Below are 67,138 nucleotides of genomic sequence, written 5' to 3' on the forward strand. Positions count from 1 at the left end.
AGTCTGACTCAGGTCAGCAAGCACTAAGCTCCTGCCATGAGTCAGGTCCAAACCCTGTCATTTTGCAGTGTGGCCACAGGTCAAGCCTGGGTAATGTGGATGTATTAGCATGGCTGTGGCCCAGGTCCAGCAATTGTAATCCAAGATTTACAATGCAGTGTGGATGCTTAAGCATGGGAACACCAAGTCCACAAGCCCAAGTCCCACAAACCCAGGTCTACAATGCAATGTAGACATACCTTCAACATGCAGCCTCCACGTTTCCTGTTCTGGCCCCTATGCATGGAACAGTCTCCCAAATCCCAGTGCACCAAGACCTCACCCTCTCCTCATTCATATCCCCGAGTCGTCCTCCTGGAGACTCACAAATGCTAACCTACACCAATCAAAACACAACAGGGAGATCTGCACTATTCACTACACTAAAAATTGAATTGCATCAGTGGAATTGCACCAGTGTATCAGTAGCACAGTGCATTCATATTAATTATCAGCTACTAGGTGCAGGTCTGCTCCATATCCATCCTAGTTCTCAATCCACCACTGCAGTTGTACTGCATTCTGGATACCCTATCTCACAGCTTCTTGCATCACTGCAGTGACTTGTGGGAGATTTTGAAGGCCAAATGAGATACCCAGGGAGATTGAGGGAGGAATTCTTCGTGTAAACCATTGTAGTTTTGGGTATTGTCTCAAAGATTGAGGTAAACCAAACAATTAGAACATGCTCCTTGTTCAGCTAGATATGCTTCTGTTGGAGTTCTTGAAAACTAATCTCACACAACTCAGGAGAGGGTTGTGGTACCTGTGGAGAATCAAAATTGAGACCAGTAGTTAATCAAATTCATGATGCAAGATTCATACCCTTCAGACATGGATATGCCAGCTTCATGCCCCACTTCAAGATGAGGTTCACTGGGTAGAGTGCCATTTTTGGGCCTAGCTCATGTCTACAGATTGTTGGGACTGGGTTGTTTGAATCCTGGGCTGAGCAGCTGTGACTACAGAATTTCTGAATCGAGACGTTTTGTACCTCTGAAGGAAGTTCACCCAAACACTGTCATGCTAGACCACTGTCATGCTGGTTAGTCTATAGATAATAAGCACCACTAACTGCAGAAAAAAAAAGAAAAAAAAAGCAACTACTCTGTAGAAGCTGGCTTCCCCAGATAGCTGTCAGTCAACTGGATACCAGTGAGGATTGAGGTGTCACGGTGGGTGCTCTTGTGGTGGAAATTTCCTGAAGCTCTAAGCGCCATTGTACTGCAAAGCTTCCCAGAGATCCTGCTGGGACAGCCCCCTCCCTCCTGGCCCACAGTACTTAAAAGTACAGCATACTCAGGGCACAGCATACAGATCACAAACTATATTTACAGCCTTCATTGTCCTCCTGAGCAAACATAACCAGCATGTCATCCTGCAGTCTTAATTCTCAATAGGGCTTCTCACCTGAGTGCATTAATACATATTTCTCTATTATTGTAATCACATACATTCATCGTTTTATTTAATCTTCAAGGATTATTGGATGTGTGTGAGAGACACATACAAAGGGAAGGGGAGAAGGAAAGAGAAACAATGAGAATATTAGATTCCTCTCTCTCCATTGAACACTAAAAATATTGTATACAATTTAGATTCCCAATGCTCTCAGTTTACATGGTTTAGGACAATTTTTCCTCTAGGCAATACTTGAGATGTTTGTATTTAGTGTTTTGGTCTAGAATGTATGAGCTGACTATTAGCAACTAAGCAATTATTACTACAAATGCGTATGATGTTGGTACATAATTTCCACTTACAGGCTGTGATTCTGGTTCTCTGAAAACCCCACCTTGCAGGATTTCTTCTCCTGGGTTTTACCTCCTTTCAGGCAGATCCAAAAGGAGGTGGTCCTGGCAGTATAAATAGAACAGCTCTGTTCCACAAGAGAAGGCAGGTGTCATGCAGCACTACTCTCAGGCATACCCCCCCTTGAAGGTGCATTATGCACAGCACCCACTCAGGTTTTTTCAATAAATTACCCAGGCAAGATTAGTTAACCTATATCCTGGTTGTGGTTCTGGTTTAACAATTAACTCACTGCTTGGTTGCTCAAGTTCACACCCACTCTGGGTCCATATTACAATCCCAGTAGTGTTTCTTGCCCCTGTTCAGGAGGTCCCAGCCCTCCTCCTGCAACTGGATTGTACATCAAACAGTCACTCTCTTTTAAAACAGGAGACTCCCAGCTCTCAAGAGTTGCTAGTACTTTAAACCAGGGGTGGGCAAACTTTTTGGTCAGAGGACCACATCTAGGAATAGAAATTATGATAGGGCAGCACTTACAATAGACATAAGATACCAGAGTAGTGAGACACTCAGAAGAGAAATGACCTCCCAGATTTCACAGGCTGTATGCAGTGCTTAGGAGTCTAGAAAGGCAAGAAGGGTTTTGGGGAGGTAAAACGCAGCAGTTGAGGTCAGTCACATCAGGACATATGCTTTCTGCTTCATTTTCTGTTGCAGACATTGTGTGTGACCTTGGGCAGGTCACATAACCTCTTTGTGCCTCAGTTTCACCATCTATACAGTCATAGATTCTCTTAGATTTTAAGACTAGTAAGAACCATTGTGATGATCTAGTCTGACTTCCTATATAACAGAGGCCTTAAGATTTAATTAATTCCTGCTTCATGTCCAATAGCTGTAGTTGAACTGGAGTATATCTGTGAGAAAAAAACATCCAGTCTTTATTTAAAGATTTCCAGTGATTGAAAATCCACCCAACCCTAAGTAAATTGTTCCAATAGTTAATTATCCTCATTGTTAAAAATGTGCACCTTATTTCAAATCTAGCCACCTACCAACAACTGTATCTTGTTATACATTTGTCTGCTGGAGTGAAGAGCCCCCTCTTTTATCTAATTTTCTCTCCCATGTACATGGTTAGACTGTAATTAAGTCACTCCTTAACAGTCTCTGATAAGCTAAGTGAAATTGGGTGTAATTCTCAAGCCTCACACCATTCCTGAGAGGGAGGTAATTCTCTCATGCTTTGAGATCTTCAAACAGAAGTTAGTAGGGAAGTGCAAAATATTCTCACCCTTACATTCCTTCAAGGGGAAGAACACTTAGGGATACAACTTTTATTTTAAAAAGCACAAGATCCACACACATCTGCATGCACATGTAAATTTGCCCATGTAAATTTTACAGCTAGTACACTTATGAGTGCAAATATTGTATATGAAATGATGCATGCATATTCAAATGCAGTCTGAAGTCTCTTAACATTTTAGCCTCATCTTCAATATTTCTCCTCTTCCCACACCTTTGGACAGTATTTTTTCCATGGCATAGAACAAATTCATTGCCTCAGACATACACCATAAAGCTAAGCACTGAAGTCCACAGCAAATGGACGGTGCTATTTGTCTGCACTGTGAAAATGTACTTTGACTTCTGAATAGAATATGTACCAGAAAGTGCCTGATTTCCAGGGAACTCATGGTGCGGTACAAAGAACTTTCAATATTTCGTCAGATACTTAGTTTATTCTGATAGCTACTCAAATTATCTTTACACTAGAACCTAGGCTTTTATGGCTTGCATTATGTATGAGACTCTAGATAGGCTTTCAGCTTTAATTATTCCACACAAGAGACAAAACCAGTCATTAAGAATTCAGTGTATCATTTACATGATCATACAAATCCCTTTCTTCCGATGAGTTTTTGGATAACAATGACAACGCTCCGCTGTTTTGACTCCTCATCTTAAATTACATCTTCATGGATGCACTCCAAATTAGTTGCAACAATTATGAAAATGAGTTTTATCACATGAACTTCTGACTGGGATCCATTTCAGTGTCATCCTGCATCTCTCACTGCATCTAGAATATCATGGTTTCAAAGCTCAAGGTGCTTTAGTAAAGGTCATTCACTTGCCCTGCGTATGCCTCATGTATCAGCTTCTAACTTCACTGCAAGGGGCATCTTCCTTAGGCATATACGGTCTGCAGGACTAAAAAGCAGTAAAAGAATTGTTTGTCCATAAAGCAAACAAACACACAAGCAGTGGATGTGCTGAGCAAGGAGACAGTTTTGTATAGTCAATTGACTGACTTTCACATTGTTTTAATAAGTCTGTTTAAAATTTATGATTTGTATTAGAGTAAGGGGAGTCACCCAATAATCACACCTGCTGTGCTAGATGTTGCATAGGCAAGTGCCAAAGAAAACAGACCCTAGCCCAGCAAGCTTACAACCTAGATCAAAACAGGATGCAACAAATGGGCAAGATAGATAAATGAGGTGGGACGGGTCGGAAGATGAAGTAACAGAATGAGTAGTGTTGAACAAAGAGCACAACTCCGTGCTTTAGTAGTATTAGGGTAGTAGACCCCCTCCCACCCCCATACAGTACATCTTTACACTGTGCAAATACAGGGGAAGATGTGGAATCAAGGAGAAAGTAGGGAAACAGTGTCAAAGGCAGCAGAAAGTTCAAGGAGGATGATAGGGAAGAGGGTGCAAGACTTAGCCAGAAAAAGGGTCCTAGAAATCATGGTGAGCATGGTTTTGATGGTGAAAAAAGTAATACTGTAAGGAATTCAGGCAGGAATTAGCTGGAAGGAAATCAAGGTAGCTATTGTTTTTAACAAGTTCAAAGAATTTAGAGGGGAAGGAGGAGATGGGACAGTAGTTAGAGGCAGGTGGATGTTAGGACATGAACATGTCTGAACACTCATGGGACAAATCCAGAAGAAAAGGATGAGGCAAAATGAGGGAGTGAAAAGAGGAAAGAAGAGATGGCAGCTAGGCAGGGATGGTCTCAGGGGAACTGTCAAACATTCATATGTAGAGAAATAAATGTGTTTTTCCATCTAGCACACAGCTAGTTGGTCCTACTGCAGGCCACAGATCAAATGTAGCCCTTGGAATTCTATTATCTTTAATATGGAGGAGCATCCCATTGGGATCACTGCTTCTAGGACACAATGCTCCTTCTTGAGCCAACCCAAGGCCATAACCAGTTTTAATCAAGACAGAGCGAAGCATACTTGTCCAGCACTTGTTCATAGGGTGCACTTCCATATTACAGATAAGGGCAGTTGCAACTGTTCAGTTTAATACAAGTTAGACTCAGCCTTTAGCTCCTGTCAAGTTGCTAATATGATCTTAGCTGAGCAAAGTTTGGATGTCTCTGATCTGACGGAAACATTCTGACAGGATGACTCACGTAACAGCAATCTCAAATTATTTTGTTTGTTTTTACAAAATTAAAGATACAGAAACCTCAGATACATCCCTCAGTAACAAAGTACCATCAAGGAAAACTAGCTAAACATTCCTACATACATAAAAATAAATATACTCTAATAGCGTCGGTTAAATTGCTTTGCCAATAATCAGGAAACTCATGAAAAATACCATAATAAAAAAAATCCACATGAAGAATCTGTCCATCACTTTTGCTACCTTTTTCCACTCAATTCCTTTAGCGCGGTTTGCTTTATGGTCTCTAACGCAATTAGCAATATACTCAATATTCTTTATCAGTACTTTATAACAGGAGCAGCAATTAACAGCATCCTCAGCATTTTCACATTTAACTCCATTACTGTTATTTATATGTCCATTCAGCTTCTTCTTTAGGTCACTGTCATTGTTTCTATTCCTGGAAAGTTGACTGGTCACCACCTTGTGTCTGTCCTGCTTTTTCTGATACTTAAAATCCTTTCTTAATTTATGTTCTTCTGCTTTTACTCTTTGTGGACTTCTACAATTTTCACCCACATCATAAACAAAAAAGATCTTTGACATGTAGTCCAAAATAACAACCCTGGCCCATTGTGGAACAGGTTGGGCTTCTGCTCCACAGTGATGGATATTCATTATAATGATGGTCAGTGCAGTGGATGCTGTGATCATTGTCATAGTTGCTATGTAATATTTGCCTGTAATGTAAAAAATAGGGAAATGTATATTAAAAGTATTATTCAAGTTAAAATCACCCTCTGCAGAAAGGAAAAAAAATCGTTCAACATTAAGCAAAATGTAAAGCTATCAAAAGAGGTCAGAATTCTGGAATCATCCTAATGCTCTGTAGTTATGTCTGCATTGTGATTTGCCACTTAAAATAGAGTTTAAGTCCATTCAAACAAATAAAATCTCCCACTGATCATGACCCATATTATACCATTTCAAAAGAATAACCACCTAATTATCAAGGTAAATATTCACACTCAAATGCCCCAATTTCAAAAAGCACCCATGTTAAAGTCTTTTTAAAAAATGTTCACAGTGAATTTCACATATTTTTAGGATCCCTACAAAATTTGCATCAACATTTACACACTTCACATTTGTTACACCACCTCCTGGTGCATAAATTAATTATATTGAATTGTCATAACTGTTGATTTTCATGACAGAAGCAGTGAAGATCACATTTTTCATCTCTGGGTTTCCAGATGCAAGAAGGGCTGGGAATGTCTGCAGCTTGGTGGAACTAGTGGGGGAAAAGGGGAGCCTGGAAGCTTAGTTGTGCAGGAGAAGAAGGCATATACACGCTTCTTTACTTTTTCCCAACAGATCAGCTAGGGCTCACCAAAGGAGGGGATTAGGAGGAGTCCTAGTTCTGCACTGCTCCTTGGAATCGGGGCAGCCTGTGGGATTTAAACCAAGATCAGAGTCTGGAATGGAACTGAGACAGTAGATTTCCTTCTATGGCCCTGGGAGGAGAGAGAGTGCAACCCCACCCAACATGCCCTGACCTCTCCAATCCCCTAGCCATAGCAAAGGGGCTGTTCCACAGCTCAGCTGTGCAGAAACAGTCATAGGGAGCACTAATGCTTGTCTGACTTCTCTACCTGATGGAGATGCTATGGTTTGCAGCTAGGAGTGAAAGTAACTTACAGGACTTACCGGTACAGCCGAAGTCCTGAGGGAGCGTGGCCTCTCCCGGAAGAGGCGTGGCCTCTCAAGATTTAAAGGCCCTGGGGAACCAGCTGTGCCTGGGAGACCCAGAGCCTTTAAATCAACCAGGGGCTCCCAGCTGCAGAGGTGGCTGGGAGCCCCCTGGGGCTCGGGGGAAAATTAAAGGGCCCGGGGCCCTGGCCGCCAGGGGGAACCCCGAGCTTTGCGGGGCTGGGGCAGGGATTTAAAGGGCCCAGAGCTCCTGCCACTGAGGGAAGCCCGGGAGCCCTTTAAATCCTGGCCCCAGCCTGGCCACCAGAGCCGTGGCCGGGATTCAAAGGGCTCTGGGCTGCCCACAGCTGCGGGGAGCTTTGAGCCCTTTAAATCCCAGCCCCAGCCCAGCCGCTGGAGCCGCGGCCGGGATTTAAAGGGCTCTGGGCTGCCTGCAGCTGCGGGGAGCTCTGAGCCCTTTAAATCCCAGCTGTGGAACTCGATGCGGGCCAGCATGGACCGGACTGGCTTACTTTCACCTCTGACTGTGTATATGTGTATGAATGTGTCACAAACAATGCAGCTGCAGCCTGCCACTGACCAGCAGCGACCCCAGCAACCGGCCCTTGTGGGCTGCTGCCTGCAGAGAGCCAGCAGGTGCCGCTGGGCTGGGTCTGCCAAGGAGTAAGTAACCAAGGCAAAAACCACAGCCAGACAGCCAGGGAGGGAGCCGGGGTGCGGGGAGGAGGAAGTCAGGGGTGAATGAAGGACAACTGGAATAGCCTTCATGAAATATACAAGATATTTAGAGAAAATTTTGTCAATTTCAGCTTCTGCACTCTACAGGCAGGACAAAACAAAAAGAGATCTGAGATTGCACCCGATGTCCTAAGGACATTTCAGGTGTTTAAAATCAATATATAAAGAGGGTGGATTGGAATGAAAACTACTATTTCTTTCAAAGGAGGCACAATAATTTCCCTGAATATTCCGTTTTCCCCTCCAATCCCTTTGTGGTTTTGTCTATGGGGGCTATTTGCTTTCCCTGTGAATCTTTAGCTGATTTAGCAAAATTGCTTTGCCCAAAATAAACCCTAATCATCATGACACATCTTTACACCATGTTCTCCATGTTTTTTGTGGGTTTTTTTTTTTAAACAGTAACATTTCAAAGAGGATCTGCAAGCAGTTTGAACATCACAACCATGATCCTCTGCTGGGGAGGGAATAGGATAGATTTGAACTTGGAAATGGTTCCTGATTTTGATTGTGTTTAGGAGATCCCCTCATCCCAGGGGCAGAAAAGAACTGCCCCTGCTATGGTCACACACCCACCCACCCACCCCCCAACAACTGGGAGTGAAATTAACAAGGATGCCAGAAATGGCTCCTACCTCTGGGCACTGAACTGCACAGGGAACAGCTGAGTTTAAACTGTTCTTTTGCAGGCAGCAGCAGCAGGCATCTCAGCCAGTGTCCCTACTGCAAGCTAGAGCCTAGAAGAGAAGCCCTGCTGAGGGTGTGGGGGGAGGAATGCAGAGCCTTGTCTGCAGCCTGGCTGGAGGAGGGGGAGGGAGGAGCCGAGAAACCAACGTGACAGTGAGTTTTCCCCTTCCACCTGCTTTTATTAGCTCTGGATTTAAACTGTGCAGCCAAATGCTCGTATTTGTTTTGTATATTAGTATTGGAGAGATCCCCTCATCCCGGGGGCAGAAAAGGACTGCCCCTGCCATGGGCAAACACACCCTCCCCTCAGCCACTGTGAGTGAAATTAACAAGGATGCCAGAAACCTAGCCCTGAGGGCTGAACCATCAGGGAACAGCTGAGTTTAAACTATTCTTATGCAGGGAGCAGGCTTCTCTCTCCCTCCCTCAGTCAGTCTCCTTTTCTTACCGGTCCTCCGTACCATCCCGTACCAGCTTACTTTCACCTCTGTTTGCAGCACCAAGTCTTGTGGTACCAGGACTCATCTCTGATGAGCCACAGCAGGTCGAACAGGTGCAGAAGGCAGGGAAGACTTAGTGCTCACCCCTTCTCCATCACAGCTCAGCTCATCTTCCCTGCAGCTCTCCCTCTTCCCATCCAACAAGTCACATGATCCTCACCTCCACAAACTCCCTTTTGCGTCCAACACAACCCACAATGCTCTCATCATTTTCTCAAGACAGCATACTTCAACCAAATGAATCACTACACCAGTACCTGGAGCACTGAGTACTGACCCAGTATAGCTTGTGAATCTGCGAAGATGACATCTTGAAGTGTCTGACCTCACCCTCAAATTTTCCTTCATTAACACTGCAGCCCAGTTTTCAGCACATCCATGTTATTAGTTTATCCCCAGGCAGCACAAAATAACCTTGTCATAGTACTTCACTATATCTGTACAAGTTCCATACACATTTGAAGTATTACAAAGTTTCTAAAACCTTGTGTATCACAATATTTATCTTTCCAGATTCCATTAGTGGTATGTAGTCTCCCTGACATTATACAACCACTATTTATAAGCCATGATAAAAATCTGAAATACCCACCTATCAAAGGCACGTTTTCAGAAGGAGGCATGCTCTCTGCAACCATTAGCTGAAATACAGTTAGAGCAAGCAGAACTGTAACACCAAGCGACACTTTTTCCCCAGAGTCTGCAGGAAGATAGAATCCCAGTGGGGCCAGGAAAGAGATCAAAACACAAGGGAGCAGCAGGTTAAATATATAGAAGGAAGACCTCCTTTTCAAGATCAGTGTGAATGTAATATCTGGATACGGCTCAGAGCAGCAGCCGTACGTGATTACATTCTTAACAGCTGGCATCCCATGAATCTCCCACTCCACATCTTCTATAAAGTCAGATAGATCTCCACTGTCCAAAGCATTGATTATGTCTACCTGATTACCATTGTAGGTCCAGGAACCAAAGGTAAGGTTACACTGCTGGTCATCAAAGGGAAAATAAGAAACATCCACCACACATGAGCTCTTTGTTATAGCTGGTGCATCCCAAGTAATTTTTCCATCATATCTCAATACTACATTTGTGTTCACTGGTTCTGAAAAATCATCATCAGCCCTAAAAAGACAAAATGATAAACAAATTAGAACACAAAATATATCAGAAAATCAGGTTATTAAACACACCTCTGAATTTACATCATTTACTTAATATTGTACTGGCTGTTATGTATGGCCACTATTATGGCTATTATTGGACAGACTCAGCTGTGTGTCAAAGACCCAATACTGCTAACATATAACTGAAATTCTCCTTAGCTCAAGCAGTAAGGGCCTCTGCTTTTTGCAGCAGGGGATTTGAGTGCTATTCCTGATGCAACTGTAAAGTTCAGTGTGCAGAATTAATGACAAACTTGAAATCCTAGATGACCATGGATTTGCTACAGTATTTAGGCTGTCACAAACAAACATGAAGAAGAAAGATGGCCTTGTTGTTAAGGCAGAGTCAGATGAGAGTTCATACGTCTCTCAGACCTGAGAAGTATCCCATGTGAGGAGCCCCGAGCCCTTTACGTCATGTACAACACAAAGATGCATCTTTTGGTCTCATGGAGTGTAAACATTTGGGGCTACATTTTACACTTATTAAAATGTTCCCTGCCATGCCAAAAGCCTAAATACAGTACCACTGTGCTAGTAAAATTGATTGTTCTAGTTTCACTCTCCATCCTAACAAATAAACTAGCTCAGATAAGGGTAATTCAGTGTTTGAAAACTAGCTTAATTCACAACACAGGTAAGGACATTTTTTCCAAAGTTTTTTTTTCTCTTGTGGTGTCCCTTTCTAGTAGATGATATTGTGAACCCAAGCTCTTTAATAACTTCTCTTTAATGTAAACGCTTGATCAAACTGTTTTAAACAGATTTTGAAAAATAGTTTCTCCTTATAAAACATTTCAACTTCTTTGTTGTTTCTTTAGAAAAGGGCACTTTTTCCACATAATGAGTCAATCATCTGGAAGCTCCCCAGTACTTAATTTGTAATCAAAGAGGTGCTAGGGCTCAAGCAATTTTTTTTTACTTTCATAACTGAGGCGGCAAATCCAGAGGTGGTGAGGCTTGTAGTAATAGGACTCAAGGCCTCTGTTCACAGCATCATATTAAAACAGAAATTGCCAAACCAGATCAGACCAATGGTCTGTCTAGTCCAATATCTTATGGCCAGATCCAGACACTCCAAAGGAAGGTGCACTAAACTGGAAGTGGATGGTTATGGGGGCTCATATTAAATTATTAAAATTATTAAATCTAACTATGTGGTTGTGCTAAGAAACTGCCCCTCCAATTGTACTTACTTGTTATACAGGACAATGTCTGGCCTCCATACCAGGTTGCTAGGAATCCTGATAGAATCCAACCCATCATATTCATCTTTGTCCCACTTGAGATATGCATCATACCAACTTTGTCGAATCCATAAATACGCAGTCAAAATTTGGTTTCTTTCATCCTGTAAGGAGTTCCTATATACATAAACATCTCTAATCTATGACTCAACAAAAACACACTTTGTTTCAGGGGGAGTTCATTTTATAAACAATGTGTTTCTTCTAAGACTGACTGTACTGTAAGAAATCTATAATGTCAGTTCAGAGGTACCAACTATGACAATTCCCATTGATTTCTCTGGAAGCCGTGCAGGCTCAGACCTTAGTTTCGTACGTACACGTTAATGTCTACGTTATTTTAAATTACCTACCATTCAAAACCCATGTGAGGAATTTTCTTCACTCTTTGCAGACACATTCTCCTTTGACTTCAAAGTGAATCTGACCATTTTCAAACCAAACCAGTTTTCCAAGCAAAAATTATAGGGGGGTGGGGGTGGGGGGCTAAACTAGGACTTTTTATTGGAAGCTGGATACAGCACTGACTGTGAAGAACTACTGCTTCTGCAAAACAACAGGTAAACTAGAAAGAAAAATAAGATATCCAATTATTATTATTATTATTATTTGCTTCAGTGCAATGGGACAAAAGAAAACGCTTTCATGCTGAAAGAAATCAGTATATAATTGTTATTATAAAAGAATTCTAACATCTTAACCATCTTTAGGTAGTTAGGTCATAATGGTGTAAATGGATGAGTATATATTAGAACAGAAACCTTTGAGGAAACATTATTAAAGTTATCACTTTATGCAGGAAAATGAAAATTGTTCTCACATCTTCAAGTGAAACATGAAGTTTTAAATTTTGAATCCCCATGCAGTTCTAAGAGTTTACAAATTGTAGGTGTGGAAGTTTGCACATTTCTACAACATGGAACTGTCTTGTTACTCACCATATCTTTAATTTGAGACAGTGTGATCTGAAGAGTGACATTCAGTGCTTTATCTGTGTCTTCCACAGGTCTCAGAGCATTTGAGTAGTCTTCAAACAGTTCACTGAATAGCATTTGAGCATATTTTCCTTGTGCAGACTCCACACCTACATCAAATAGTATACAAAATATATCACATGAAATAGTGTGCATGCTGTCCCCAAGGCTCCAAATAGCATTTGTTACTATTAGAATACATACTGCCATCCAGCTAGTATTATACACATACTGTACTATATAATATTTAATATAAAAGCAGCAAAGAGTCCTGTGGCACCTTATAGACTAACAGACGTATTGGAGCATGAGCTTTTGTGGGTGAATACCCACTTCGTCAGATGCATGTAGTGGAAATTTATTCTATTTAATATAGAATATATGTAGCAAATCTGATGAGACCCATGCAGTATAGGTCATTAAGTTGTAGTAACTAAATGGATATTATAAAATTAATGTTTTACATCCATTTTATATAACACTGTGCATTATAATAGCCCTTTTTATCCATAGATTCCACAGTCCTTTTCATAGGACAAATATCATTATCCCTATTTTGTTGATGGTAGAAAATAAGGCCCAGAGAGAATAAGGCCCAGATTTTTAAAGGAATTCAGGTATAGGCATTGCAATGCTGAGCACAGCTAATTGATTTAGGACAGGGGTGGGCAAACTTTTTGACCCAAGAGCCACATTGGGGAATAGAAATTGTATGGCGGGCCATGAATGCTCACAAAATTGGGGTTGGGGTGTGGGCTCTGGAGTGATGCTGGGGATGTTTGGGGTGTAGGAAGGTGCTCTGGGCTGGGACCCAGGGGTTCAGAGGGCAGGAAGGGGATCAGGGCTGGGGCGCGGGATGGGGTGCAGTTTCCGGCAGAGGGTGCGGGCTCTGGGAACCAGAGGTTTGGGGCGCAGGAGGCTGCTCTGGACTGGGATCGAGGGGATGGAGAGCGGGAGGGGGGATCAGGGCTGGGGGAGGGGGTTGGGACATGGGGCGAGGCTCCGAGTGGCACTTACCTCAAGCGACTCCCGGAAGCAGTGGCATGTCCCTTCTCCAGCTCCTATGCGGAGGCACGGCCAGGTGGCTCTGCACACTGCCCCGTCCGCAGGCACCACCCCTGCAGCTCCCATTGGAGTGGGTAGGAGCCAGAGCGGGGCCATGCCGCAGCTTCCAGGAGCCACATGATGCGGCCCCCGACCCAGCGCCCCAGCTGAACCAGGGCTGAGCCGCCCGGCCCCCAATCCGGCGCCCTAGCCGGAGCAGGGCCGAGCTGCGGGGCCCAGCCCCCAATCCGGCATCCCAGCCGGAGCAGGGCTGAGCCGCATGGTGTGGCTCAGAGGCTGGCTTAAAACAGCTTGCAGGCCATAGTTTAGGAGTTTTACTGATTTAGGAGCCTAAATCTCATTTGCAAGAGGGATTTAGGCTTTTAGGTGCCTAAATCACAGCAACTGTCAATGGGGTTTAGACTCCCAAGTGCCTAAATCCTTTTTGAAAATGAGATTTAAGCTCCTAAATCAGTTAGGCATTGCAACACTGAGTGCAATAATGCTGAAATACTTTTTAAAATCTGGCCCAAAGTGATTTGCTTAAACAGTCACTCAGTTGCTGAGCTAAGAATAGAAACCAGGTCCTCTACCCTAACCAATGGCTTGTGCTGTCTCCATACATACAAATATTGCTCTCTACAAGAGAGGGTTGAATACTATTTATAAAATTTGCTCCTCTTATGGCATTCATGTTTGAATAAATAATTAGACGAATTTTGTTCATTATTTGGCCAATGGTAGAGTTAGTTGAATAATTAGTGAATACATTCATTGAATAATTTCTTCAATTAATTTTTGCCATCTTTTCCAAAGAATAGAGTATATATGAAAAAGATTTTTTCTGTTATCCATCCAGCTCGACAGATAATCCACTGAAATACTTTCTTTAAAATCATAGGTTTACAAATTGCTTTGTCCTTTGAAGTTTCTCTGTGTTGTACTGAATTATCTTTAGATGGAGTCATAGATTTCAAAAAGCAAAGGACAAAGATGTTAACATTTGTCTGACCTATGCAAATTCAAATTCACGCAAGCATGCAGCAAGTATTTCAAAGTACTTCACTCTTCAGCCATTTAGCTGTTCAATTATTAGTACTGCAATTCAGGACTAACTACAGTTCAAACAGCCAGCTTCACTGGAAAAAAAACAAACAATCAAAGCTAACGAAACTATTTAAACTGCATTTCGGTTCAACAGTATGTAATCAAAATAGTTATATTTCTCCAGTGCTTACTCAGCAATGAGATAAAATAGCTTGAAACCGTTAAGAGGATCCACTGCTGCCCAAACTGCATTTTTTGTGCACTCCGAACTGTGAAGTCAGTGAACGCACAAGGAATGATCGATCAAGTGTATAAAGCAAGCCTCAAGCTGCACACTGATACGGGAAAGTGCTCTCACCTTGAAGTATCACTGCTGTGAAAACCAACCAAAGGGAGAAGCAGCAGAAGGGCAGGCTATTTCTCTTCATTTTGAACCTTGAAGTAACGCTGTTCCTCCAGGAACACAAAAAAAATTTTCACCTTCCAAAGCTGAGACAAGTTAGTTGTGCAGCAGCACAAAAGCAGTGGAGATACGGACGTGCTGCTGGTAAGAGCTCTGTTCTCAGCGGCAGCAAGTCTCCTGGGCCCCGCTGCGCACCCCACTCTGCTCTGGTAACCTGAGAGCTGCCCACTCTGCTGCTCAGTGAGAAGCCAGACAGATGGGATATCAAGAGGACACACTTCATGTAAAGCTTATTCTTTCCACAGTGTTACTGGCTGTTTCTTCTTACTATTAAGGCATCAGTAGAAAGTCAATATATGAAGAATAGTCCATTCACACTCCCTCAATCTGGGCCAGATTCTGTCACCCTTATGTTAGTAATAGTTCAGTCTGTGTAGGTCCACTGAAATCAATGAAAATTCTTGCAGAGTAAGTCACTACTCAACATGAGGAACAGTGGCAGAATCTGGCCCCATAAGTATAGAATTCTTCTAGGACAGTTCAACCCCAATTTGACAGAGGCCTTAGTGACATGAAACTTTACAAAAGGGAGACATGGCATGGGTGGCACATGAGCCCCCCTTTGGGGAGGCTAGCCATGTGGCCCCACCCCTGCTGCTTGAGCCAGCACCACCCTCCTCTCACGGCCAGAGCCCCAGCCAAACAGCCCTAGGCTGCCGGCTGGTCTCAGTGCCCACCCACACACTTCGTTCACTGACCAGCCTCAGCGCCGGGTTGCCAGCCGGCCCCAGCACTGGCCCAACGCTGGACCACTCACTGGCCCCCACCACCTGGTAGACTCCAGCCGGAGCTGAGCTGCTGCCAGCTTGGAGGAGAGGGTGCAGCATGGGCAGGGCCAGGGCTTAGCTTAGGGGAGGTTTAGCCTCCCCGGCCTATTATACCTGCTGCCCATGGCCTTTGGTGTTTGTTTACACAGATGAATTTGTGAGATATATCTCACATTGGGGGAGGGATAGCTCAGTGGTTTGAGCATTGGCCTGCTAAACCCAGGGTTGTGAGTTCAATCCTTGAGGGGGCCACTTAGGGATCTGGTCCTGCTAGTGAAGGCAGGGGGCTGGACTCAATGACCTTTCAAGGTCCCTTCCCATTCTAGGAGATTGGTATATCTCCAATTATTTTTATTTTCACATGGGCATGGCAGCCTCAGTACTACAAAAGTACTACAAGAATTTGAGCAAGATTTTTCATTCTTACTCTTAATCCCAGCGACCTGCAATAGATGCCCAATGTTACTCATTTGTTTATATTCCCCATATTGTTAGCCAAAGAAATTCACTCCTTTCTTTGTGGTCAAACTGTAGTTTGCTGCCATCGTAGGTGCCTTTTGACTGATCGGGCCATTGTCCACTTCCACCTCCCTCTCTCTCCTTTCCATATAGATTAATCCAGTTTGAAGAAGAAAAGCACCAGGGTTCAGTGAGGGGCACTAGATCATCTTTGCCATCATTTTAGAATGGGCAGTGAAGACTATATCTAGCTGAAACTGCAAGAGGAAGTAGAATGAAATTACTAATAACAGAATTCAGCCAGGACACATCTGGCTTGTGTAATAAAATTAAATACTACTCTCACCAGTTTACACTCACTAGTTCTTTCTGGTGAAAGTGAACTGGTATTTCCAAACAAAAAATACTTTCCTTTTAGTAGCATTGTTGGTACCATGTGACTAGTGTATGTGCTTAGCTGTCTACATACACCAATGAGATTTGTGTCCAAGTTTAACAGCTAACCAAGTAATTTCAATAAGAGTACTTGTAATGAAATCTATCTCTGTCACATCATCTGCTGAATTCCCAAAAGGAAAAAAAAATTATAAGTAGTTTAGAAATGAGAGGTCAAGGTGGCCCTTAGATTGTATGTAACATGTTGCTTTCCCTTTAGGAAGCAGGGGCACACAGCATTAAAGGGGATAGCAGAAACAGTTATTGGATATGGTCAGGTCAATGTGATCTCAGGGGATAACATCAGTCTGTAGCCTGTCATTAGGCTGGGAGTAGATACTATTGGTGTGTCCCAGTCCTTGGAGAGATTAGGGGGTTGTTTGAAGGCCAGAAGAGGAGGTTCAGGAAAGATTTATTTCAGGATGGGGTCCCCATTGAGAATGAGTTGTAATAGTTTGATGATCATATGGGTTCCAGTGTGGTGGTGTAGGGGACAACTAGGGGTGTGTGGTGAGAAGGCGTTTGGATTTCTGTATTGAAGCAGGTTCTCTTGGGATATTTGGCCTGTTCCAGGATCCAATTTACTTCTCTAGTGGAGTGTCCTTGATTGGTGAAGGCAGCTTTGAGTGTGCTAAGGTGTGATATTCAAGATATTCTAGCATTAGAAAAGGTTCAGAAAAGGGCAACTAAAATGATTAGGGGTTTGGAGAGGGTCCCATACGAGGAAAGATTAAAGAGGCTATGACTCTTCAGCTTGGAAAAGAGGAGACTAAGGGGGGATATGATAGAGGTATATAAAATCATGAATGATGTTAAGAAAGTGGATAAGGAAAAGTTATTTACTTATTCCCATAATACAAGAACTAGGGGTCACCAAATGAAATTAATAGGCAGTAGGTTTAAAACAAACAAAAGGAAGTTCTTCTTCACGCAGTGCACAGTCAACTTGTAGAACTCCTTACTTGAGGTGGTTGTGAAGGCTAGGACTATAACAATGTTTAAAAGGGAACTGGATAAATTCATGATGGCTAAGTCCATAAATGGCTATTAGCCAGGATGGGTAAAGAATGGTCTGACCCGGTACGGCTGTTCTTATGTGTATACTGCATTTTTTCTTTGGAGCATATTATGTGGTATCTGAGTGCCTGGCTGTAGATTACAGATTTCTTGGCGTTTGGGTGGTTACTGGATCTATGAAGGTAGATGTGGTGATCCATGGGTTTCTTCTATATAGTTTTCTGTAGGGTTCCATTGCTGAAGCTGATTGTGGTGTCCAGGAAATTGGAGATGGTGTATATTCATACATATATATATAAATGGGTGATCAGGTGATAATAAAGAATTAACACTACTATTCCAACAAACAAATTTAACTCAGCCACACACATAGTACTTATATTTCTTCAATTCTTTTCATATGCACTTCAGTTTTATAATACTCACCAATATCACAGTAATAGTTACATTGACACTTCTATCTCCCTGTAACATAGAAAATTGCCAAGTGTGTCCTTGCTTCTCTCAAGACACTAACTGTGGAATAGAGAAACAGAAAAATTGAATGGATAATCCTATGCATTCTCACCTACCTAGAGAGAAAATAAAATCATTCTTGTATTCTCTTACAAAACCTACAAAGACTTTGCCACAAAGAGCATGGGACTTGCTGCTGAAGAAGTCTGGAAGAGTTATGTCCCCCCAACCACTTTTCAAATACTGTAGGATTTCAGAAAAATGAGGCTCATGTAATGGGCAAGCCCTGTAGTCTGATATAGAGGAACCTAAGGGGAAGCACTATTCCCCACTGCATCTAGTTTTATTCACTGAAGGATTTAAGCACTGCAAAGCAGCCAGATGGTTTAAAAACAAACCAACCAACCAAAAAACCTCACACAAACTTGTACCACTCTTGCAAACATTATAACAGCTTTCTTATTGCTATATAATGGCTTTATATTAGCTATCAAGCAATAAAACAGGGTTTTTGAGAGAGGGATTGTTTAATTATAGCTTCGTCTATGGAAGTACTATTACAGACAAAAAAAACTAAGTTTGAATAAAGATTAAATATGCAATAAAGCAGTTCTCCATTTTCACAACAACAAGTGGTGCTCTAAAGAAAGGAATTAATATAAAGACGTTTACAAAAAACAATCTAAAGAGCAATGAGCCTTTAGAAATGGAATCAAATGATTAAGCATTTCAAAAACGTTTCAGGCAAACTTAGTTATTTAATTTCAGTGCATCAACCACTAGATGTCTCTATTATCCATCCCATTTACTTCTCAAGGCATTCAAGAGAACTTTCTGTTTACCTTATCAAGATCACATGATATTATTTTTAATCTATTTTGATTAATCTCAGGAAGGGATTATTTGCCTCACATTGATCTAAGCCAAAGCAGAAACAAGAAGTTATTTAAAACAAGAAATGAGATAAAAGGAAGAAACAAATGACTGCACTTAGCTCTTTAGTTTATCCAATATATGACACTGTAGTTGCAAAATGGTTTCTTCAGTACACACAAATATAAATCAGCATTGACAATTGGACAACTTGAGACACCACTTAAAGAAGAGTAAGCTTTTGCTGCCATAGTCAATTGTTAAGGCTGCATGGCACAAGGTCCAATGGCTGCATCTGCCATCTCACAAAGAAAAATATTTGAATAAAATATACAGATGATTCTGTTTATGGACAGAACATTGTGCCTCTTTTGTATCCTCTGGGGATGATTCATGTAACATTAATTCATCAATGTACTAAGCCTGCTCATATTTTCCATGTCACTTACATGATATTTTATAACTTCTTTGAGGATCCAGACTAGCAGACGGTTCTGCATGCTGTTCATCAGCAAGACATGCAAAAATCTCTGGATTGGCACATAGCTGCCATCTAAGTGACATTTGGCTGATCATGCACTTTCAAAGAGATTTAAATAACAGAAAAAATATTTTTTTATATAAATGTGTAATGAAAGAGCTTCCAGTTTTAGGTGTTTGATCCTAGGCAAATTGTTGCTTTTTTATATTAAAAAAGCTGTTTTAAATTAGTGTTTTCTATTAAAAGTCAATACTACTTTTCCTCCCCAAAAAAGTCCTGTGCTCCTAGGACTAAGGTCTCAGCAAATACATTTTGTCAGCCTCCTCCACACAGAATTTTGTAAAAACCCATTCTTATGTTTTTGCTTCAATCAGGATTTTAAAGAGAGTTTAAAATCCTAACTGGAAACCCTCCAGGTATTGTACTGTCACAGGCCCTAATGCTGTCTGTACAATCAAATACCCTCCATCAGAGAACAGCTGAGAAGAACAGATTGGTTTCCAAGCACAGTTTGTGAGAACTGTCTGACAGACTGGTCCTGTTTAAGTTCATGCCAGTTTTTCCCCCTAAAAGCACTGACGTGCAGGTTTTTTTGCTACAGAATATTCTCCTGTGATTAATCAAGCAGCACACTAGTTCTTCACAATCACAATCTTTTTTCATCAGATTAATTGCAATCTTAATAGGACTGGGAAGTCAGCTATGAGTACCAGTAATATGGCCCTACTAGGCCCACTTCTCATATGTAGAACATAGCACTAAATGTAGATATGGTGATATGTATATATGTGTGTGTGAATGTGTCATTTGTTCTCACCCACCTCCTTCCTTCTACTTCCTTCTCTCTCAAAATCCCCCTCCCCTGAAACTAGCACACTCATTCACTCTTTTGCTTTCTCTCTCTCTCTCTCACACACACACACACACACACAAAATAGGGAACACTAAGAAAAATATCAGCCTATATCAGACAGTTTGGAATCTTGGCCACACTTTCCAGACAAGGAAAACATAAGTAGTGCAGCTAGAGTTTGTTTGAAATATTGGCCCCATCTGGTGAATTTTTTTTAGATAGAGATACAGACCTTTGCTGTCTCCCTTTCATTCAAAACCTGAAGGAGAGGGGCCTTTTGCCCTGAAAGATTTGGTATTATTTATGTGATCTAAAACAGCATCACATTCACTACTACTACTTCCCCTAGGATGAATACAAACTAACAAATGTTTTGTGTCTGCTCTTTAGAAACATTTTGTCCCTGGTAGTGCTAAAGTACAGCCTGTTTGCTGAGATCAGAACATTTTTCATATACAGCTCTTTATTATTAGTGTCATGCCCAGCTTTGCACTGGGTCTTTGAATTGCTGATCATAAAAGTTCTGCTCTTCACAAAGAAAAAAAAATCTCAAGGCCCTAGACACTATTACAGATCATAGATCTGGTTTTGATAGACATCCCAGTGTTTTAAAACAAACTGGGCTACAGAAATGTTTTCCCCATTACACAGGTGTAAAGAGGACAACTTCAATGCCTTTCTCTGCCCGACTACCATACTGACATGGAGGACAAAGGAGAGTACCTCTAAATAAAAATTAATCTAACTTGTGAGCAGGGGACAAGGGAGACAGCCCTCCTGCAGCTTGGAACTGGAGATTATAGTAGTTGCTCCAAATATAGTTCCCCCAAACTGAGGGCATAGCAGATATTAAAGTGATAGTACACTTGATATTATATTAAGTTAAGAGTAACAGGCAACATTTTAGTTTTATTACCTCTGTAGGACTCCGGAGGGAAAAACAGCATCCCTTTGTTAGTCTCTAAGGTGCCACAAGTACTCCTGTTCCTTTAAGAACAGTAACTCTGTCTTCACTGTTACTAAAGACATCGCACCAACATCTGTTGAGGGTCTTAATGCTCTTTGACAACGTCTACTTTATGAATAAACTTACTTCTATCCAGCATCAGGAAATAAAGTAAATTTTTTATGAGAATTGCTTAAGAATTGGAGCTCCTGTCTTAGTTCCTGAGACTGCAAGAGTTCCCTGCAAATTCAAAGTGAGCTACAACAGAGGCTGAAGCAGCGCAGTTAGCAATGCAGGCAAGGTACCAGAAGATGCAGATACATTGTGTCTTTTACTTTTCCAGTTATCAAACAAAGTTTAACTGTGGCTTTAACGGATACAGTCTTGTAACTCCAGATTACATAGGTAAACAGATGATTACTTGAACCTCATCCACGGACTTTATTTAACAATTGCTGCATAGAGTTTTGCAAGCAAAGCTTCCCTGGTAATATACATACATTTGAAAAATATTTACAGACACATTTCCAATGGAAAATTTGTGCTTACCCGAGCATTTCTTTTCTTTGACTAACGTCCAATGCTATTCCGGGTACGTCCACACTACCCGCCCTGTCAGCGGGTAGCGATCGATTTATCGGGGATCGTGTCTCATCTAAATGCGATATATCAATTCCCAAACACGCTACCCATCGACTCCGGAACTCCACCGGAGCGAGCGGCAGTAGTGGAGTCGACGAGGGAGCCGCGGACATCGATCCCGTACCGTGAGAACCCGAGGTAAATCGATCTAAGATACTTCAGCTTCAGCTACATGAATAGCGTAGCTGATCTCAGATCGACACCCGCCTCCCCAGTGTAGACCAGCCCTCAGAGTGGATTTTTCCTTCTCTCCAATAGTTGGAGATGGAGACCAAACCTACTCTGCTGCAACCAGGGCTTTGAACCACCCTGTTAGTAAACCACTTCTGGAATCAGAGTCTTCCACAGTTGACAAATAATAAACTTCATGTTAACAATTAAAGATCTGCCATTTAAAAAAAAAGAATGACAAAGTAATGACAATAAAAATTAAATTATCCCAGAGCAAAAACTTCTTTAGGTCTGACAGCCGTCACTATAAGATGTACCAAGCAGTATTTATTCCTGTCAGAGAGTTTATTAAAACATTTCTTTTCCGATGGACAGTTTTAGGTACCCAAATTTCTTAGGACTTATTAAGTACCTGATGATACTTCAGACTCTCCCTCAGCTTGAGTTTAAGTGTGGAAAGGAAAAAAAAATCAGCCCTGTAAGCTGCACTTTTGAGGAGGAGAGGCTGTGGATGGTAACAGCAGATTTTGATTTCAGTAACACCAGTGTAAATCCAGAACAACTCTGCTGATGTCAATGAAATTATTCTGGATTTACACCAGTGTCACTGAGCTCACTATCTCTAAGTGGCCTCCAAAGATCTCTCTAGGCTTTGATAGGGAGAGCCTCCTTTAAAAAGATTTTTGGTAGGAGAGGAATGGCAGAGGTGGAGACTCCTGCTGAGATTGTCAACAGGGGTCTGTATTTCATAGCCACATATATCAGGGGCTGTAGTCTCACATTTGAGGGGAGTGTGGAGGGATGATCTAGCATTCTTACTCCCGAGGTCCCTTTCCATCCCGGAGTAGTTCCTTAGAAACGAGGACTACAGAGAGGAGTCATAAATGGCATTTCTTGCTATCTTTAGATATTCTGCCATGTTGGGAGCCCTCAGCAGTAGACAGGCCTCACAAGCTGTCTCCACCTGCCTTTCAATTTACAACAAAATGTCCAAACCAAGAAAGAACAATCAATTTAGGTATAACTTGGTTCAAACTCACCCTTTAGGCTGTTCAGGTGCTCGCCTGAAAACCTGGGCCCAAGTCAGCAAACTGACAGCTACAGATGCTGTCAAAGAGAGAAAACATAAGTCAGTAGCCAGAGGAGATCTCTGCAGAGGCCTAGGAATGCTAAAAATGTAATAAAAGTGTCAATTATCCCTTATTTTCATATTCCAAACTGTTAGCATTTGTACAGTCTGGCCCTGACACAAAGCAGTTGCCAATGGCTGCCTGGTGACTCACTATGCAGTAGGGCTCTGGCCCAAACTTTTTGAAGGGCAAATCTAGTAACACTCTATAACTGCAGAGAGCCTTAACTTTAGATGACATCACATTAATAGAGATTCTGAAAAAGAAGAATTGTCCAAGAGAGCTAGAAACTAGCCAGCAAGATATACTGAAGTTTCATTTCTTGCATGGTTCCCCCAAGCCAAGCAACAGACATGGAACTTCTAGCTATCAGGAGGCAAAGGGAAGTATGCATTGCATTTAACTTGGTAGTCATAAAACAGTAACTTTTGTCTTAAGCATCACTTAGATATAGTTCCTTCTGACCAGAGAAAAGCAAGGGTTAAAATAAATTAGAAAGGTATTTAATATTTGTGTTAAATTCAATGCATTTCAAAGGACTGCTTAATGCCAACATGAGGGTCAATCTGTAACACACTAAATGTATACTTAGTACCATCAAACAAAGATGGCCCTGCTATAATATAGGTGAAACAATATTGTACAACCCTGATGGCCATCGCATGTTTTCAGCTACAGATGAATGGCACATGCCCTCTGATGTAAATGATTTGGCCATAGTGCCCATGGTTTGTGCTCTGGCAATAAAATGCTATAGTTTTACATGCTTTTTTTTGCTGCTTATCTGCCATTTTAGGTCCAGCTGTGTTTCTTGGGGTGGTTCTGCCAGCTGCTTAACAAGAGGCGTTGACAATTTCTTCTATGTACTGGTAGAGCAGCCCATTTTTTGGTGCATGGAGTGGTGTTCCCAAAACAGGCCACACTTTCCAGACAAGGAAAACATAAGTAGTGCAGGCAGAAGGGGGACACGAGTACATTTTATAACTTAAACCTGCTTTCTAGCAGCAAAAGATCCCTCCTTGCCTTAGCCCTCTGCTTGTGGCAAGGCCAAGATATCCACTGGGAACTCCATTACCATCTTCATTAACCGCTCCTGGCTGGCAGAGTCCAACTGAATTTCCAGCTCCTCATGGCTCCTCTCTTTAACACAAAAGATCTCTCCTCCAGGAGCTCCTGTGCTATCAACTACCAGTTTGGGTTGGGTGATGGAGTCTGGCTGAGGATCCTGTCTAATTCCTGGTGGAACATGCACATAATGCAGATAACATGGGATTTACTCTGTGGCCTTTGGTTTTTTAATCAATTTGTCTCTGGTCCTTTCCCAGATTTTTGTTTCAAGGTGCTCAATGCCAAGTGTGAGCAGCTGATCAGCCAACACTGATGCACCTTAGCATTCCTCTAGGTTTCCAGACATGACCAGACATGCTCCTCACCCCACAAGGAGATGACAGTACAGACATCCTCAAGGGAACAGGCAGCAGTGCATCACAGCATTTCAATAAACCCTGGTTAAAAGAGAAAATTCTGTATCTGGAAGCTGCTATGAAAATAGCTTGCAAATGACCCTCATGCAGCCAATACTGCCACTTGTATTGGTAGGTGGTTTCTGGATAGGTTGACCCCTGGATGTCAGAGTTGCCTGTAAACTACGAAGACCCCAAAACAATGTATTTCAGTCATGTTAGCTTAATATGATTGGAAAGTCCTTGTAATGCTTGTTTGAAGATTCCATATATACAGCCTTAACAGGGATAACTCGTCTACTGCTGAGGGAATTCTGCACAAAATTTTTTAAAATAATGCACCTAAAAATATGTGCACAACATTTTAAAATTCTGCAAAATTTGTCAATAAATAAATGTGGAGCATAGGCCACCGGCAGCATAGAGGTGGGGGGGGATCACCCTGAAGCCCCCACCTCCTCCAGTACTGAGACTCGGCAGTTAGGCTGCACCTGACCCTGACACAGTGCAAGGGCTGGGCATGCCCCAGAAACACTCCAAAGCCCTGTCCCTCTGTGCCAGGCACACCAGATGTGGGTGGACAAGCACAGCCCAGCAGGATCCAAGTGTGGAGGAGCTTAGTGTGGGAGGATCCAGGTGTGGGGCGAGAGGTTTCTGTGTGGGGCAATCTGAGTGCAGGCAGCTCAGTGGGAGACCTGGATGCATGAGGGCTCATGGGGGGGGAGGGTTTCCAGGTTCAGGGGCAATGGGACTCTGCAGAGGATCCAGGTGAAGGTGGTTGGGGCTCTGCAAGGGGGGGTCTGGATGTGGGGAAATAGGGCTCATCAGAGGGGTCGAGATGTAAGGGTGTAGGGTTTGTCAGGGTGACAAGTCGATGGGCCTCCTTAACAGGGGAGCCCCAGCTGCTGCCAAGGGTACATCGCATGCCAGGCATACATTGCATGGCGAGGTCCTTCCCCCCATGATTCCCTTATCCCCTTTTCTTCTCCAGCCCACTCCCCTCACTACCACATTCCCCTCTCCCTGCCCTATTCCACCCCCTCTTCCTTCCCCACTGCCTCTTCCCCCCACCCCCCTTTACCCAGCCCCACCACAGGCACTCACTGTTGCACAGAAAATGGGAAGGCTCCTAGCAAACAGAATGGGAGCCAGCCTGGCATTAGGACCCAGTAGGTGGCATTCAGCAGAGCCCAGACTCAGCCTCCTTCAGCTGCAGTTCTGCGCCTGCAGAAATGAGGTGGCACAGGCACATATGCAAGGGGGCACAGGCACATATGCCATGTGCCCCCCATGCCTCACCTAGTTTGGAGAGGGAGAAATCCCCCCCAAAAACTGCACTCAGGGTCATCCCCTCTCCCCCCACAATGACTTCCCTACCATTTTCCACACAGAAGCACAGGAATTCTGTAGGGGGAGCCCTTTTCTGCAGGCAGGCAGTCATGCAGAATCCCCCCCCCCACCTCCCAAGTACTCTTCATATCAGACTAAAGAACTTGAAATGGATTGTATTTAACAAAGAGCCAGGGCAGAGCAGAGTGCTGGGGCAACTTGCTGTTAAGAACACAGGCTGTTGCATTTTGCACAAGTTAAAGCTCTTGCAGAGCATAGCCACATTCCTATAACAGGGTTGCAGTAATCACAAATGCATGAAACATGGCTAGGTCCATGTCTGATAAAATGTGATGCAACTTTCTGGCCAGCTGCAGACAGAGATGGACATTTTTTGACACAATGGCTTTTTGGACATCTGAAAGCATTATGGAGTCCAAAAAAACACTAGACTGAGTTAATAAACTGTAACCTCAATCTTGTTTCCATGCACCTGTAGCCAGTTGCTTTCCATCCAGGCATTGATTTTGGCCAGGCACTGAAAGTGCTTGGAGATGGTACTGCTTACATTTAATGTAAAGATATAGAAATAGATGTCTGTATAATCTCTCTCAACAGCTTTCTATAGGATGAACAGTTGCCCCTAAAAATCCCCCTAAGGGGAATGACCTGGACCATATCAGGGTATTTCCATTTGTTCCTAGCTCTTTGGACATGGCATTTGGTGATCAAAGTATACAAAAAATTGTAGAAAGGGCCAGGTGCAATTAGCATGGATGTTCTCTTACCTACAAAGGAGAAAACCACCCACCATAGCAACAAGTGGTGTATCTATCTAATGCCCTGGACTGGTTCTAGCTAGCTGCTAGCTACTCAACTTCAGGGGGTATAGAACAGAGACAGGAGGACTGTCAGCCTGTCTTGAGCCCTCCCTATATCCAACTTTCCTGCAGTCCAGGGGCCTGAGTGAACTCTGGGGCACAGAACCTCAATTATGAGAAATGTTAGTGCCTGATGGACTAGGTGCCAGCCCATTGCCTAGACATTTGATTACTCTTGTCAGAGCTGTACCAGTAATCCTACTGCATAAGCAGTTAACACTGGGCACTTTAAGAAGGGTGTAGTTGAAAGAGGCACCACTACCCTAATCATACTAGCAGGATGTACCTATATGGAAGTTTCCTCTTTCAGTGATCACAATTCCTTTAGTCATTAGCTATTACATTTCCAGACTCTGCATGTTACATTTCTAAGGGTGAGAACTGACTGAATTTGTAATCATTCATCATTTCTGAAAATTACCTTGCATAAATTAGATAAGCCCCTTGTTTCTTAAATCAGTGAATGCTGTTAAATTGAAATAAAAGGGGATGTACCATCCTTGAAAAGTCTGCCTGTCACACACCCACAAATAGACTTAATTTGGTACTAGAGCTTCAAGTATAACTGTCATTTTGGGATTCTGAGTTGATAAGACATAACACTCTTGAAGGCTAAGTAGAAAATAAAAGTTTCACTTCAGGCATGGCTACACTTGCAGACAGAGCACCAGGAGTTAAATCAGCCCTCAGAGACCATAGCAGGGAAAGCACTGTCATGTGTTCACAGTTAGCTGCAAGCGCAATGGCGTGGCCACATTTGCAGCAGCACTGGGAGCAGTGCGTTATGGGCAGCTATCCCACAGAGCACCTCTTCCCATTCTGGTGCTGTGGCTTGTGGGAAGGGGGGGCATTCTGGGTCCTGTCCCAATGCCCCGTGATACATTGCTTCGCATCCCAGCAATCCCTGTGCTTCCATCTACATTTGGTGCCATCTTTCAATGGTTTTTGTACCGCGCATTATGTCTTCCCTTTCCGTCTGCAGGAATGGATCCTGAACTTGTGTGGAATATGCTGATGGGGTCTTGCCAGCACATCACAAATTGCAGTCAAGTTACTCCTTAAGCTACAAACTGACAGCGTGGAGTGCAACAATGATGTCGACTTGCATAATGCATATGACATGAGATTGCTTGTGGCATTCACAGACATGCTCACTACAGAGGAAAGCCACTTTGGGGCTCGGAAAACAAGCACTGAGTGATGGGATCACAGTGTCGTGCAAGTCTGGGATGATGAGCAGTCGCTGCAGAACTTTTGGATGAGGAAAGCCACTTACATGGGACTGCGTGCTGAGCTCAACCCTGCAACACAAGGACACAAGATTGAGAGCTGCCCTGCCCCTAGAAAAGTGGGTGGAGTGGCTATTGCAATCTAGAAACTGGCAACTCCAGACAGCTACCGATCAGTTGCTAACCAGTTTGGAGTGGGAAAGTCGACAGTTGGAATCATATTGATGCAAGTTTGCAGGGCCATTAATCACATCCTGATGAGAAGAAACATGACTAAGCAACATGCATGACATTGTAGCTGGCTTTGCACAAATAGGTTTCCCTAACTTCAGAGGGGTTCCAGATTACCACCGCACACCACCACCTAGCACTACACTACTACATTGAAGGATATTTTCTGGTTTTCCAGGCGGCTGTGGATCACCTTTGGGTTTTCATGACATCATGGCAGGAGGGGTCTGGAAAGGTGAAGATGATGCATGCATGCGAACACAACACACACAGGTTCAGGAAGCTGCAAGCTTTCTTCCTTTCCCAGACCAGAACACCCGTAGGGGGAGTTGAAATGTTCATTGTGATCCTTGGAGACCCCACTTACCTATACCCTGCTCTCCAGCTGTAAGGCCTGGTCTACATGGCGGGGGGGGGGGGAGAGGGGGGAAGAGAATCCATCTAAGATATACAACTTCAGCTATGCTATTCTCATAGCTGAAGTCAACATATCTTAGATCAACTTACCTCCTGTCCTCATAGCGTGGGATCGATGGCCACAGCTCCCCCGTCAACTCCGCTCCCACCTCTCACCCTGGTGGAGTTCCGGAGTTGACGGCAGAGTGTTCAGGGATCGATTTATCGCATCTATCCGCCGGTAGTGTGGACATTAAGGTAGAAGACAAAGAATTAGCAGTGCAAGAGTTCACATCAGAAAGAAAAGCTGTTTAGAGGTTACATAGGCAATGCCATGGATTCTCTCCAAAGCCTCAGGACTGCAGCAGAGAGATTAGGACTCAGCCTCTCTATTGAATGAGTCTCCCATTGTTTTAGTGCCAATGCAACTTCAGTAATAGCAATGGTGAGAGCAATACAGTAGACTGGCCACCAGCATTTGGCGGTTAGCCAATCTATACAAGTGCTCTCAAAACTGCATCAGGGTTACAGCAACAAGCTCATTATAAACAGTTAGAAGGAAGCCACTCAGTTGCAGAGTTGGAAGTAATCATTAATGGACAGCAGCAACAAGAAAAAAAAGGATTTAAAGCAGCAGGGCCAGCTCCAGCGTTTTTGCTGCCCCAAGTGGCACACAAAAAAAAGCCATGATCAGTATTTCTACCATCACCACTTCATTCTTCGGTGGCGGGTCCTTCCCTCTAAGGGGAACTGAGGGACCCGCCGCCAAATTGTCAGACATGCCGCCCCTTTTCCTTGGCTGCACCAAGCACCTGCTTGCTGTGCTGGTGCCTGGAGCCGGCCCTGGAAAGCAGCAGCAGAGGCAGACAGGTTAACTAGAGACCAACAGGTATAAGGTAATCAGAGAAGAGTAAGCAGTATTGGACAGCAATTATTCAGACAGGAATTAGAGAGAAATTAGAAAAGCTGCATTTGGTAAAGACCAGGTTGAGAGACAAACCTAAATAGCAAATGGAGGAGTTAGTCAAGTTAGGTTAGATAAAAACCAGTGGAATCGGTCATGTGATATATAGAAACAGAGAAAAATGATACTGTAATTAGCTTTGAAATCATGGAAAGAAAAAAATGACATCAGGATAGTTAGAATACAGGAGTCAGTGAAACTCTAGAATCTAAGGTTAGACCAAAAGAAATGGAGAAAGGCTGGGACAAGCAAGACTAGAATCCAACATTGTCACACAGATAAAGCAGTGACAAGATAAAAAGTTTCAGTATCATTTAAACTCACCACTTTAAATGCATTTTCTGGGGTCTCTTTTAGAAGGGCTAACTGGTAACTATCTATAGACTTACAATTGTCCTTTGCACATGGGAGTGGCAGCTAAGTTTCAGAGATAGTCTGCTGAACTCTAGACTTCTTGAGGACAATAATCTAGCCCATTGATTTCAGAATTATTTCCAAGAACAACGTTGCCTGAATTTTCTCCTATGGAACTCGAGCCATCTTGATAAGCCATCAGTCAACCAACTGACTTCAGTATATCTAGTATCTAGCATCATCATTGGAAGTATGTTTACTAAAACAAACTTAGGGTAAGTGAAAATAGCAAAAATAGAAACTGGGTTAAGTAACAGCTTATATTAATGTTTAAAATGGTAGTATAGAAGAAGTGGAAGCAACCAGTAGATTAGCATCCTGGGATCTAGATATCTGTATTGGTTGAAAATGGGTTTGGTTGGGGGGAGCAGGGGAGAATAAGCTTCCAAAAGCCTCTCCCATACTACAGTGTGATCCTAATTTGGGATAAGCTTCAGTGCTACATCGTTAGGAGATATGTAGAAATTGTAACTATGGGGATGGGAGCTCCTGTACTGTCCTACTCCTTGGCTGCTTTAGCATGACCTTAGACAGCCCTGGGAAGCTGCCCGAGTTATAGCAGTCTACCCCAAGCTACCTGTGAGCCAAGCAGCATCTTGAATCTCTGCAGGCCACAGCCTCCTGTACACAGGGGCTGCCCCTAGGTAGGCAGCCTTATAGTCAAGTTCCTCAGTGCCACATCCAGGGCTTTTATAAGAACGGCCATACCGGGTCAGACCAAAGGTCCATCTAGCCCAGTATCCTGTCTACCGGCAGTGGCCAATGCCAGGTGCCCCAGAGGGAGTGAACCTAACAGGCAATGATCAAGTGATCTCTCTCCTGCCATCCATCTCCATCCTCTGCCGAACAGAGGCTAGGGACACCATTCCTTACCCATCCTGGCTAACAGCCATTTATGGACTTGCCACCATGAATTTATCCAGTTCTCCTTTAAACGCTGTTATAATCCGAGCCTTCACAACCTCCTCAGGCACGGAGGAGTTCCACAAGTTGACTGTGCACTGCGTGAAGAAGAACTTCCTTTTATTTGTTTTAAACCTGCTGCCTATTAATTTCATTTGGTGACCCCTAGTTTTTGTATTATGGGAATAAGTAAGTAACTTTTCCTTATCCACTTTCTCCACATCACTCATGATTTTATATACCTATATCATATCCCCCCTTAGTCTCCTCTTTTCCAAGCTGAAGAGTTAAATATCTTGAAGAGTTTTAAATACCTTTATGCTACTTCTGTCTCTTCATCTGGTTAAATGGGCCAGAGCAGAGATTCCAGTCTTCCACCTAGTTTCCAATTCCAGCCCTATGAAGAGTTTGTTGTGTGCCCCAGCAAAAGGCCCTTCACGGTTACTGAAGGATTAGTTAATGCTCCCAGTTTATAGGTCAGTACATTTTAACTAATCTTTAGCAATGTTAGAAGGATTGAGCTGTCTTCAATAATCTCAACTTCCCTGGCCAACAGGCAAAGGGTCAGTGGAGAGACTTGAAATTGATACTGGAAATCTAAATTCTCTGAACTCTCAGCCTGAAGTGTGACTGACTAGTTGGATCACAGAAACCTCTTTGGGACTGCCAGCTAATGTGCCAAGACTACTTCTGCCCCTGCTTTCCCTACCATCTTGGGATTCCTGCACCCTGTCTTGTTGAGCCAGACACACCAGTCTGCTCCAACACAGACCCAGGGTCTGAACCACAGGCCCCAAAGCTATCAACTTAACTGAAAGCAGCTTAAGAAGTGTTCCTGTCTTTAACACTCAGAGGCCCAACTCCCATCCAAACCCCAGATAAATCCATTTTACTCTGTATAAAGCTTATACAGGGTAAACACAAATCGTTCGCCCTCTAACACTGATAGAGAGATATGCACACCTGTTTGCCCCCACTGGGTATTACTACATACTAAAATCACTTCTTAATTAACCCAGAGTAAGGATTTAAGTGGTTCCAAGTAATAGACAGAACAAAGTGAATTACCAAGCAAAATAAAATAGAACATGCAACTCTGTCCAATACAGTAAGCAAACTGAATACAGATAAAACCTCACCCTCAGAGGTGTTCCAGTAAGCTTCCTTTTACAGACTAGCCTCCTTCTAGTCTGGGTCCAGAAATCACTCACATCCCCTGTAGTTACTGTCCTTTGTTCCAGTTTCTCAGCCTCTCCACTCCCAAAGATACCTATCTCCTGAGCCAGCGGAAGACAAAAATGGAGATGTCTCCCAGGGGTTTAAATAGACTCTTGTGGGTGGAGACCCCCTACTCTCTCTCCTATGCAAAGTCCCGCTCCAAGATGGCATTTTGGAGTCACATGTCCATGCATGACTCAGTTTTTACAGGCAGCAGCCATTGCTTACATGCTACCCTCAACAGCCTCAGGTAGACTTATGTGGATTGGAGCCTTCCAAGATCCATTGTCCTTTAAGTGTTTCTTGACTGGGCACTTAATTTGCTCCTTAGAAATCAAGTATACAGCCAATATTCATAACTTCAAGTACAAAAATGATACATGAATACAAATAGGAGGAATGCATTCAGTAGATCATAACCTTTACAGAGATGTTTTACATGGCATATGTACACATATTCCAGTTATGTCCTATATATACACACACCTTCATAAGCATATTTCCATAAAGCCTCATGGGGTACACCATCAGGGACCATTAGCAAGCTTCTGGTAGAATTTGGTGAGTTATTATATTTACCCCATCTAGGTCTCAGACTGATATTAGCTGTTGGAAGGGTTGCTAAAACAGTTTGTAGTCAATTATGCACTTTGGATATCCACATAGATAACATGATTCCAGAAGGAATTAACTAAGTTCTTGCCCTCAATGAGTTCTAGTGACAGCAAGCTTAAGAGCTTTTTTCTGCCATCCTTTTATTTAAACTAGTGTTCTGAATTTCCTCTTTAATTTCATTGAACACATCTTGTTCTTGCAATTATCTATAATTTGTATAATTGACCCAACAGTTGTACACTTTGCCTAAAGTTATATTTAGAACACTGCTTGCAATCCCCACATACAAGATTGTTTGTCCTCATGTCCCAAGTAAATATACCATTGAGTCTAACAGCAATAAGGCTGCAAGACTTAGTTTATTTGCTGCTGAGATGTGGCATACAGTTTGTTGACTTGCCACAATGAAGGTCAGGCAAGTTTGAAAAGAGACTGCACTGCAAGTTTATTGATCATGAAGACCTTACTAGATAAGCAATTTTTGCAAGTTAATTTTGCAAAGAGACATGGAAGTCCAATCCCCAACAGACAGATATAGCTTACAAACAAATGCAGAGGGCAGCACACTGCAAACTTCAGAAAAGTCAATTAACTAGAATGTTCTCTGAAAAAGTTGCTCCATTACTTTGAAGATTATGCATCAGAGCACTAGATCACACACTGTAGGAAACAATACTGCATCAGCAAGGGGAATAGACCAGGTAACATTAGCTGTTCTTTTGGCTTCTGTGGTTGACTACTTCTGTCTCCTCTTTGGGTGGATACCTTGCCACCTGCCCAGGCGCAAAATAGTTTCTTCAGAACATCTACAGCGTGCAGCAGTCACAACAGCTCCCAACCAGAAAGAATGTACACCATATTGCTCTGGACGAAGGCCAAGTAACCTTAAAGCAGAACGGAAGACAGCCAAGAACTGTCTCCTTGTCAATGGTGTGCCATCCCAGTGTACAAAGAGAGGCCCATCCCCTCGTGGCCTGGCTGCCACGTAATTGCACAGTGCCTCAACAGGGCATACCCATGTCTCTCTAGATAATCCAAGAGAGATCAAAAACCTTTCTTGGCCCAGGTAGGACGTATGCAGGTAAATGTTCACTCTTTCCTCAGTCAGCTGGACATCACTCATGTACAGGAGCTCTGGCTGTGCCCAGTTGTGGTGCTCTGCTACCACCTCTTCCACCCGAAGAGCCCCAAAAAAAGTCACAGTAAATAAGGCACGGAACAACAAACATTCATAAAGAGAGCTACACACAGATTGTACTGTGCCCAAGAGAGATCGCAACACCTCAATGGTTACATGAGATCTGCAATATCTTTGATTACCTTCCCTCCACTGCAACCCTGCCACTATATGACATGTTACAAAATCTTGAAGAGGATCAGGGTGACCTGTGATTTTGGAAATATAGGAGAGTGCTGCCAAGTACATCAGTATTTTCGGTGAAGACAAGCCTTGTAATTCCATAGCCACCACAAACCCTCTAATTTGATCCTCTGGAACTGGCCAAACTGCAGGCATTCCCATCTCTTCTCTAAAGAGAAAAAAGTGCATCAGGCCTGCATGGTAGGCTTGCCAAATTCTGGCATCACCTGAACGCTCCAACAAGTCCAAGGCCTTCCAGGGCCAAGGGCCCAACGTATGCTGCTCAGAGACAAGGCTAGGTCCATCTCCTATATGAGGTCCAGAAATACATCCACCTACAATAAACAAAATCAGAATCAGTTAGCATCTGACAAATCATGAAATAAGGGTTAAAAGTTGGACAGATGGCCATCCCCATTCTAGTCTCAGCACTTATTCACCTTATACCATACATTCTATGGAATCTCAATGCCCTCCCACCACATGGCCTGCCAACAAAATGGGAGAAAATTCAGCAGCTGATGTCCCTGGAAATAATTTTGAAGTCACTTGGCCAGATTACCCTCCCCCAAAAGTCTGGAGTTTAGCAGACTCTTGAAACCTAGCTGCCACCCTCTTGGGCAAAGTACAGTTGCAAGTCCATAGATAGTTTAAATACTACAAATGGTGAACTACAACAGGTACCACAATGGGCCAACCATCTCAAGGTGACAATCAAATAACTGTGGGTGCTGCAATAATGCTTGACATTTCCAAAAGCCCAATCGATGCAAGTTTTCTTTCCCCATGTGAAAGCAAACCAAATCGGTAAATTGAGAGATTTACCTTTACATTATACTAAAATGAGATTACATTAGTAATACTAGCCCTGTCAAGTCAAGCAAGCAAGGGGAGGATTATTAGTTTCACTGTTTAAAGCCTTTGACTCTTTTGCCAAGCCCTCTTGCACCCCATAAGAAAGCATTTAATAGAGATTCACCCATCTCTTCAATTGGAGGTTTGAGCTCAGAAGGGAGAGGACCAGGATGTGTGCTTTTACCGTGTCTAAGGTAAATAAGCAAGCCATAAACCCTATTAAAAAACCCCAAACGCTTAGACCTTTGTCAGAGATCAAAGGATTGTTCTGAAGCTTTTAAATCCTTTGTAGATTTTTACTTAAAGATATTCTATCTTCCTGTACAGCCTCTCCCCGCTGCCGGCAGTATCAAACGCCAGGCCTCACATATGTCAACCCCAGAGAAGGAAGCGGAGCCGCGTCTCCAGGTGTATTGTCAGAGGCTGTTGTTTACTAACCCTCCAGCTGGCTCGAGCACGTACATGAGAAGCGGCCGGGGAAAGCGGGAGCGAGGGAAGAAACACCCTACTCCCGAGGAGCGCGGGGCACACCGCACCGCACGGCGGGAGCTGGCCGCCGCCCAGGCGGGTCCCCGCCCTCCCCCGAGCCTGCGGGTGGCACATGGCGCGAAGCACCCGCGCTCCTTCCGCGTGGAGCCGGTGCTGTGACAGCCCCACGCCCCGCCGCGACACCCACCCGCGGCCCCGTGGAAGCCGCACAGGCCGTTATCCCCGCGCACACCCCGCCACCCCCCACTGCCCAAGCCGCGCAGAGCGGGGGACGCCCCCCGTGGCCTGGGCCCGAGCCGCCCGGCAGCCGCGCCGCGATGCGCGCTGGGGAGTGGAGTCCCCGCCGGCCGCAGCCCAGCACTCACCCTTGGGCGCGTCTCCTAACGCCTGTTCCGCGGCGGCTGCCGCCAGGGCCGCTCCGGCGTCTCCCCCAGCGGCGAGGCGGCCCCACTGCTCCCTGCGGCTCCGCGTCCTCGCCCGGCCCGCGGCCGCACGGGGACCTGGGCTTGTGCTGACGCTGCTTGCAGCTGCCCAGCGGCCACCGCGCCTGCTGCGGCTCGAGGCGGGCGGCGAGCGCGGGGCCGCCCGCTCGGAGAGACTCTCCGCCAGCCACCCCATGCCGGGCTCCCGGGCCAGGAGCCCCAGCATCGCCCAGAACGGGCGGGCGGCGGGCTCGGCCGTGCCCTGCGGGTAGCGGCTCCTCCAGCCGGGCATGGGCGGCACGATGGCAGCGGCCTCTCCCAGCGTGAAGCGGCAAAACCGCTACCGCCAATGAGCGTCCTAATTACAACACGCGGCGCCGCCTCCTGCCCTTTTTGTAGCTGAGCCTGCCCTCTCCGAGCCAATCGGGGCGCCTCGCGGTTTTTTCCGGCTCTCCTGATTGGTAAAATTGGCGATTGACAAGCCAAAGTTGCACCGCCCACTCCTGAGGACGCTGCGATTCGCTGGTGTCTTGACCAATGACTGGGCAGGGTGCTCCTCGCACCCAAGTGGTTGCTCAGGCGCGTGGCTAAGGGGCTGTGCGGGAAGCCGCGCTCGGTGCCAACAGCGGCCTAGGTCGCGGATTGCGGAGTCACCAAGACATGCAAGGCGAGGTGCAAACGCCGGGCGGGGCTGGGTCGCTGGAGGGAGGGAGATTTTGCTCAACTAGGTGTTAGTAACTCCTTAAGGAATGTGAGACCCGCATCTACCTATAGCTACTTGGATGACAGTAGTGCAGGGCAAGGGCCCCACCCTACCTTCCTGAGTTCCAGTTCTCACAAGTGGTAATGCCATTGTACAATCTGATGAAAATATTAACTGCCATCCCTCCTAGGATTGAGTCCCCTGAAAACACTCCAGAGTCACCATTGTCCCCTGGCTGCCACCACACCCTCATCTGTGGTGACAATATTAGAACTGTTGCAATTGCTGTCTCAAGAGGTGGCAGGTACAACGTCACAACAAGGGTTGTATGTCAAGCTAGATCATCTCATTTTAAATAGGTGTTACTGCCATGAAACTGCTGGGTTACAATTAGTGCCCTTTAGTGATACCAGATCTTTGGTGTTTTTATTGCCTCTCACTGTGTGTCCAACAGAATGATACCAGATTTGGCAAATGTGCCTAAAATCTGTTTATACCCCCTGCTGGTTCCTCTAGCAAAAAGCTAGCTCAGATTGGATGGTCTTATCCCAAGCTGCAAGGAAGGGCTTAATCTTGATATCTGACCATGCACAGTTTTGGTGGTCTTCATTTTATGAGATGAGATGGGAAGAGCTAGCAAACTGCATAGTTGAAAAGAAAACAAAAGCTGACACTGAGGAGTGTATTGTGACTATTTACAGCAAGGAGTGGGCAAAAAGCATTGAACTTCTTCTTTATTTAAGCATTACTTCCTTGTGGAATATCTGTTCTAATGGGAATGTGGTGGGGAAGCCTGGTTATTGTGTGATGCAAATGCTTTGGTAAGAGCCACTAGCCAGGCTACAGTCATGGCTGTGTGTTCCCATCTGAATAGAGGGACTATTTCTTAGCAACAATCACGCATCAGCCTTGGTTGTAAGCAGGACTTAAATTAATAAAATATGGGTATGAAATCACTGAGGACACAAATCATGTTTAATTGCTGTGCTATGATGTGTTTTCTAAGGTCTTTTTATTTCATTTGGAAGAAAAATATGTGAATCCCACTATGCACTCTTCTCTAATTACTAGTCTAAAACTGGCAGTGCATGGTCACTTGTGAAAAATGCAATTTACAAAGCTTGCTTCAACTTGCAATTATGTTTGTCATGTACCTGGCAATATAATACAATAATATATACTTAATATAAATTGATTTACCAAATGTAATATATCACTCTCTAACTTTTGTACAGATGGAAGTTTAATGCTGGGCTGTTCTACATGCAGTTTGAGTGAACCCAGCTTTTTTGGCAGGTGTTTCCGGTGCAGAAAGAAAACATCTCTCTGTGGTTAGACTGCTAAGTTTACCGTACTTCATCACACTCACCAATCAGCTCAGAGCACAAGAGGCTCAACCACTTTATTTGAGGCCTGTTGTGAAAAACTCCAGTTTGTGGGACACAGTAACACTGAAACATAACTCTTTTACACAAATGTTGAAACTTCAGGGTAACTGAAAGAAGGTACTTGTAGTATTGGATTAAAATCACTGTCAGCTTTTCTGTTGCAATATCCACAAACTCTAAACTAGAGAAACTATATTGGCACTGCTCCAGTGAATCTTTGAAACAAACATCATACCAACTATAAATAATACTTTGCACTTCTTTAGTAACGTCTATCTAAGGGCTAGGCTACACTGGCAATGTTAAAGTGCTGTAGTCGCAGCAGAGCCCTGGGAAAACACTCTAAAAAACACTCCATAGGTCATGTTTTCTAGAACTTTAATAGTTTTTGTTGCTCTTCTCTGAACTTTCTCCAATTTGTCCACATCTTTCCTGAAATGTTGTGCCCAGAACTGGACACAATACTCCCATTGAGGCCTAAACAGCGCAGAGCACATCTTGCTTACAACACTCCTGCTAATAAATCTCAAAATGATGTTTGTTTGTTTTTTTATAAAACAGTGTTACACTGTTGACCCATAGTTAGCTTGTGATCCACTATGACACCCAGATCTCTTTCTGCAGCACTCTTTAGCAGTCATTTCCCATTTTGTATGTGTGCAACCGATTGTTCCTGAAGTGGAGTACTTTGCATTTGTCCTTACTGACTTTCTTCCTATTTACTTCAGACCATTTCTCCAGATCATTTAGAATTTTAATCCTGTCCTCCGAAGCACTTGCAACTCCTCCCAGCTTGGTATCGTCCGCAAACTTTATAAATGTACTTTCTATGCCATTATCATTTATAAAGACATTGAACAGAAGCGGACCCAGAACTGATCCCTGTGGGACCCCATTCAATGTTTTATATGTTAGTTACATTCCTAGGGAATAACTTTTCAAATGAATAGCACATTTTACTAGATAAGCACAATAACTGGTTGTGGCTGTTGAAATTACAAGCAGGGAACTAAACTAAATTTAAATTTTCATTATAAGCTGTTCAAGTTACAGTTCTATTGAGATGAATGAAGGCAGTTCACACTTCTTAGATTACTGACCAATTGAAACAAAAACTCTACCTCTAATTACACTTCAAAAAGGTATTTTTTGCAACATTCCACACTAGAAACCTAACTCTTATGAAGAACTCTGTGACAGATCAGCATTAATGTATGAAGTCTTCTTTTAATATAGAGTAAAATAAAGTTGAAGGAATTATAAGATAAATATATAGCAATACAAGAAATAAGTTATCAAATGATATTGTATATCCTGTCACTTTCTGCAAACGGTGTCTGGATTCAGATTGATATCTCTGGTGAAATAACATGCAAAAGGTGGTCATGAGGCAAGGAAAAAAAAACAGGGCATTTGAAGTGGAGGGTGCTTATTTAAGAAATAAGATATTGTTAAGAGACAACTATTAGGTGAGGCACTTTTAAAGAGAGACTCTTTAGTTGACATGCACAAAACAAACAACAGGAATCAGTTTGTCCAAAGCAGTGAATAAAATTATGCATGGATTTGGGACACATTTAATGGATAAGCAGCAAAGAGTCTTGTGGCACCTTTTAGACTAACAGACGTTTTGGAGCATGAGCTTTCGTCGGATCCGACGAAGTGGGTATTCACCCACGAAAGCTCATGCTCCAAAACGTCTGTTAGTCTATAAGGTGCCACAAGACTCTTTGCTGCTTTTACAGATCCAGACTAACACGGCTACCCCTCTGATACATAAAATGGATATTTCATAACAGACTGTCATAGCATTCTCAGAGTGTATATCTGTATAAACGTTTTTATGGATGAGGATACAGGGGTGCAGATCAAGTAACCTGAGGTGTAAAACTGTCCCATAGGAGAACAAGAGGAGGAAGAAAGGAATGACTTGAGAGACACCTGAAACTAAGGGCTTGACTACAACAGAAAGTTGTACCAGTTTAATTTAAGGTGTGATTTTAAACTGATTTAGTAAGGGATTGTCTACACAAGTAGTTATTGTGATATAGCTATTCCTCTATAAATTCACACCCTACCTTATTCTGATTTAACTTTCATGTGTAGACAAGCTCTTAAACTGCTGCAAATCCTGTATGGATGCTGATTTCATTTAAATGTGTCTTAATTTGGTTTAAAGTCAATAACTGATTTTAGTTAAACTGGTGCAATGTCTATTTCTAGACAAGGCCTAAATCCTCTCTCTAGACTGGAGATTTCAACCAATGTAGCTGCAATAAAGGAGGTCTCTAGTATGGAATATAAACCCAATTGCTATAAACCATGACTGCACCTATGTAGCTTAACTCAGCTCAAAATCAGAATAAACTGCAACTCCAAGTATATGGTAACCGGTGCAAGTCACAGTTCATAGTGGCTTTGCCTATCTTCAAAAGGAATAAGGCGTGTTTTTTAACCGGTGGTACATGTTAAATAACATATGTTAAAATCTTCGTGTAGACAAAAATGAGCTGTGTGGTTGAATTAAAACCTCCGGGGAGTTTGGAGTTCACCTTCACCAGCAAACAAGTGTTAAAACTACAACTGGCCTTATCTAGACTGGGATTTTAATGCGTTAGTTAACAAATGTTAAAAAAAACCTCACCTTTTCCCTAGTTTAGACATGGTCTAAGAAGGTTAAGTATTAAAACAATTCAAACTAAACATTTCAATACATTGCAATGATTTAAGAACTTAAAATGTACAGCAAATTTGCTGGAGATTACTTATTAGGTCACAGAGTATACTTCATATACAGTAAATATGGCAATATCTCTGTCAGAGAATGGAAATTATTAATCTATACACAATCCTAATGAGCTGTTGCATGGAAATTCAGAATTATTCTGACTCATATACTCTGCAAACAGCTTAATGAGACTGCAGTTTCACTTTTTCATGTGGCTTCATTATAAAGGTTGGAGCTGATTGACTTGCTATGATGAAATAATATTCCTTCCACTTGGCTAAATGCTTTCTAATTTTACTACAGCTCATGGAGGGTAGAAAGACCAAGCTGCTAAATTGGTTTTTGCACCCACACTTCAAGAAAGAACTCAGTCCTTCGCATGAACAGGAAGGAAACATATCTCTGTGCTCTTCACTATTTTTGAAGGGGGAGCCACTTGGGCAAAAAACTTTCAGTGAGAGCCACATCAACTACTAAATTAACACATTGCTTACTACTTCTTAATGATGTAATGTTACAGAGCCACTCATGTAACTAAAACAAAGTTTACTTGTACAATAAAATGATACTCCTTTTATAAAATAATAACCAGGAAAACATATGGAATTAAAAAAGCACCTATGCAAGTAAACTTTTTAAGAGCAGAATAATGCAAACCTTACTTTAAAAACTGGATGAGCAAACGTGTGCCTGTTCCTACTTGACTTTGTTCATGAAGTATTTTTAATCTGTCATCGCAATCCTAGTAAGGCAGTCCAAATTTTGGTTGGTCAATTTGTTCCTCTGTTTTCTTTTCATCCCTCTGGCTGGGGGTGAGGGCTCTTGGGTGGGGCCGGGGATGAGGGGTTCTACATACAGGAGGGGGCAGAGCGTTGGGATACAGGGGGAAGTGAGGGCTCTGGCTGAGGGTGTGGGCTCTGAGGTGGGGCGGGGATGAGGAGTTTGGGGTGCAGGCAGGCTGCCCCAAGGCTGGGGCCAGAGGACTCCTCCCAGCCCTCTCCCTACCTGCAGCATCTAGCTCTGGGGAAGGGGCCCCTCTCTCCACTCTGGCAGCAGGGAGCTCTGGGGCTGGGGGAGAGGCCCACAGCAGCCTTGCAAACCCCAGCTTGCTCCCCTCCCCAGTTCCCACCTCTCTCCTCTCCCGGTTCTTTACAGCATGGCCCTTTAGAACTGCTGCATGGCTATTTATAGCCTGCTGTGTGGCCTCACAGCTTAGAGGGAACTTAGTGAGCCACACTTAGGGTCGATGGGAGCCACCACTAGCTCGCGGGCCTTGCAATGAAGAACACTGAAATATCTGTTTATCACCTAAGAGAGAAGGAAATAACTTTATCTTGGCTTTGAGATGCATATACAAGAGGGATGACATCAGTGATGCTCAGACTGAGGCAATGGAGCTGCAAATGGCTCTTTAATGCATCTCCTGCAGCTCTTTGCAGCATTTAATATTGAAATACTGTGTGATTTAATTATTAACCAAAGTTATTAACCAATTAGAATGCTTTTACTATGTTATTAACCAATTAAGTTATCAACTTGCACTAAGATTTTATCTTATTTGGCTCTTTGGGGTAATGCTGATCGCTAATTTGGCTCTTGAACCAATGAGGTCTGAGTATCACTGGATTAGATAACTGAATGAAATTGTGGTGGGATAAGAATGGCCAAACTGGGTCAGACCAAAGGATATGGGAACCTTTTGTCTCTAGGTTCAACTCCAGCCCATTGCTATTTGGTGGCCTGTAGTATGACAAATGCCATTGATAAAGTGATGGTTACTATAAAAATGCTTGTAATAATAAATGGAGTTAGTAGTCTCAGTCAGTTTCCAGTAAACAGATGTCCAGATGGCAAAAACACATTACAAATGACGTTAATTGGCATCCCTATGTAGCATTCTCATCGGAGGTGTCAAAGATTGACTAGTCATGGCTACTGAACTTCTCCAAAGGGCAGCATGGAAAAGTATGCACTACCCAAGCTCTACCTGATCTTTGGGAAAATATGGTACCACAGTGTCCAGAGCTATCAATGTAGCAGATAGCATAACTATAAGGTGCCACAGAACTTTGCCGCTTTTACAGATCCAGACTAACACGGCTACCCCTCTGATATTAGATCCAGGAATGTTGCCTCGTGTATCCAGAAGTTCTGCAGCCACTGCTCATCATCCCAAATCTGCATTACGATGCAATCCATCAATCAGTGCTCATTTCTAGGGCCCAGAAAGGAAACTCCACCATCTGCAGCTCCTCTGTGAATGTTACCAACAACTTTGAATTGTTTCTGTGTCCCACAGCAATCTGTCCTCCAAGAAATCATCATGTTCTCCACCAATTCAGTTCTTCTTACAGCTCTGCAAATATTACAGGATCTTGTGCTCTGTGCTTGCAACGTTCATGACAATAGTGCAAAACTGTGCAGGCTTCATGCTTCTGTCACAGCTGGAGACAGGGAGGAGGGCCATGCTGTTTTGTGGGATTTTGAAAAAAGGCATGAAAGTTATGGGATACAGATAACATTAAAGGATGGAGACAGTTTCACACTGGGAAGTTGAAATCCCATGCACCGTGTAAACCCTGTGCAACTTGTTTCAGCTCCATCACGCATTGCTAAAATTTCCCAAAAGACAGGGCATTGGATGGTGGCAGGTTGGACACTGGGATACCTACTCATGGTGCACCACACTGTGCATCGATACAAGCACTCCTGGTGGGTATGTGCACCGCCAACACAAGGAGCCAAGCAACCACGTGCACAAGCGATATACTAACTGTGGCAGCTTTATGCTGACATACCTTGCATCAACGTAAGTTTGTAAGTAAGGGCGTAAGTAGATGAGTAAGGGAATTTTTAATGGCCTTAGTCCTTACCCAGGCAAAACTCTCAATTACTTCATCGGGAGTTTTCCTTGAATGAAGACTTCAGGGACTAGTCCAATTACTTTATTAATTATTAATTTTAGGTCATCCCTCTGGGACTCTTGATAGTGTACAGTTGGTATTAGTTTAGTTATGCTTGCTATCCAATTTCCATAATAACCAACATTGTTCACACCCTCTGAAAACTGCAGATAAAGGCCCATGGGACTGGAAATTGGTAAGGTGCCATTGAGGTCAAGCTAACATTTTCTACCCACTATCAGAGGGGTAGCCGTGTTAGTCTGGATCTGTAAAAGCAACAAAGAATCCTGTGGCACCTTATAGACTAACAGACGTTTTGCAGCATGAGCTTTCGTGGGTGAATACCCACTTCTTCGGCTTGCATCCGAAGAAGTGGGTATTCACCCACGAAAGCTCATGCTGCAAAACGTCTGTTAGTCTATAAGGTGCCACAGGATTCTTTGTTGCATTTTCTACCCAGTATCAGAGGGGTAGCTGTGTTAGTCTGGGTCTGTAAAAGCAGCAAAAAGAGTCCTGTGGCACCTTATAGACTAACAGACATATTAGAGCATGAGCTTTTGTGGGTAAATACGACAAAGCGGGTATTCACCCACGAAAGCTCATGTTCCAATATGTCTGTTAGTCTATAAGGTGCCACAGGACTCTTTGCTGCGTTTTCTACCAAGTTACACACAAACTGAACACAGGTTCTGAACAGATGACCTATAGCTCCTTTCTTCCCTCCACCCTACCCCCCCAAAAAAAAATTTCACTGTTTGCATTGTGTGCATCTTCACAATCTCAGAGGACTGTCAAAAGATGACTCACTGCTCAGAAGATACAAATGTCTATACTAGAGTTTGATTACTCTTGAGTCAATCAATAGCCAGTTAACATGAGGGGATTATCACATTTTCAGTCTCTAGTCTGGATAGTCCCCAAATGTTCATGATAAACAAGTTTGTGGTTTTTCTTAGGGCTCAAAGATCTATAGTGTAGGCAAATTCAAGCTCAGAGTCCAACTGAACTCCTGTGGTCCTTGTCTGCAGGGGCCTTGTGTCTCCAGCAAAGGGTGTTGTGAGGTGAAGTATTAATGAAGGGGCACCACTGATAGGGCATGATGGGCATGTTAGTAGGAATGGATGGCATTTGAACCCAGGGTGAGCTGCACTGATAAAGATCATGGTTTACACCAATGCAGTGTGATCTGTATTAGGGAGTTGCACCAGTGCATCTATTTGTAGTGGACAAGGCCTAATAGTAGGGTGTCCTTGGGAGTGGGAATGGAAGCTCTGAAGTGTGCTATGCTTGAGCAATAGAGTACAAGCTCTCCAAATTCTGCAGGTCTCTGAACTAAGCATTTGAACTGTTTGCCTGTTTTTAATGCATATATGGAAAGACTGGACCTTACTGATAATCTTTCAGTAGCAAGGAAGCTTGTCCAAAAATATGATTCACAGCATGCTACTTTAGGAAGTGTCTGGTTAGAAGCTGAGAATTTGTATAACACCACTGAACATTTGCTGAATTTTTTTGCACAGTTACTGCTTTGCATAAGTACTGTATCAATATAATGTATTGAAGTGCCAGCCTCAATGATTAGCTACACTGAAAATAAATGACATAATTTGCATTTGTTTTACAAACAATCAGCTCCACGTACATTTTATAGGCCTGTACAGTCAAAGGTTTATCATTGATGTGCCAGACAATCACACTGGCAAACACACACAGTCAAATTTAAATACACATTCCCTGTCGGCTTGCTCAGATTGTTTTCTAAATCCCAAAAGATGGACCATTTAGTCCAATATCAGGCATACTGAAGGAACTGAGCAGTTTTTAGAATGTCAACTTTTTTTTTTCCCTTTTTGCAGATGATTTGAGGAGACTATTTTAACTACAGCTAAATACGTCTACAAGTTCCTTCTACAAGTATTAATTAGAAGGAATCACAGCCATCTCTCCTGTGTGCTATGATGCTCCCTTGAAGGAAAAGAGAGATGAGGAGACACAGAGGTGTTTCTCAGGGTTCTGATGACTCCCCCTTGCTTCACCCAGTAATAGAAGAAAAATATATATATTTAACCTTGTATCTTTATATCTTTCATTGGGTAGCAAAACAACTCTGATATTTCTACCCTGGTTGGGTCTTTATTAGACAAATGTACACAGCTGTATCTAAATCATAATGTTTTCTAAAATAGACTTGTCTACCCATGCTAGTTACCTCATTTTAAAAATGCATCTTTTTTGGAAGGGAAATGATCAACTCAGATATCTCTGTACTTTGCCTAGTGTAATTAACCAATTATTGCATTGATATTATGAGCTGGTCTGCCTAATTGATCATGAGTGTCAAACCCTTTGCCTGTGGGTGAAATGTGATCAGCTTGGTTTACTAATCCAGCCCCAAAACCAGATCAAGATTCTGAATTTAAAAGTCAGTTCCTAGCTTTTATGGGGAGGAAGGAAGAAAGGAAGGAATGTTCTCTAAAGTGACTAGACATCGTGCTGAAGTAGAGTTCAATGACAGTTTTGCTTCAAGCAGGATGGAAACTTGCCTCTACAAAGAGAAAAATCACTCAATGAGCCAATACCCATTGAGGTGAATAGAAAGAGTCTCATTGACTTTAAAGGATATTTGATCAGGCTCTAAGTGAGGTGTGAACTGCCGCATTCATCTCAATGGGTGTGAATTGTAAAACCTAATTGTGACAATTTAGGCTGGTATTTTCAAAGGGGCCTAAGGAAGTTAAGTCCCCAGAGGCCTTTGCTTTACAATGGGATTTGTGTTTTCATCTCCTTTAGGCCCCTTTGAAAAGCCTACCCTTAATATTAGCTGTTAGCATAATTTTAAACAGAAACAGCCAGTTGAGTCTCCTTCTACTCACACTAAGGTCATTCCACTGATCAGCTCCTTATTGTGGGGGCTGTATCTGAGAACCCCTTACCAAATGACCTCAGCTTGTACCAATAACTCTGACCCTGATATTAATGGGCAGTAGCATTACAACAATTTAATTTTACATTCTAACTGGGGTGAAAAAGGATTACAAACATTGTCTTCTAGGTTATATTTATCATTTTAAAATTTTCATTGTGGTTTGTGCACCACTTTTTTTGGTCTATAGCAGTACAAGGGATGACTCTGAGGTTTGCAATGACTGTTTTAGAAAGCGCTATGTGACTACATTTTTTCTAGTGTCTGACATTTCTTTGGAACCCCTTTGTCACAAAAAAAACAGCACTTTGAGGTACAGTTATAAGTGACTATAATTTACCTGCTTGTAGTTATGGCAGCAGAATCCAGCTATTGTTACTTGATCAGTAGAATGTGCATTTCATTTGGATTAAGGCTGAACATGTAAACATGGAATAGTTTTCTGGCTTAATATTTATTATTGAGCACTGACAGTCTGATGCTGTACAAAACCTGAAGTTGTAGATCTGAAATACCTAGACACACTGCAAGCAGAGGGTCAACTCCCTTCTAGGCTGAGTAAATGATCATTCATTTTTAAGGCCTTATCTATACTGGAATCTCAGCCACGCAATGTAAGCTGCACCAGTGCAAACCCCTAGCACAGATACACTTTACACTGGTACACATCTCAGAGCATCTGTGAAGTTATGTCTGCACAAGGGGTTTGCATTGGGATTTCAGCTACTGGTGTAGCTGCACCAGTGTAGACAAGGCATGTGATGGATTAATTAGTTCATTTTACTGTCTGGGGATCTGTAGATGAGACTGTAAAAGATCAATAACTTTTCTGATCATTTTTAATCATTTCAGTTATATCTACATAACTGTCACCACCACCCAGGATTTTTTAAATAACATTACCTGTTTATTTTTTAGATTGCAAATCAGGAAAAACAGTCTGTCCATACTTTCTGATTTGAGGCAGGGGCTATGAGCACTGTGCTGATGATATCTGGGGCAGAACTCATCAGAGCAACATTAGAGAGCATATGAGCAGGATCCCAACCACTGGGCTGAGACTCAATTTATGGTTAGACAGAACATTCCCATCCACTGCTTTCTCCCCTATGGAGCCAGAGGTGGGAGAGCAGGGGGACCACCATGTGTGTTAATCGCAGGAAGGAGACATGAACTCATAGGTTACTGGAAAGCAATGTGACATTCCACAGCTGGGCGGGCTGGCAAAGGCTAACATTGGTGACAGTTGCAGTTACTTGATTTTCTTTTGTCATTCTCAATCCCATTGTTCAGGAAAAGGCTGAGGAGAATGGGGCATGTTTACATTATCCTAAAGATGCTGCTTACTAGACCAGAGTTCTCACAACAACATTTTTGGTGGCCTCACCAACTCTTGCTGGTGGCCACTCTGACAAATTAAAAATAATAAACATTAGGAGAAATAAATATGCACATACACATTTCAAAATTGTAATTTATGTAAGGGACTTTTTGCAGCCTCAATAATACAAATAATGTACAGTTGTTTTGGTGCCCCTGGCCCCCGCTGCCTCCCCCAACCCCTCACCAATTGCCTCTGGTCCCTGCTGCCTCCCCCTGAGCCCCCAATAGATCCCTCTGTGTTCCCCATCACCCCCCTGGCTTCCACCCAATTGCTTTGAGCTCCTGGGGTGTGAGGCCACGGAAGGGATCACCCCACTCCTTGCCTCTTGGCCATGGCATCTGGCAAGGCTGGCACTGCTTAAGCCGTACCATCCTGGGCTGAAGCACAGATCTGGAGCCTCTGGCTGAACCGGAGGGGGGCTAAAGCCCATCTCCAGAGCCCCACAGATGAAGCTGGGGAGAGGAGGGCTGAAGCACAGAGCCACTGCTTTGCCCCCTCCCCCACCTCTGCCCAGGAGGCAGTCGTGGCCATAGGAAACCCCCCTGGTGGCCGCATGCAGCCATGGTGGCCACATTTGAGAAATGCTGTACTAGACTAGTTCATCTTCCCTCTATTTAACTAATGCTGTTTTTCTGACAATACTTCTGAAATAAAATCTGAGCCTGCATGTGGACTTTTAAAATCACTTGGAAATATCAATTCCTAAACCAGAATTTTTGTTCTCAGGGAAAAATTTCCAAAGGAATCCCTGTGAAAAAAGACCCAGAAAGCTGCCAAGTGCAAGACTCAAACTCATAGTACAGTTCAGTTCAACAGTGTCAGCAGGTCAACTTGCCTAGAGAGGTTGTAGAATCTTCATCAATAGAGATTTTTAAGAGCAGGTTAGACAAATACTTGTCACGGGTGGTCTCTGCTTAGTCCTGCCATGAGTGCAGAGGACTGGACTAGATGACCTCTCAAGGTCCCTTCCAGTCCTATGAGTCTATGTTGATCTGTCCAGTTTCTCTGGTGTCCAGCTGCCTGTAAATACAAGTTTGCAACTGAGCACCTGTCCTGCTGCTCATGCACCAATGGATTTTCTCCATCTCATCATCTTGACTTGAGCCACACTGTAGAGCCAACTTTTACCCTGAATAACTTTTAATATTTCTTCCCCAAAGGAGCAGTGAGATCAGGACACTAGGTGAAATCAAGCCCAATTGGGCGATAGCAGTTTAGAGGAGGACCTGAGCCATAGTTGGAGCTCCAGAGTATATAGAGGAGGAAGAGGAAAGGAGGGTGAAGAAGCATACAAAATACACAAATTTTGATGTGATTTTTTTTTAAGGGAGGCTCTGTGGTAAGGCTGTTGGCTTGCTGAGCTCTCTGCCTGTCACACTGACTAACACTGTCTTACTTAGAGTGACCAGATCTCCTGATTTTATAGGGACAGTCTTGATTTTTGGGTCTTTTTCTTATATAGGCTCCTATTACCCCCCACCTCCATCACAATTTTTCACACTTACTATCTGGTCACCCTAGTCTTACTGTTTACTTGTACTCACTCCTCAGAGTCTTTATCCATTTGTTGTCTCTTGTCTTAGGCCATGTCTACACTTACAAGCTTACAGTGGCACAGCTGTAACAATACAGCGTGCTGCTGTAAGAGCACTCGTGTAGCTGCATTATGCCGATGGGACAGAGCTCTCCCTTCGACATAATAAAACCAGCTCAACAAGTGGCGATAGCTATAGGGTAGTGTCTCCTGCTGACATACCACGGTGCACACGAGCGTTTATCTGGCAAAATGTATCTCGCTCAGGGGTTTTTGTTTGTTTGTTTTTTCCACATCCATGAGTGACAAAAGTTTTGCTGACATAAGCAGTGGTGAGCTGGAGCCGGTTCCCACAGGTTCCCAAGAATCGGTTGCTAAAATTAGACCTCCATGGAGAACCGGTTGTTAAAGGGCCGGGGGTGGGCAAAGAACTCCGGTCCACAGGCCGGACCATCCTGTTGCTCCCAGGAGTCCCAGCTGGGGAGGCCGAGACTCCCCCAGCCCTTCCCCTGCTTCCCCCCAGCTGCAGCGTGGCCAGCCGCTGGCACCAGCTGGGCAGCTCAGCTGAGCTTGGGAGTCGTCCTGCTGCTGCTTTTTGAGCAGTCCGGCAAGGTGTGTCTGTGTGTGGGGGGGTCCTGCTGCAAGCTCCAGGGCTGGCCGGAGGGGAGGGGGCAAGTGGCCCCACAAGGATGTCTCCCTCGGGCCCTCCTCCGCTTCCCCCACCCACCCCGAAGAGGCACAGCATGGCCAGCAGCTGGGCAGCTCAGCTGAGCTCCTGAGTCGTCCTGCTGCTTTGAGCTGCCAGCAAGGGAAGCGGGGGAGAGGGCTGCAAGCTCTAGGGTTGCCGGGGGGGGGGGGCGGTAAGTGGGGCAATTTGCCCCAGGCCCTGTAGGGGGCCCCTGGTCCTGGCCCCTCCCCCGCTCCCCCCCTTAAATCAGAACTTTTTATAGGGAACCGGTTGTTAAGATTTTGGCAGCTCATCACTGGACATAAGTGCTAGTGTAGACAGGGCCTTAGGGTATGTCTACACTTAAAACACTACAGCAGCACAGTTTAGGTAAGCCACCTCCCCGAGAGGTGGTAGCTAGGTCATTGGAAGAATTCTTTCATCAACCTAGCATGATGCTATGCCGGCCTGCCCCCCCGTATAGTACATCTCTTAGGAGCATGGATTTTTCACACCCCTGATAGAGATAGCTGTGCCAATGTAAATTCCCAGCGTATACCAGCTTTTATACTTAGGTTGTAATTTGATTGGGACAGGGACTAACTTTTTGTTCTGTTTGTACAGTGCCTAGCGAAGTAGCATCCTGGCCCATGACTAGGGCTCCTAGGTGCTACAGGAACACAAAGAAAGAGTCAATTTTAGAGCACTTAGAAAAATCCTATGTTAAAAAATAAATTAGTCTCAAATTTAAGTCTAGTGGTGATACCACCCCACTATAACTGAAACAGACGTATCCAAATCCTTTCCTCTTTCACCACAACTTTTTCTTTACCTCCACTCTCTGTAAAGGCTCTGAGATGGTGGGTGGGTGTGAGAGGGGTTCTGGAAAGTCACTGAAATAGCTTGATTGTTGTGGCATGAGCTTGAATCCATGCTACAAAAAATTGGAGTAAGTGTCTCTTGAGGGAAGCTCACTTGAGGTGTGCCCTATAAATCCTCTACCCCAACATACCAGTCAACTCATGTTATTGCCACCACCACGAACTAGTGACAGGTTTGTGTGTGTAGAAATGGATGAAGTTAACTGGAACACTTGAGACATAACACGTGTTAACTCACTAGCGAAGACAAGACCTCAGATGGCCTTTTGGTTTTGGTCAAATAATCTGTTTCTGGTTTGGTAGGAGACAAGGTGGGTGAGGTAATATCATTTATGGAACCAACTTTTGCTAGTGAAAGAAACAAGTTTTCAAGCCACACACAGCTGTTCTTCAGATGTGATTACTGCTCTGAGAACTGTGGGAGGTATCAGAATAAACTGTAACACCTTTAAAATGATTGCTTTCTCTCCCTCCATTTCTCTTGCTAAAAACCACAGAGAGTTTAACATCCTTAAAAACCAAGTACAATAAGCTCAATAGAAGTCTCTTCAGTCATATTGTTTCTTCTATATCTGTTTTCTCCAATTCTCAGTCTTTCCCTTGTTCAGGTCTCAGCCATTTCCTTTTGCTACATTACAACTCCTTTCTGCTACCTTGTTACATTCAGCCAGCCCACTTTTCTGTCCACCCACCTTTGTGTGTCCTTCTATAGAACAAACCACATCCTTTTTAGGTCACCGTTAGAGCCTCCGTTGTGCTTTGGTCTAGTGGTCTAGCATTGTTCTAAATCTTCCCAGCCTTTCAAACATTCATGCCTGTAGATGCTCAGAATATCCTCTTAAGGTATATTGCACAGGTACACACAAATTACACTTGACCTACGCTTGTATACACCTAATTTGGTTATAATGAATATGAAAGAGAAGTTATCTTGATGTTTGAATCCCAGGGTAAGCTGGTGATACTACAGAAAAAAATATTGTGCCAAACTAATGTGATATAGAAACTTCTAAGAGATGATAAAGAAGGGATCCGCATTATGCAATTTTTAAAAAGAGTTCCTTTTCAGAGTTCCACCATACTTTAAAGCTCAGATTACCCAGCTTTCTATATGTAGGGTTACTAGAGAAATATTTCCCAGGTAGAATAGTTGAAAAACAGATTTATATTAGGAAACTTAATTATTTCTACCTATTTATTAACATTTCTTAAGTGTTTTGTGTGCATGGCACTGTACATAGCAGAAAAAGATATGGGCCCACTGCCAAAAGAGTTTACAATTACAAGGCTTGTATTCACTAGACTTTTTACCTGGTATTAATTGATTGCCAATTAACTCAAGTGTCTTAACACCATGTACTAAAATGGACATTCCCCACATGTGATCCAAATGTTTAATCTTTAACCTAGGCTAATTCTGAAGTTTTTTTTGGTTTGTTTGAAAAATTCAGTGTTGTATGATCCTACTTACTAACAGTTAAGTCTGAATATATCTTTATTCTTTCACATGGTTTCACCATAATTTAATTACTTTAATAACTCTACATTCAGTATAAAAATCCATGCAGTAGTGACTCTTAACAGGACCCTGCCCTGAATTAGTCAGAAGAACTTTTCAGAGACATCTGAATGTACATTTTCCTCCTGATATGTATTTCAGAATCACCTGACATCTCCCCGGAATTGACAATAGCCTAATGCTTCTGCCACAGTCATACATGTTTGGTATCCTGTCTTCTATTTTTGATTTAAAAAAATAGCTTGTATAACCACAGTTTTTATTTTCATTATTTTTGGACATAGATTTCTGTTCATTTTGAGTTGAAACATTATTTTAAAGATAAGTAATAAAGGCAGAAGGCTTGCTCTGTATGTGTGTTATGTAAAGGAATGTTAAGTTCTGAATTTCGCATCATTTGCTCAATGAAAGCTTGTGTAACACAAACACTAACATCCAGGATGCTCAATACTAAGAATTATGATCTTTGACATATAGGGTTTACACATAACTCACATGCCATACAGGAAACACTAGAAATGGAGGGCACTTCTGTGAAAATCCTATATTTATTTAAAAAACAGGCAGTGTTACTCTGTCTTTCCTACACCACTTCCTTTCTACTATATTGTTTGCCCCTCACTACATCATGCGTGATGTTACCCAGCTACTAGTGATGAGGGGGGACATAAGAATTTATATAGAGTAGGCTAGACTAGAATTGAGGAATCTGGATCTTAATTTGTAAACTCCATAGGACAGGAATAATTTCTTATTTCTATTTTGGGAGGTGCCTAGCACCTGTTTAGGTGCCAGCAGAAGTAGCATAATTATTTATTTCCTTAATTGCTGTATTTAAGAGATGCAGAATCTTTCCTCAGCACACCCTACCCTCCACTAAAAAGATAGATATAAAAAAAGTTTCATAGAATCATAGATTGTTAGGGTTTGAAGGGACCTCAAGAGATCATCTAGTCCAACCCCCTGCTCAAAGCAGGACCAATCCCCAAATGGCCCCCTCAAGGATTGAACTCACAACCCTGGGTTTAGCAGGCCAATGCTCAAGCCACTGAGCTATCCCTCCCCCACGTTTATTAGACATTAACTAGAATAAAAAGTTAAATTAAAAAATGCTGCTAATTAAAAAATGTCCATCCCACTGAGTATTATGCCCTAGGGGGAATTACTGTTCTGTTCTAAAAAAAGCATGCTGTTTAAATATACATTTCTCTTTTTCTCTTACAAAGTGGAGGGAAAATAGGGTGGGAAAGGATGAATTACTATCCCTCCCCCCTCCAATTTGAGTGGGTCAATAAAAACCAAAACTTACTGCATTAGGGCCCATTAGGCTCCAGATCCATGTATAGGTCTCCCCTAGCCTGTGCAGAAAGGTAGGTAGTTTGCACAGTTGTAGCCATGTCAGTCCCAGGATATCAGAGAAACAAGATGGGTGAAGTAATATATTTTATTGGACCAACTTCTGTTGGTGAAAGAGACAAGCTTTCAAGGTACATAGAGCTGAAGAAGAGCTCTCACCAACAGAAGCTGATCCAATAAAAGATATTACCTCATCCACCTTGTCTCTCGGAAAGGAAGGGTAAGTCAGCCACCTCTTAGAATCATAAATGTGAGACTGGAAGAGACCTTGATAGGTCTTCTAGTCTATGGTGGCAGGACGAAGAATTAGTAAGACCATCCTTGGCAGGTATTTGTTTAACCTGTTCTTTTAAAAACCTCTAGTAATGGAGATTCCACAGTCTCCCTAGGTAATTTGTTCTAGTGCTTAACTACCCATACAATTAAGAACTTTTTCCAAACATCTAGCCCAGGGGTGGCCAAACTGTGGCTTGCGAGCCACATGCAGCTTTTACACTTAAAGCGCAGGGTGCGGAGCCCCACATGCTCACCCCGCATTCTCCAGCTGCCAGACTTGCGGGGAGAGGGGAGCTCAGGACCTCTGCTTTGCAATGGAGTGGAGGGGTAGGGGCTTCTGCCCAGTGGGGAGGGGGGCCCAGGGCTTCAGCCCCACAGAGCATGCCTATCAGGGCTCAGGGCTTCAGCAGGAACAAGGCTGAAGCCCTGAGCCCTGGCAGGTACCTCCCACAGGCAGAAGCCCCAGCAAGTGTGTCCCAGCTCTTGACCTTCTGAAGATTGTCATATGTGGCTCGGAGGATCAGTAAGTTTGGCCACCCCTGGTCTAACCTAAATCTCCCTTGCTGCAATTTAAGCCAAGGGCTGAGGTCTCCAATTTGTCCACATCTTTCCTGAAGTGTGGTGCCCAGAAGTGGACACAATGCTCCAGTTGAAGTGTTCTCAGTCCTGAGTAGAGTGGAAGAATTACTGAGTAGAGTGGAAGAATTAGAGTGTTGTAAGTAAGAATTATCTTGTTTACAACACTCCTGCTAATACATCCAAAAGACTTGTTGACTCATATTTAGTATGTGATCTGCCAAAATCTTCCAATATTTTTCTGCAGTACTCCTTCCTAGGCAGTCACATCCCATTTTGTATTTGATCAGATTATTCCTTCCTAAATATAGTATTTTGTATTTGTCCTTAATGAATTTCATCCTGTTTAATTCAGATAATTTCTCCAGTTTGTCAAGATCATTTTGAATTGTAATCCTATCCTTCAAAGCACTTGGATGATACCAATCTGGGAGGGGTGGCATCATCCACAAACTTCATACGTGTACTCTCTCTGCCATTATCTAAATTGTTTATGAAGATATTGAATAGAACCTGACAGAAAAAGATCCTTTCAGGACCCCACTTCATAAGCCCTTCCAGTTTGGCTGTGAACCATTGATAACTACTGAATATGGATTTTCCAGCCAGTTTTGCACACCCCTTATAATATGTTTGTTTAGACCAGTGTTTCTCAACATTGTAGATAATAGGGACTGGTTTGCTACCTTCCTAAACTATGTCAGGGAAATCAGGGACCAGCAAGGAGGCTGCCATGGACCAGGACTGGTCCACAGACTAGTCATTGAGAAACACAGGTGTAGACTATATTTCTCTAGTTTATTTATGAGAAAGATGTGGGAGAAAGTATCAAAAGCCTTACTACAGCCAAGAGGTATCACATCTACTGCTTCCTCCCTATCCACATGACTATTTTAGAGACTATTCTTCCTTTAGCTTGGGAGCCTGCAGACTAGATCCAAGATTGGCAGATGGTGACGAGTCAGATGGGTGTGGGCAAGAAGCAGTAGGGCCAAATTTTAATCATTCCAGGGCCACAGGCACATTCCTAAATGGAGGCTCCCTGTGGACCTGCCTCATGCCATAGCCCTGCCTCTGTTAGGCATGGTAGTGACAATGAGCATCCAAAAGCGCTCTTTGCTGAGGGCCCCCCCATCACTCCTCTTTAAGCAGGCTGGGACCTCTCAATTCCCCAGATGGCCTGTTTAAGCCTGTAAGCAGCAATGCTCCATCCTGGAGGAGGGAGGAGTCAGCCCCCATCCATTTGAGTAGAGGACTGTGTATAATAGCCCTTGCTACCAACCTCTGCCATGATGGGGTTGCAGTAGCAAGGCCACCTCCACCCTCAATCCCTGCACAGTCTCTTCTTTCAGTCTTCTAACCTGTTAATATGAATGGCCAGTTCACACTGCTGCCTTGGATTCTTTGGCAGCGTGGCTCCATTGGAGAGCTGTGGAAGATGCAGAGGCTCAGGAACTGCTACAGAAAAGTATTCAGTAGCTCTGAGCATATCCATAGAGTTTGAGAGCAACTGCCCTGCTTTGTTCCCACTGGGGCATAAACCCTACGCATCTCAGTGGAACATTGGGGAAAAACCATGAGAAGAGAACCTCAGATCCAGAACTAAGAACCCTCTTCATAATTAAACCACAACTTTCCACTGAGGATGTGTCTTTTAATTGGTTCCAAGGGAGGACAGGCCACATTTCATCTACTTACAGCTATTCTCCCCTAGTCTTATAGGACCTGAGTTTAAGGGCCCATCAAAGCCTATCTAGTTGCCCAGGCTTTTGTGGGGGGTTGGAGAAGACTGGAGTTTGTCAAGGGAGTCAACTTTAACTGAACCCTTTAAACTGGGTTTTAGATCCTTTACCTGAAATTGGTTAGCCTGTTACTTATTTTTGTTTTACCTGTGTTTTGTATGATTAAAGTGTATTGTACATGTTATGATGCTAGCAGACCAGGTACTAGCTCATGCTAAGGTTTCCGTATCAGCGTTGAACGCAGACAAATATATGCCTGGAATAAATAACCTGTGTTACTATTGTTACTAGATATTAGGATTATAAAAATGTATTTAGATTTTACTGAATGCTTGTGCATTGCTGCATGCCTTAATCTCACTTGTAATGTCTGTGTCCCTTATTTGTAAGGTAATATTTGAACATTTCGCATTGTAGGCCTCTGCAACTGTGGCCATGTCTACACTAGCGAGCTTACAGCAGTATAGCTGTACCCTTCTGCTGCGCTGCTATAAGATCTGCACCACTGGGAGAGCACTCTTGTTAACATAATAAAACCACCTCCACAAGTGGTAGTGTAGCCATGGCCTGTGTAAATCACTAGACAGAAGGAAGAAATTAACTAGTGTGAAATGCTGATCTCCAACAGAAGGATTCCTGAGGTACAAGGAAGGCCCATTGACACCAGACAGACTAGAGTGGAACATTAAAAAGGACAAAATACTTTGTTGTTTACTCCTCCTCTCCCCAAAGATGGTCTTGCAAGTGAATTCCTCCCAGCAGCTGAGTTTGCAGCTCTAAGCAGAATGGGGGAAGAGAATAAATATTGCTAACAAGAAGGAACTGCATCTTTGTGCTGCTTTGACTCTGGTGGGGCAAGTTTTCTAAGCACAAGCAAGGGATCCCTAGCTGTTTAGCCTGGGTGAGCCCTAAAGAGCTTGCTTATTATAAAACTTTCTATTACCTTTTCAAGCTTAAGATTGCAATTCATTTGCATCCTGGTTCATAGCAGTCTGCCCTGAGGTTGGTACTCACCGCAGGACAGCTTGGCACATTATATATTTAATTAATAGACAAATAAACCATAAGTTCCTTCCCTTCTGCTTCAGTTGATCTTCTTCAGATGGGAGATGAGGCTGTAGTCGACCCCACCTTCGTCCCTACACTTTCTGAACCATTGGAATGGGGTAGAGAACCACATTTCTGTAGAGTCACATGACCCCTCTTAAAAGCAAACAATGGGCCTAATTCATCACTAGAATAACTCCATGAAAGCCAGTGGTGTTAAGCCAGGAATAAACAGGGCCCATCTTATCTATATTAATAGAAATATAATATAAAGTCATGAGTGATGTGGAGAAAGTGAATAAGGAGAAGTTATTTACTTGTTCCCATACTATAAGAACTAGGGGCCACCAAATGAAATCAATGGGCAGCAGGTTTAAAACAAATAAAAAGAAGTTCTTCACACAGCACACAGTCAACCTGAGAAACTCCTTGCCTGAGGAGGTTGAAAAGGCTAGAACTATAACAGGGTTTAAAAGAGAACTAGATAAATTAATGGAAGTTAAGTCCATTAATGGCTATTAGCCAGGAGGGGTAAGGAATGGTGTCCCTAGCCTCTGTTTGTCAAAGAGTGGAAATGGATGGCAGGAAAGAGATCACTTGACCACCACTTATTAGGTTCACTCCCTCTGGGGCACCTGGCATTGGCCACTGTCACTAGACAGGATACTGGGCTAGATGGACCTTTGGTCTGACCCACTATGGCTGTTCTTATAAATGCATCTTTAATCTGCCTCTGCCCTTACATTAAAATGTGCATTTCTAAAGCAATGTATTTATATGCCCTGCCTAAATAATAACCAATTAAATAATTTCTAGCTCCTACATGGCTATTTTCATCAGTAGATCTCAAAGCACGTCAGTATCATTATCCCCATTTTTACAATGGGGAAATGGAAGTACAGAAAGGAAACGACCTGCCAAAGTCACCGAGGAGGCCAGTGGCAGAGCAGGGGAAGAATCCAGGTCCCCTGAGTCTCAGTCCAATGCTCCATCCCATAGTGCCTCATATCTCCAGATCATAGTACAACCATTAACTAGTGAACCACAAAACTGTTACAGGGCAACTATGGTTACCTCCTTTTTGCAGGTGAGGAAGAATAACCTATGGTGTAACCCCACTGACTTCATTGGAATGACAACAGCAACATTTGCTCACAGTCACTCAGGGCCTGATCATAAGCCTATTGAAGTCAATGGAAAAAACTCCCATTGACTTCAGTGGGCTTTGGATGGGACCCACAGCAAATCAATGGCAGAAATGGGACCAGATCTCAGGAGTTCCTAATCTCAGTTCACTAGACCAGTGGTCCCCAACATGGTGTCCATGGGTGCCATGGCTCCCGCCAGGACATTTATGTGCGCCCACCTACTGACAAGGGAGCGCTTCTGCCGGACAACCCACCACCGAGGAGCGTGGCCACCGGACAACCAGCCGCCAAAATGCCACCGAGAAGCAGCAACACCAAGAAGCATCGCCACCAAAACACTGCTGCTTCTTGGCAGCATTTTGGCGGCAACGCTTCTCGATGACGCCGCTTCTCAGCGGCATTTTGGCGGCTGGTCGTCTGGTGCCCACCACACTCTTCTAGGAAGATGAATATGCTATAGCAACAGAAAGCATGGTCTAGTGCAGTGGTCCCCAACCTAACTCTCTGCTTGTGAGATTAACAAATCTAACAGTTCTGTACTGTCAGGATTTTGCACAGGTATCTGAATATTAAATATTACAAATTCCCATGACACTTCCAATGAATTGTCTAGTTGAAAGGGTAGCACCCAGATTCCTACTAGATTCCTGGGTGGAGTTGGAAAACACAGGGACCTGATTCAAAGGCATGCTGTGTTCATCACTGTCATTCATAGTGGGATGGGCTCTGATGCTGGGATGTGGGAGTGCAAGCTGGTCTCATCATGTCAAAAGAACTAATGTGGTTAGATGAGGCTGAAGCATTAACCCAAGATTCACCCAGACCTTCTAAAGAAAAAACAAAGCCTTCTGAGAATGAGGAACTCAGCAGTAGCTCATTCATTGATGGAGGTTTGTGACTAAAACACTTAAATCTGCTTTCAATTACTTCCATCTGACTTATTCATACAAGAATTCAGAATCCATCTGTAAATAATGGGTTTGATTTTCTTTCACTTAGGTCAGTTTTACACCAGTCTAATTCCACTGACTGCAATAGAGTGACTCCCAATTTACACTGGGGTAAGCGAGGCCAGAATCAAATCCAATATATTTACCAAATGCACATTGTAAAAGATAATGTATTGGTGAGTTTAAAACAATCTCTGAACTCCTTACCTGTCTCAGGCCAAATCCTTATCCCAATGTGAACACATGTGATGGCCAACAGGGGAAGGAGTTCCCCATTCAGATTGTGGAACAGCAACAGAATTGCTCCACAGCCAGTACTGCAACCACCAGGTTGCTGCAAACTCTTCAACTGTTGTGTCTTCCTTCCATGGAGATAAATGGCTGGTGGGCATGCTGGGCTAGGTTTACAAGTGCTCAGCATCCACATTTGGAGCCAGATTTTCAAAAGTCTCCAACACCCATGATGCTCTTTTAAAAAAATCTCACCATTTATTTTGGTGCCTAAATGGAGTGGAGTTCTTTTTAAAGCCAGCTGTGATTGCAAGTGGAATCTGGCCCTCAGCATCACAAATCCACTGGGCCCTTCTACACAATCACCCTTCATGGGAGCACATCCTCTCCATAACATTGTGCTACACAATGCTCAGGATGTGCAAACCTACAGTTGGTCAAACCCTCCCCCCTGCTTACTGAATACACTGCAGCCAGGGTCTTCTGGAGCTGTGGAAGAGAGGGCAGGACTCACTGTCTGGGCTGCTCTTTCAGTGTTTATGACTGGCAACTTGGAAATGCTGCAAGCCTGCACACCACAGCAAGCTCCTCACTGTAGACTTTTTTCCCCCGCAAAGATTTCATCCCTATTTCCTTCCTCTTTTCCAAGATCAGAAACATCTACTGACAAGAATGTCCCCTTATGAATTACACTACTCTGGTGAGAAAAGTAAACAACTCCTTTACCCCAATAAGCCATATTGGTCATTTATTAAATGAGTTTAGGTCTCATTCAGCAAATGTTTCTTAACTATAGACAGACAGCAACCATCAGTAGCTGATTGATAATAAGCAACCTGCAGCTCCTTAAACTGACTCAAACAGAGCCAACAAATGTAAGACTAAGAGCTAATTTTCACAGGGAATAGAGTTTCACAGGGATTAAATGAGGTCAGAATTTGGCCCAATAGTTCGGGAAACCAACAGAAATGTAATATATGGAAATGATCAATCACAGACAAAACCAGGACTGACTCATCAGCAGATGGCTACCAGCACTTGTTTCCCCAGAAACCATGCTTGATTAGTTAATGCCTGGTACCTGTATCAGTTTCTATATATTGTTCCAAATTACAGGTAACATTTTAAAAAGTGACTGAGTAACATTGGAGTCTAGGGCATGGCCTACACCTAAAATTTAGGTCTGACCTAGATACATTGCTCAGGGCTGTGAAAAAACTTCATACCCTGAGCATTGTAGTTAGGTCATCTTAACCCCTTGTGTAGACACAGCTAGGCCGACGGAAGGATTCTTCTGTCCACCTAGCTACCCCCTCTTGGAGAGGTGGATTGCCTACACTGATGTAAAATGCTGCAGCATCACAACGAGGAGGGCTCCTCCTGTTGGCACAGGTAATCCACCTCCCTGAGAGGTGGTAGCTAGGTGAACAGAAGAAGAATTCTTCCATCAACCTAGTACTGGTCTAACACAAAGATTAGGTCAATATAGGCATGTCTCCCAGAGGTGTGGATTTTTCACACCACCAAGAGACATAACTATACTGAAATAAATTCGTATCATAGATGAGACCTATCTCAGAAATATTCCTTCTGAGGTTGTAGGAAGCATCTTGTCAGCTGACAGGGATGAGGGCAGTTTAGCCTAGTGGTCAGAGCAGGCATCAGGCCTAGTAGTCAGGGTCAGAGTCAGTAGTCAGGAACCAAAGCCAAAGATCAAACCGGAAGGTAGGAGCTGGATACCAGCGCTGAGGGCTGAGCTGGAGTCTGTAGTCAGGAGCCAGAGCCAAGGGTCAAACCAGAGGGCAGGAACTGGAGCAACTTATGGGCTGTGAGGTCTATGGGCCTGGGCACTAGGAATATTCCTGGCCCAGGCCCAGCAATGTTTGAGGCCAGGTCTCTCCCTCCTCCCACGTGCCCCTTGGGTGATTTAAAACTGTCTGGGGCCTGCACCCACCACTGACAGTGCAGCAGAGCTGAGTGGCTTCCCACTGCTCACTCCACATGGCTGCCAGCCTGTCCCTGCAGCCCCTGGGTGGGGTAGGTGGTCGGTGTCTATGTGTGCTGCTCCAGCCTCAAGCACCTTTGAAGCTGCGCAGGCAGTGCCTGGGGGTAGCAGCACACAGGCAGGGCAGGCCAGAGCTCTCCAGGAGCCCCAGGTAAGCACTGCACTCCCACACCCCCTCCCAGAGCCTACACCCCCTCCCACCCTCAAACTCCCTCCCAGAGCATTTATACCGCTATACCCTGCCTCAGCCCAGAGCCTGCACCCCACCCCATGCCTCAGCCCAGAGCCTGCACCCAAACATCCCAAAGCCTGCACCCTTCAACCCCCTTCCCACACACCCCCTCCCAAGGCCTGCACCCCAACCCCCAGTCCAAAGCCTGCATCCCCACCCCTTTCCCACACACCTCCTCCACCCCAAAACTCCCTCCCAGAGCTTGCACCCCAATCCCCTGCCACAGCCCAGGGCTTGCATCCCAGACCATCACCCCCCACCCAAACTCCCTCCCAGAGCCTTAGGTGGGGCAGGAGGGGCAGAGTTTGGGGATGAGTGGGCTCTGGGCACCACCAAAATTTCTACAAACCTGCCATGCCTGGGAGCAAGCAGAGTATCAGACAAGGAGGGGTGCAAGGCTGGAGCAGCAGGAACAAGGTAATACAGAAGTAAGCACAGTGGTGGGCATAAACATTGAGAAGCCAGTGAGCTGGTGCTGCTGCTGCTGACTTAAGAGCCTGCTGCTGGCCTCTGCAGCCAGTCAGGTGTTGTGGCTAATCAGGCAGCTGCTTGCTGCAGGCCAGCTGTACTAATGAGGCTGCCTGCAGACTAGCTCTGCTGCAGGCCCGGATTCCTGACACATCCACTGTGCTATAGCAGCACAGCTGCAGTGGTTTCAGTATAGAAATAGCCTTAGGCATTGTCTATTTGAGAAGTTATACTGGTATAAGCTAAGGTGTGAATTTATACTGGTATAGTTATACTAACATAACCTCCCTGTGGTCACTCTTATTCCAGTATAAGGGAGATTTTTTAGTTTAATTTATGTTATTTGGAAATGATTATAAACTGGAAAAAGGCACTCTTATTCAGCCTGGTCTACATTTAGGGTATGTCTACACTTGCAGAGTTTTGGCACTGTAAGTTTCACTGGTGATAGGGAAAGTAAAGTGCTGGTCCGTGTACTCAGTTCCTCAGGCATCAGAGAGTGTTTACACTAGCAGCACTTCCATCCCCAATGAGAGCAGCACTGTAGGGCAGCTATCCCACGGTGCAGCTCTCTTGATAGGTCTTGTGGGAAGGGGGGTGGTATGTGGAAGCCATTCTGGGTCCCTGCTCAGTGTCCTGTGCTCCACTGCTTCATGTCCGAGCAGCCCCATTACTTCCTTGTTTCTTTCGCAGCACTTTTTAACACTCCTTGCTATCTGGCTGCTTTCCCCGCCACATCTACAAGCAGGAATGGATCCTGCTCTGCTGTCCATTACTCTGATAGCTGTCACTTATATATCCTGTGTGGCAGTGCAGCTGTTCTTAAACTTGTAAAGAGAACTGCAGTCAGAGCTGCCTGATGACCTTCCTGAAATGGAAATAAGTAACATTCAATTGCTTTTGGCATTAACTGAGGAGCTGAGCACTGTGGAATGGCGTTTTGGGGCTAGGGAAACTAGTTCAGAGTGGTGGGATCGTATCGTTATGTATGTCTGGGATGACGACCAGTAGCTTCAAAACTTTCAGCTGCGGAAAGCCACCTCCATGGAAGTGTGTGCTGAGCTTTCCGCAAACCTGCATCACAAGGACACCAGACTGAGAGCTGTACTCACTGTAGAGAAGCATGTGGCAATTGCATTGTGGAAGCTGGCAACTCCAGACAGCTACTGGTCGGTTGCGAACAAGTTTGGAGTGGGGTGATCGACCGTTGGTGCCGTGGTAACTCAAGTGTGCAAGGCCATTAATCGCATCCTACTGCGCAAGACCGTTACCGTGACTCCTGGTAATGTGCGTGACATTTTGGATGGCTTTGCAGAAATGGGCTTTCCTACCTGTGGTGTGGTGATAGATGGAACACACATCCCAATTGTTGCCTGGCCCACCTTGGCAGAGCACCAAGTACATAAATCATAAGAGGTATTTCTCCATGGTTTTGCAGGCGCTAGTGGATCACCATGGGTGTTTCACCGGTATTAACGCCGGATGGTCTGGAAAGGTGCATGACACACATATCTTTAAAAACACTGGCCTGTACAGAAAGCTGCAAGCGGGAACTTTCTTTCCAGATCAGCGGATCACCATCAGGGAAGTGGAAATGCCCATTGTGATCCTGGGAGACCCAGCTTACCCGCTGATGCCATGGCTCATGAAGCCATACACTGGAAACCTAGATGTCAGTAAGGAATGTTTCAACAACAGGCTGAGTAGGTGCAGAATGGCTGTCGAATGTGCATTTGGCTGTTTGAAAGCGTGCTGGAGATGTTTGTACAGTGGACTGGAAATGAGTGAGGAAAATATTCCTATGGTTATTGTGGCATGCTGTACTTTACATAACATTTGTGAGGGGAAGAGTGAAAGGTTTACTCATATGTGCAGCGTGGAGGCCAAACGCCTGGCTGATGAGTTTCAAATGAAAATCATTAAACTTTGCTGCTGTGCTTGGGAAAGGAAGTGTTAACAGCATGTGCTGTGCTTATGAAACTTCTGAGTTTCACCACAAAAAGTCATTCACTGGTGTAGACGCTCCCACAGTTTTTGCGCAAAAAAGGAACATTTTGCGTTTTAAGTGGCAAGTGTAGACATGCCCTTACAAATTAGATTGACCTAGTTATGTCTCTCAACCCTACAGTGGTGCATCTGCAACGTTTCAGGTGTAGACAAGCCCATAGCATAACATAATTAATAAGCACATCACATCAATTTTTCAAAAGCACCTAAGTGACTAATTTTCAAAAGTACCTTAGGACCCTAAATCCTATTTTAATTGTCTAAGTGAGGTAGGCCTTTTTGACCCTTAGTCAATATGGCCCTGTTCAGGAAAGCACTTGAGCATGTGCTTAAACATCCTTCCCTGAATTAGGGCCTATATTTGAACATGTACCTATGATTTATTTTAAAACTCTATTTGTATGGCTTTTGTGTACATTTCCTACAAACCAAATTGCTGAGGGACATGATACATGGCCATGAAATAATTTTGACAATATTATTTTCCTTTCCTCTGTGTTACAGTTAAAAGACAGCCACAAAAACACAACATAACAAAATACACAAAACAATGAAAGAACAAGGTAAGCTCACAAATAGTTAACAACTGTTAGTTAACATATAAGTCAGATAGAACAAAGCAAATCATATCTGTCAGGCCTGGGTTACAGGAATGCTCCTCATCCATTTCTGGTCCACTACAAATACTTATTCAGATAACAAATAACTATTTATATGCTTATTTTCATAGAGACACCCAGATTTATATATTAGAGTTCAAGCAAGTACTGCTGAATCTTTATATAAAAATTATCTTCTGTTATCATCACATTTTGCAAAACAAGTGAGAAAAAATAAAATCTTTATGTTGCTAAAAGGCAGATTAGGGTTTTAGAGCAATTTGAATATTAAAGTCAGTTCTTTATGAAGGTGGCTGTATCTGAGGAATCCCTTAACCAAGTAACTCCTGCAAGAGGGGCACTCAATTAAATTAAAAGGTTGCAAATTCAAAGATGATCAAAGGAAATACTTTTTCACACACCATGTAATTAGATGCAGAATGCTGCTGAGGCCAAGAACGTAGCAAAGGACTGGACATATGTGTGAATAACAAGAATAGATGGAGTTATAATCAGTGATAAAAATAAAATGTGGAAGGCATATTAAACCTCATGGTTCAGGGTTTAAGTAATCTCTGACTTTTAGATTATGTTTACATAGCAGCTGGGAGTGTGCTTCCCAGCCTGGGTAGACAGACATGCACTACCTCTTCTCAAGCTAGTATGTTAAAACTATCAGAGTGATTGTGGCAGCACAGGTGGAAGCTCTGGCTTGTCACCCGAGTACCAGCCTGCTCAGGGGTTACGTAATTGGGTGGCTAAGCCATACCGTTGCTGCAGCTACACTGGTATTTTTAGCATGCTAGCCTGAGCAGGGCTAGTGCATGTCTGTCTACATGGGCTGCGAAGCACTCTCCCAGCTGCTGTGTAGACATACCCTTAGAGATAAGAATGAGACCTAGTCTATCGGGGGGCAGATTATCCCATTTTTGCTTGATGTAAGGTTTTTACACCCTCTGAAATATCTGCTGTTGGGCATTGGACTAGATGGACCTCAGATCTGATCCATATGGCAGTTCCAAGGTTCCTATGTTTAAGCATGTTGGAAACTACTTTGCAGGATTTCACCCTCTGTATTTGGGGTCTCACACTGCGAGATCACTATTTCTAGCACTAGGCTTGAGAAAGAGACATACCCGGTAATTACAAATAAATAAATAGCCTTTCACAGTTTATTCATGGTGACAAATGCTTCTTAGCTTTGACATTCTGTAAACTGTCGGGCTGAGAAAAAGTGGCTCAGTTTCCCTCTAAGCATCTAGACAAAATGCCTCTGCCTTCATCATGCCTCTTGACTTGATTTTAAACATCAATATACTCTTACTCATTTGGGTAGTTTTTATTATGAACTGGATGGGATTAGAGGGGGCAGTTAAGGAGTCTTTTTCTGTATTGGGGGGAAAAATGAATGCCCAAATCCTCTTGCCCAAGTGCATAGCCTGGGTGCTATGCTTTGTGTTAGTGAGGCCTATAAGGTTGGGAAGGAAATAGCATGCTCCCTTCCAAGTCAGTAAGGGTATGTCTACATTGGAATTAGACATCCGTGGCTGGCTCGTGCTAGCTGACTCAGGCTGCGGGGCTGTTTAATTGCAGTGTAGATGTTCCACCTTGGGCTGCAGCTTGAACTCAGGGACCCTCCCACCTCTAAGGATCCTAGAGCCTGAGCTCCAATCTGAGCCTGGATGTCTAAACAGCCTTTTAGCTTGAACCCTGCAAGCCCAAGTCAGCTGGCACGGGCCAGCCACGGATTTTTAATTTCAGTGTAGACATCCCCTAAGTGGCAGCAGCATGACCTCACAGATATGTTGGGATCCACTACGCTTCACTCTTATCAAGCCAACCTTAATCCCACCGTGTGATCTAGGCACAGCGCCCATCCACAAACATGCGGTGCAGAGCCAGGATGTGGTGTCCTTTGAATACTACCTCTTTCTCGGCTGAACTGCATGCAAGGCCTTCCAAGGCCTTTCCAGAGTGTAAAATAAAAGCCCATTGGGTGACTCATTTACATTAATGCTATATTCCTCTAATGGCGTGTTTCTGTCGCACATTTTCCTTTGACTTTGTTCAATATAAAGATAATTTTTTG

At 43.6% G+C, this 67,138-nt stretch overlaps 2 protein-coding genes across 2 annotated transcripts; both read right to left on the reverse strand.

Annotated features, from left to right (window-relative positions):
* Positions 1–3,185: 3,185 nt before the first annotated feature.
* On the reverse strand, positions 3,186–22,990 carry CHRNA9 (cholinergic receptor nicotinic alpha 9 subunit). The gene is made up of 7 exons (XM_039539290.1): positions 22,924–22,990; positions 18,760–18,835; positions 17,888–17,977; positions 12,194–12,339; positions 11,205–11,372; positions 9,435–9,967; positions 3,186–5,944 (listed from the first exon to the last, which is right to left on the reverse strand). Exons 4-7 carry the CDS (start codon positions 12,232–12,234, stop codon positions 5,376–5,378), a joined length of 1,311 nt encoding a protein of 436 aa, XP_039395224.1. The 5' UTR covers positions 12,235–12,339; positions 17,888–17,977; positions 18,760–18,835; positions 22,924–22,990; the 3' UTR covers positions 3,186–5,375.
* A 10,086-nt stretch (positions 22,991–33,076) lies between these two features.
* On the reverse strand, positions 33,077–36,153 carry LOC120406494. The gene is made up of 2 exons (XM_039541378.1): positions 35,726–36,153; positions 33,077–34,351 (listed from the first exon to the last, which is right to left on the reverse strand). The coding sequence occupies exons 1-2, from the start codon at positions 36,072–36,074 to the stop codon at positions 33,393–33,395; spliced, it is 1,308 nt and encodes a 435-aa protein (XP_039397312.1). The 5' UTR covers positions 36,075–36,153; the 3' UTR covers positions 33,077–33,392.
* Positions 36,154–67,138: the final 30,985 nt, after the last annotated feature.

Source organism: Mauremys reevesii, linkage group 5 (genome assembly GCF_016161935.1).
Source record: "Mauremys reevesii isolate NIE-2019 linkage group 5, ASM1616193v1, whole genome shotgun sequence".
Taxonomy (NCBI): domain Eukaryota; kingdom Metazoa; phylum Chordata; order Testudines; family Geoemydidae; genus Mauremys; species Mauremys reevesii.

Coding starts and splice junctions, on each gene's coding strand:
- CHRNA9 (XM_039539290.1), bottom strand. CDS start 12,234: ATGTCACTCTTCAGATCACACTGTCTCAAATTAAAGATATG. Junction 11,373..12,193: donor TGTCTCAAATTAAAGATATG/GTGAGTAACAAG, acceptor TTATGTATATAG/GAACTCCTTACAGGATGAAA. Junction 5,945..9,434: donor TGAAAACGTGCCTTTGATAG/GTGGGTATTTCA, acceptor TTTACATTACAG/GCAAATATTACATAGCAACT.
- LOC120406494 (XM_039541378.1), bottom strand. CDS start 36,074: ATGCCCGGCTGGAGGAGCCGCTACCCGCAGGGCACGGCCGAGCCCGCC. Junction 34,352..35,725: donor GTTAGGAGACGCGCCCAAGG/GTGAGTGCTGGG, acceptor TGTTTATTGTAG/GTGGATGTATTTCTGGACCT.